This window comes from Cavia porcellus, unplaced genomic scaffold (assembly GCF_034190915.1).
Source record: "Cavia porcellus strain 051 isolate PalLab524CR breed Dunkin Hartley unplaced genomic scaffold, mCavPor4.1 scaffold_17, whole genome shotgun sequence".
In the NCBI taxonomy this organism is placed as follows: domain Eukaryota; kingdom Metazoa; phylum Chordata; class Mammalia; order Rodentia; family Caviidae; genus Cavia; species Cavia porcellus.
In genome coordinates this window covers 663,947-736,035 of record NW_026947500.1, presented here as the reverse complement: position 1 = coordinate 736,035, position 72,089 = coordinate 663,947, and the positions used below count along the sequence as shown (strand labels likewise).

The window sequence follows — 72,089 nt, the reverse complement described above, 5'->3', positions numbered from 1 at the left end:
TTGGCTTCTATATTATGAAAGCAGACGAGTGTCAAAGGTCTGCTGAATAATTCATCTGTTAGAAATCCAGAACAACCACTGATGTGAGTTCCAGTTCAAACCCCTGAGCACCAGGTGAGTCAGTGTAGTTTAGTCTGAAGACTGGCAAGCTCAAGAGCCAAGAAAAGTGAATTCGGTTCAATTCAGCAAACTGATAACCTAGTTTGAGAACAGTCAAGGTGGAGGAATTATCCAAGGAGAGGTCCAGATTTTTCATTCTCTTCGGGACTTCAACTCATTAGACAAGATCCATTTGCATTAGGGAGGGTAGTTCACTCGGCTGACCAATTTAAATGTCAGCCTCAGCCTGTAACACCTCCATTTAAACAAGCAGATGATGTTTGACTGTGGGCAGCCCATGACCCAGTCAAATTCCCACATAAATTTTACTATTGCAATACATGGCCAGTTTTAATAGTTTTGATTCATATTTCCTCACTGGCCCCTTAAAATTATATAATCAAAGGCACACTTGTAGTGCGGCTTCCCCATGCTTGCCAACTCAAGTCATCAGTTTTTGAAATTACCAATATCTAGTCAATCCTTATAATTCATAAGTTGACCTACTCATCAGGATGTATTTTAAACTTCAAAATCAATACTCAAGTCGCTTTCCCAGGCATTCACAGACAAGTTGCACTTTCCTAGCTAAGGTCAAACAAGGGGGTGCTCTGCCTTCCTGTTAGATCTCTCACACTACAAGCTGTAATTTCTGATGCTCAGTTTGGGTCCACACTGCTTTCGGGTGTGATTTTGCTGGTTTCGCTGTTTACAGGGAGGCACACCATGCAAGAGCTGCCTAGGGTTCCTACCAGTAAGGAAACTATTGTGTGTCTTCTGTCAGATAAGCTTCATTCAGGAACAGATTATAATGCCAGTGACTCAGTGTTATTCCATCAACAATGCAGAACTTCAAAAAAAAAAAGATAAAGAAAATTTACTGAGCTGTGTGAGGTGCTCCTCGGGAAAGTACTAAAATACAATCTGCAGTACATAAGAATGCTGCAGAAAAGATGAAAACGCAGTACTTTTGTGGCCTCATGAGATCATCACCAATAAACAAAGAATAGTGAACAGATCTGTCGTGAAGCTGAAAGATAAGGAAATTTGTGGTCACGTTACCCAGGGTTAAAATGTATTAAAGCCTTCTTAGCTAATGATTTATTACAAAGAGATACTGCATGTATAGTTAAATAGATTTATGTATTAATCATTTATTTAAAAAATTACCAAAAGATTGTAGGACCCTTATTCTATATTTCCTTTAGGAGGAATGGTTCAAGATCTGCTAAATCCTGTAATCCCAGCACTCAGTAGGCTGAGGCAGGAGAATTGTTGTGGGTTCAAGGCCATCCTGGGCTACAAAGTGAGTTCAAGTCCAGCTGAATTGCATAGGAGGTCCACTAATTCAATCTCCTTAGGGACTCAAGGACCATAATCACCATGAATAATGAGAATCAACTCTATGCAAAATGTGATTTTTTTCGCATTGCTTTTACTCACATATCTTTCATTATAACAGAATTGGACTTTTCATGTTTATCAATCATATATATTTCAAGACGTGCACACACACACACACACACACACACATATTTGTCAAGAGACATCTCTATTTCTCAGTTGTCATCAGTAAATCTAGGTCCTATAATCTTTTCTGCCACACATGTGTGATTACTTTTTCTTCCTAAATTTTTCTTTTCACATATAAAATTAATAGATTTTTGGTTTTATTATCTGTAAAGTGTTATAACCCATTTCACCTTGAAATCTGTTACTATAATGTACACTGACTGATGATCAATGACGTTGTAATCATTCTGTCTGGTAAAAAATAATTGGCAGGATGTTATTTCCAGGTACCTAATATCTCTGAGTTTTCCTTGGAGGGTTGGTATGCCTGAAGGATTTTGGAGCCATAGTATTCCCAGGAGTTGTTATACAGATATATGAACATATATTTGGATAGTTGTGCTATACTCATCTCTTAGGTTGACTCAAATTGTTATAGGATAGACTTGGACTTGCTTTTTTATGTTCTTTATGTCTTTACTTAGTTTGAGTTATACACTGACAATTACCCTGGTAGTAAATCAATATTTTTTCTTAATGTATTTGAATATCACAAGATCACTGCTAATAAGTTCATAAGTCTAGCTGAAGAAAAGTAAAACCAGAAGATTTATACTTAAAATGCTAGATTTACAGCTAAAATAAAAATAATCTTCAGTGCATAGTGTGTAAAAGAGATAAAATTATCATTAGGAAACCATTCTTATGTCAGAGTTCATAATTAGCTACCAAAGATGTCTAGATTCTTAGAAATATGATCTCTGCACATTTCCATATAATCAAGTGTTTTTATTGCTTCACAGCTCTTATCTCAATTTATTTGCTTATATTTCAACCAAAAAATCAATACTTGGATTCCTTAAAGATTTTAGTTAGGTATTTTTGAACACATAATAGGCATAGGCTCCTTAATGGTCAATTCGAGTTGTAATTTATTTTCCCCTTTTTAAAGAATTATCCGTGATGCTTATATTTAAACAGTCGTGGATCAAATAAGAAAAATGCCCTTGACAAATTCCTTCTCTTCTTATATTGGGCAGAATATATTCTGTTATTTTCAAATCAAAAACATACATAAAATTTTATTTGATAATATACACACCTTGGTGTTTTTTTTTTTTTTTTTTTTTTTTTTTTTTGTGCCGGGGATTGAACTCATGACCCACATTTGCCAGGCAGGCGCCTAAGCCACTGAACTAAATTCCCAGCCCTATACACGCCATCTTTAAAAATACAAATGTTATAAAATTCAGAAGTTTTCTTACTTTTATTGATTACAAGTTTCAGTACTAGTGATTTTAATTTTCAAATACCTTAATTGATTCTTATAAATTATGTCATTTTTATTCATTTATCACATCTAGATATGTTATTGACTTGTAAGTCTGCATTTCTCTTCTTTTACTCAATTCTCTTTTCCTTTAGCTCACTGACATCTTCATAAAATGTTTACTCAAATCATTGGTCAGTATTACTATGTATATATTGTTTATTTGGGTTTTTGATTTTTGTTTTTCTATGGTACTGCGCATCAAACCCAGGGGCTCATGGATACCAGGCAAATAGTCTACCACTAAGTTACTTTGCACCTTTTTTCATTTTTTATTTAAAGATGGGGTTTCATTGGATTTGCAATACTCCTGCCTCAGCCTCCTGAGTAGTTAGAATTATAAGTGTACATCACCACACTTGGTTTAGATATTGTTTGTTAAAACCAAGTAGCTTCCTATTATTATAGTTTATCCTTCAACCATTTAGTTTTGAGCGTTGGAAGCTGCTTTGCCCTTAGCTTCTTTTGCTTGACTTTCAATATACTTTTTCAAAGTCTGACAGATCACTTGACTATTCACCACTATTATCTTTTCAACTCTTCAAATAAATGTAACAATTTAAACTTTATCTCTTGTTACAGACTAAATATTTGTGTCTCTGTAAAATGCCATTGAAATTACTTGTAAGTGGGGCTTTTAGGAGGTGACTACATCATAAGAGTAGAGAGAGCTGCCCACATGGGATCTGTGCCCATATAAAAGATCTCTGGTTTCCTTATCCCTTTCAACTGTATCAGGTTGCAATCTGTGAACCTGGAAGAGTAATAGACCATTGGATTATTAACTAACCCAGTTTATTTCTTTGCAATAGAAAAAGGTCCAAAAAAATGCATTCAAACTTGGAATCATGTTCTTAAGTAAAAAACAAAACAAATTTTGTAGAAGGTGGAATCAAATTATATAGAGCTATGAGGGTCTCTATGAGGTGTGATTTGAAAAAAAAATACAGTTGCTGAATGCCTTCCAACAGAAAGGCAGGCTTGTGTAAAATTAGTATGTGTTCTCATTTACCTTATCAATCAGTTCTGTCTCCTTGTGACTACTGACTCTTCCCCAAAATCAGAATGACCAGAAAAGGTAAAAGTTTCGAGTCAGTTCAGGACAACAAGGCAGCTATGTCAATGCAACAGAAACATTCACTAAAGGAGATTTCTGCAAGTGTCTCAGAAAGTGGCACATTAGGATAAGTGCATCTTAAGCAAGGGAGAGTCTTTTGGGGAGGATTTAATGGTAATGCGTCTTCTGTAAAACATTTTTGAAAAAAAGACTTTAAACATTCATTGTATTTTTCAACAGTACTGTCTTATACCTCTTTTTTTATATTGTGTATATACACACACGAACACACACGTGTACATACATCTCTAAATTATGTTAATGTGGTTTCCAATCTGAGATGGAATTGAGGGCTAAGAAGCATCAATGACACATACACTGGTGGTTTAAAGGTGGTTCCTTTGTATTTTAAAATTTTAACACCATCAGTTTTTTAAAAACATTTTATGGAACCTTTTCAATATTTATTTAAATATGTGATGACAATGACATAATCTCTTAGTTCTAACAATTTGGGGAGAGTTAATTCCTTGATAAATATAGTGAAGACATAGGAAATCAGAAGAGAACCTTACCCACACTCAATTTACAGGGATTAATTTACTATTTTAAGCATATCTGATTTTAAAATGCTGCTATAAGGTAAAGAGACTGTTTTGTTTTGTAAAACAGACAAATCCTAAAATTCTTTCATTTGTGTTGTAATAAGTCATTTATAATAATGGTACTTAAACCAATAAACACAGCAAATTTGTACTGATTCTCGTATACTTGAAAATCACACTCTTGAATATTTATCCATGCCTAACACACTCAACTGCATTTTCTCTAACTATATTAAAATAGTTGCAGTTTTGAGTCTGTTAATGGGGCAAGTCTTGCCCACCTTCTCTCTGTCTCTCACTCTCTCTGATGATGTGCTCTGAATTAGCATTCACATGCTAGGGTTTGGTCTTGGTTTGATACATCAATAAGCTAATTTGCTACTTTGCTCAACTAACAATATATTTTGAATATGACCTACACACATATGCTATGTAAATAATTAGTACAAAATCATATATTAATAAAATAACTTGTAAGCTTATTCCTTTTGATGGTGAGCTTAGATGCTTTGTTAAGACAATGAGTGAAGTTTCCTTCCAAAATTAGCAACACACAAAGGGCAATAAATGTAAGAATTTTCTTAGAATTCAAAACATAAGAATTCTCTTAGTATTCAAAATTTAAAAGCAGTATAAAATGAATGGACTTATATTTAAATTTTGGAATGAAAGTAATTTCTTGGGGCTTCTGGTAAAGATGGTGTATAGATCAGATTACAGAGGCTCCCTGAGACTTACAACTCAGATGCCAAAATAACACAGCATGGGGAGTCCCGGACAGAGGAACATGGGTCCTCTCAACCCAGGAAGAAACTAAAGCAAAAAGAACCAGTCAAACATGCAGTCCTGGGGTTACGATTGAGGCAGCTAAGACTCTGTGCTTTTGTGCACCGGAATGCCCACCGCTTCAACTCACTGGAACCTCAGTCGCACTGAAGTCAGAGTTCCAGCAAGCCCAATGGAGAACAGAACCAGCAAGGGACTTCCATCAACCTGCAGTGAGTGCCAGGAATAAAACCCTTCCACAGGAAAGGAGCATCAATGGGACAACATTTTGGAATTGGTCAGGACTGGCAAGAACAAGGAACAGCAGTGACTTCAGTCAGTTGTTCCCTTCCCAGATCAGATTTGTGGGGTATGCTTGGCTTGGGTCATGCCCCTGGCTGAGACCCAATAAGTTGTCCCAAACCAGTTCCCTATGCGTAGCACACACTAATGCAGTGAAGGCCTCAGCAGGTTGACTGACCCGGAGGGGAGGAACCAGCATATGCTACCCATTTGCACTTCAATAACACACTGGAGTGGGAAGAATCACCTATCCAGAACACTTCAGAAGAACCATAACCAACAAGGAAAGGGACTGGGACCTCCTCTATATGCCTGTATGGAAGAAACAAAAAATATGAGAAAAGGAAGCAACAAGAAAAAGCCTCCAACTCCCAACCCTGAGAACATTGATCGAGGAGAGGTAAATACAAAAGAGATTGAGAACAGCAAACATGCAATATCAAACATGGCACTAGTGGATCTAAAGAAATATATTCAGGACCTCATAGACAAGTTCAAAAGTGAACTATTTAAGCAGGTAAAGCAAGATATAAGCAGACTAATAAAAGAAATGTTAAGCACCTCACACGAAGACACAGACAGAAGAATGGAGGAGCACAAAAAAGGAAAGAGACATTTGGTGAAGAATATAAAGAAAACATAGAATACATGAAGCAAGTTCAAAGAGATTTCCAGGAAATAAAAAAAAACTCCATTGAAAGCTGACAAAACTGCTTGAAAGAAACTAAGACAAGTTTGCAATGTGGGATCATGAAAGGAAAAATTTCTTAAAAATAACAAGGAAACAGGCAGTAACAATACAAAGGCTAGAAGATGACAAGAGGATATATACTTAAGAATAAAGAATGTGAATGAAGAAGCAGGGGTACAAACAAAGGAACTACAAAGGCTACTCACAGAAATAATTAAGGAAAACTTTCCAAGCACTGGAAAAGGAAATGATACTCAGATGTATGAGTATCCAGCACCTATAACCAAAACAAAGCTACACCCAGGCATATAATAATCAAGATTCCAGAAATTAAATATAAGAAGAGAATATTAAAAGCCATCAGGGAAAATAAACAGGTTACCTATAAAGGAAAAACCATCAAAATCACTGCAGACTTCTTGACAGACTATGAAATCAAGAAGAGCTTGGAGTGAAGTATTCCAAGCCCTGAAAGGAAATAACCTCCAACCCAGATTGATGTACCCTGAAAAACTATCTCTACAAATTAATGGAGAAACAAGATGCTTCCAAGACAAAGAGGAACTGGGGGAATTTGCGACCACCAGTCCAACCCTACAAAAAATACTGAAGGACATTCAAGCGAGAGGGAGAGAAAAGTATCAGGATTCTAGGAACAGTGGCAGAGAGACATCAATGAATAGAGTAGAAAGCAGAATGAAGAAAAAAAGCAGACAACTAATGGCAGAAAAAGAGCACAACAGAAATGAGGCAGAGAAAGTAGGCTATAATCTCTAATATAGGTGGCTTTGATACACTAAAAAAGAGAGAAACACAGGCAGAGTAGATCAGGAGGTAGGGTCTACCGAGATGCTCCTTATAGGAAATATAATTAACCTGAAAAGGGGTTTATGGACCAAAAATCAAATATGAGAAAACAATGCTCTATGTGACAGGGAACCAGAGGGTAATGGGGCAACTTGACCAGTATTTGTGGATAAGTTGGAAAGACAGACTTTAGTAGGTAAAGGAATACATCTAGAGGTCAAGTCCAGGAAGGAAAAGGTTCAGAACCACAGGTAAATAACAGATTGCCCTCTCAATCTAAAAACTGAGGGTGTTGATGAGACCCAAAAATGCACAGTGCACCCTGAGGGAGTGAAAGGGGAGGAATAATCTAAAAAAAGATGTCAGAAGATATTGCTAATAGTGTATCAGGATTTAAAACCCATATTACTCGCACCGCTCTGCTTAGATTTTATTCTGTGCCAGTTTGTCTACTTGTATTTCTGTTAAGTCCAGAGATTTGTCTACTTAACATTTCTGTTAAGTCCAGAGGTTTAAAAATAATATATATGCAATATATATATTTATTGTTTTAAACTCATTAATTTGTGACAAGTAACTATCCCAAAAATAACAGTATATATATAGTACAGTAATCAACTTTTTAAATTTAAAGATAAAAAGAAAGGACATAAAAAACATGGCAGTAAAAGGGTATAAGTAATACAGAATTTCAAGAAAAAAAATACAGTAAGAAATCACTAGTTAATTGGTTACCTATTGTCTTCCTAGAAACAGTTGTCCAAATTATAAAATTAAAGCATATAAAGTGGACATTCATACAGTGATATTGGAGACAGTTCCATTCAATGATCCAACAAAAGCTCAGTAATATGGTTTTCCATCCTACAAACTCAAACATACCTGCAGTTATATCCCTTAGTCCACCTTCCTTTCCTCTCTTGTTTACAATTACACTTTTTGGGTTTTATTACTCCACAGATCTTATTACTTTTTTTGAAGAGAATAAAACCAAACATGACTAAGCAAAACAGAGTCAGTTAGAACAGAAGGGTGGGCATAGTACATGATGCAAAAATAGAATACCAGGTGATCAAAAGTGGTTACCATTGTGCCTCTTGCTATTTTTAAATTGAGTTGCCTATATCATCAGGTATAATAGAATTGACCAAAACAGTACAGACCAAGACCAATAAAACCTACACAGGAGACTTTACAGGACTTCAAAAGAAGATAATAGTCAAACCATAATGAGCATCATAGTAAATCTTATTGCCTTCAAAGTGGTTGCCTATACCCTCAAACTTGATACTATCAAACAAAATAGAATATAGTAAAATCAGACAGAACAAGATGGGGAGAGCAATACTGGGGTTCAAATCAGGTTAATAGGCAAACAAATAAGTTACTATAATATATCCCGCTATTTTTAAATCTAGTTTTCCCTTAATTAAAAAAATAAGAAAAAAATAGATTAATTTTAAAAACAGGGGGGAGATTGAGATAAAAGAGGACATTGTAACAGAACAACACAGGTCAGAACTGAACAATTTAAGCATCATTGTGTTTCACCACTAGATAACCTAACATAATAGTAGTCATCATAGTGAGGCAGTAATATTTTTACAGGGTAAGAAATTATTATTTTAGGGGATATATAGCTCAGTGGCACAAGTGCCTACCTGGCAAGTAGAAAACCATCTATTCCAATTTCTGTAAAGTTCTTATCATGAATGAATGTTGGACCTTATCGAAGGCTTTTTCTGCATCTATAGAAATGATCATGTGATTCTTATTTTTGGCTTTATTGATATGGTGGATTACATTTATTGATTTATGTATGTTGAACCATCCTTGCATTCCTGGGATGAATCCCACTTGGTCATGGTGTATAATCTTCTTGATGATTTGCTGTATCCTATTTGCCAATATTTTATTGAGGATTTTTGCATCTGTGTTCATTAGGGAGATTGGTCTGTAGTTCTCTTTTTTAGTTTGGTCCTTCTCAGGTGTTGGTACTAGAGTAATATTTGCTTCTAGAAACAATTTAGGAAGGATTGCTTCCCTTTTAATTTCATTGAAGAGTTTGAGGAGTGTTGGCATTAGGTCTTCTTTATATTTCTTGTAGAATTCTGCAGTGAATCCGTCTGGGCCTGGGCTCTTCTTTGTAGGTAAGATTTTAATTACTTTTTGGATTTCATCAATAGAAATTGGGTTATTCAGCAGTTTTACATCTTCATGATCTAGCTTTGGGATGTTGTATGCTTCTAGGAATCTGTCTATTTCCTCTCTGTTATCAAACCATTGAGAGTAGAGGTTTTCGAAATAGGTGTTGATGATTTTCTGTGTTTCTATAGTCTGTAGTGATTTCTCCGCTTTCATTCCTTATTGCATGAATTTGAGCTTTTTCTTCCCTTTTTAAAATAAGGTTGGCTAGGGGCTTGTCAATTTTATTTATTCTTTCAAAGAACTGACTCTTAGATTCATTGATTTTTTGTATTTTTTTTTTTTTTTTAGTCTCTATTGCATTGATTTCTGCTCTGATTTTTATAATTTCCTCTCTTTGTTTGGCTTTGGGCTTGACTTGCTCTTCTTTTTCTAGATGTTTGAGGTTTAACATCAGGTTATTTATTTGTATTCATTCTGTTTTCTGATTGTGAACTCAGTGCAATAAATTTTCCTCTGAGGACAGCTTTCATTGCGGTAAGGTATTTGTGTTTTCATTTGTTTGTAGGTATTGTTTAATTTCTTCTTTGATTTCCTCTGTGACCCACTGATTACTCATGAGTGTGTTATTCAGTTTCCATGTGTTTGTGGGAATTTTGCAGTATCTCTTATCATTAATTTCTAATTTCAGAGTGCTATGGTCTGATAGCATGCAAGGGGTAATTTCAACCCTTTTGCATTTATTTAAATATGTTTTGTGAATTAGCATATGGTCTATTTTAGAGAATGACTCATGCGCTGCTGAGAAGAATGTATATTCTGTTGTTGTTGGGTGGAATACTCTATATATGTCTATGAAGTCCATTTGTTCACAGGTGTGATTCAGTTCTATTATTTCTTTGCTGATTTTCTGTCTAGTTGATCTGTCCATTGGTGTCAATGGTATGTTAAGATCTCCTGTTAGAATTGTGTTACTGTTAATTTGCTTTTTCATTTCTGTTAGTACTTGTTTTATATAACTGAGTGATCTGGTATTTGGTGCATATACATTTAAGATAGTTATCTCTTCCTCTTGGAGTTTTTGCCTAACCAGTATGTAGTGACCTTCTTTATCCCTTCTGATCATTATTGATCTGAAGTTCACATTGTCTGCAAACAGAATAGCCAACATTGCTTTTTTTTTTTTTTTTTTTTTTTGGGTTCCTGTTGCATGAAGTATTGTTTTCCATCCTTTGACTTTCAGTCTGTGTGTATCCTTTCGGGTTAGATGGGTTTCTTGTAGACAACATATACTTGGATTTTGTTTCTTGATCCATTCTGCCAGTCTGTTTCTTTTAATTGGTGCATTGAGACCATTTACGTTTTAATGGTTGTAACTGTTATATATTGGTTTATTGTTGACATGTTATCTTTCTGCTGTTGAATCTTTATCTTTCTGTTCTGTTTAATTGTCTGCTTTGTTTAGTGGTTTTTTCCTAAATGTATCTAGGCTGTCTTTCAGTATACTTTGCCGGGTTGACTTGATGATCATGAAGATCTTCAGCTGTTCTTTGTCATGGAAGTATCTTATTTCTCCATTGATTTTGAAGGACAGTTTTGCAGGGTACATCAGTCTAGATTGGAAATTGTTTTCCTTTAGGATTTGAAATACTTCACTCCATGCTCTTCTTGACTTTATTGTTTGTGCTGAGTAGTCTGGTGTGATTCTGATAGGTTTTCCTTTATAGATGATCTGTCTTTTCTCTCTGACAGCTTTTAATATTCTATTCTTTTGTTTGATTTCTGGGATGCCCATTATTATGTGTCTGGGTGTAGTTTTATTTTGATTATAGCTATTTGGATTTCTATATGCTTAACTGATCTTGATATCAGTTTCCAATCTCAAGTTTGGGAAATTTTCAGCTGTTACTTCTCTAAATATCCTCTTGAAATCCTTTATGTTGTCCCCTTCTTTTTCATTTATCCCTATCAACCTTATGTTGTTCCTCTTTGTGTCATCTTGCATGTGTTAAATTGTTGTTTCCTGATTTCTTGTTTTTTTTAAGAGGTCTTTCCTTTCCTGTTCACTGGCTACAATTTTGTCTTCTAGGTCTGAAATTCTATCTTCACATTCATTGAGGCAGTTTTTACAACTTTCAATGGAATCTTTGATTCCCTGTATATCTCTTTGCATCTGCTTTATATATTCTGTTTGTTTCTTATATTGTTCATCCAGGGATTCTATCTTTTTGTTTAGTTCCTCCAGTTTTTTATCTGTGCCTTCTTTAGATATTTTCAGCATCTCCTTCATTTCTTTTATCATTTTTTCTTTTACCTGAGAGATTATTTCTAGTTGGAATTCCTTTAAGGCTTCCCAGAGTTGCCTCTTTATTTCATTACTATTATTTCAGATATTTCAGGTATGTGTCATATATTTTCTTCTATGTACATGGCTTCTAGGCTTTCTTAGGATGGGCTGGATGTTTGAGATTGCATTTTGCTCTTTCATTTTGTCATTTTTCTATATTTTTGAGCTTCAAGTGTTGTTCCAATTGAGGGAGAGAGGTCAGCCAGGCTGGGACGGGTTCTGTGCCTTGGGCAGACTCACTGTTCCTGGCAGGAAGCCGTGGTCTGTCCCCCTGGCAAGGGAGAGAGTCCAGGATAGGACGGGATTCCCTGCACACACCCCCACCCCCGACTCACTGGTCCTGACAGGAAGCCAAGGCCTGGCCCCCAGGCAAGGAAGAGAGTTCCGCCGGGCTGGGACAGGGTTCCCTGCCTCCGCTCGACTTACTTGTCCCAACAGGCACAGTAATCAACTTTAATTTCCTATTAACTTAATCTGGAGCCCTGTGCTTTATCATGATTGATCATAATTAAGTCTGGTTTGTTTGATAACTGCTTGGTATTGACATATTTTATTCAAAACTGTTATGATTGATAGTATCAAGTCTGAGAGTATAGGCAACTACACTGAAGAAGACAAGATTCACTACGATTCCATTCTGGTTTGATTACTACATGATTTTGAAGTGTTACACTATCTACAAAGTTGTGTTTTATTAATATTCTTATGTACTGCTGTATTCAAATATATTATGTTTGATGATATAGCCAATTCTATTGAAAATAATGAGACAACACAGTAACCATGGTAGAAGTCCTTGTACAGTGGTTTTATAGGTCTTTTTCATTTCATGTGTTTATTTTGTTTTGTCTTGCTTTGTTTTATTTCTCCCTCTAAAATAGAAAGGATAGAAATACATGTTAAATCTCATGCATGAGTAGAACCTATAAACAGTTTACGAAAATTGATCTTACAATGCATGATGAAATGAACAAATGCTTTGAAGAAAAAGAGACACTGCAGTACCTAGTGCTGATCCCATAGTGTCCCTTTCACTTTCACAGTATCTATTATACTTTTTGGACCCCATTATTCTGTCAGTTTTTATTGTTTTTTTACACTAGAGAGACAATGTGATATTTGATCATGTGAGTCTTGTTTATTTCACTAATGAGGATATTTTCAAGTTGTCTCCATTTACCTATAAAGGCCTCAAGATCATCCTTTTGTAAGCTGAGTAGTATTCCTTGTATAAAAATAACACATTTTTCATCCACTCTGCAGCTGATGGGCATTTGAAAGGAACTTCCAATCCTAGATTTTTGAGGAATCGCCATACTGATTTCCACAGTGGTTGTACCAGTCTGCACTTCCACAAACAGTGGAGAAGTGTTCCTTTTCCCCCACAGCCTTGCCAACATTTGTTATCAGTTGTTTTCTTGATGGCAGCCATTCTTTCCAGGGTGAGATGAAATGTCAATGCTGTTTTAATTTTCATTTCTCGAATGACCAGAGCTAGTGAATATTTCTTCATGTATTTATTTTCCATTTGTATATCTTCATCCGAGAACTGTGTGTTCATTTCTGATGCCCATTTTTGGAGAGAGTCTTTGAATTTGGGGGGCTTGATGTTTTTCAGTTCTTTATGTATTCTGGATATAAGTTCGTTATCTGAGGAACTGTTGGCTAAAATTATTTCCCATTCTGTGGGTTTTCTTTTCACTTTGTGGGTGATTTCTTTTGAAGTGCAAAAACTTTTTAGTAATATGAGATCCCAGTTGTTTATTCTTTGAAGTATTTTCCATGCAGTTTGCATTTTATTCATAAATTCTCTCCCTACTCCTATGTCTTCAAGGTTTTTACCTGCTTTGTCTTCCAGTAGATTTAGTGTTTCTGTTTTAATATTTAGATCATTGATCTATTTTGACTTTAGTTTAGTGTATAGATATAAGCATGGGTCTATTTTCAGTCCTTGGCAAGTGGAATGCCAATTTTTCCAACACCATTTATTAAAGAGGCTATCTTTTTTCCAGTGAACATGTTAACCCCTTTGTCAAATATCAGTTGGCTGAATGTCTTTGTAGTAGTGTTTGAATTTTCTAATCTTTTCCATTGATCTTCAGGTCTATTTCTTTGCCAGTACCATGCTGATTTTATTACTGTGGCTTTGTAGTATAGTTTCAAGTCAGGAAATGAGATGCCTCCTGTCTTGCCTTCATTGCCCAGAATTGCCTTTGCAATTTTAGGTTTCTGTTTCCAAATGAATTTTAGGAATATTTTTTTCTAGATCTTAAGGTATGTTGATGGTATTTTGATTGGAATTGCATTGAATCTATATAGCAGTTTTGGGGATGTGACCATTTTCACATTGTTGGTTCTTCCTAACCAAGAGCAAGGAGTAAAGTATCATTCCATTTTCTAATATCCTCTTCAATCTCCCTTTTTAGAGTAGTATAATTTTCAGCAGATAGCTCTTTTACACTCTAGGCTAGGCTGATTCCTAAGTATCTGATTTTTTAGATGCTACTATGAAAGGTAATATTTCCATAATTTCTCTCTCAGTAAGCTTTTTGCTTGTGTACAGGAATGCTATTGAATTTAGAGTATTGATTTTGTATCCAGCTACACTGCTGAATTTTTTTATTAACTCTAATAGTCATTTAATGGAGTTTTTTGGGGTCTTCTAAGTAGAGTATCACATCATCCCCAAGTAATGATAATTTAACATCCTCTTTTCCTATTTTTATTCCTTTTATTTCTCCCTCTCGTCTTATTGCTCTGGCTAATATTTTTAGAACTATATTGAATAGGAGTGGTAATAGTGGACATCCTTGTCTTGTTCCTAATTTTACAGTGAAGGCTTTCAGTTTTTGTCCATTTAGTTTAATGTTGGCTGTTGGATTGTCATAAGTGGCCTTTATGATATTGAGGCACATACCATCTATTCTGATGGGTTTTTATCATGAACAGGTGTTGAACTTTATCAAAAGCTTTTTCTGTGTCTATTTTGCTGATCATGTGATTTTTATTTTTGGCTCTGTTGACGTGGTATATTACATTTATTTATCTGTGTATGTTAAACTATCATTGCATTTGTGGCATAAATCCCCTGGGTCATGACGTATTGTCTTCTTAATGATTTGCAGCATTCTATTTAAAAATATTTTATTGAGAATCTTTGCATCAATGTTCATTAGTGAGATTGGTCTGTAGTTCTCCTTTTTGGTTTGGTCTTTCTCTGGTTTTGGTATCAGAGTAATACTTGCCTCCAAGAATGATTTAGGGAAGACTGCTTTTCTCTCAATTTCATTGAAGAGTTTAAGGAGTGTTGTCATTAAATCTCTAAATTTCTTGTAGAATTCAGCCAGAAATCCATTAGAACCTGGGGTTTTATTTGTTTGGTAAGTTTTTAATCACTTTTTCAATTTCAGTAGCTGATATTGGGTTATTCAAGATTGTCCTATCTTCTTGGTTGAGCTTTGGTAGTTCATATGTTTCTAGAAATTTGTCCATTTCCTCTGTGTTTTCCACCCTATGTGAGTAGAGATTTTCAAAATAGGTGTTCATGATCTTTTGCATTTCCAGAGAATCTGTAGTGATTTCCCTCTTTTCTGTCATTATTGCATGGATTTTAGTTTTTTTCTTTTTCTTTATATGGTTGGCTAGAGGTTTATCAATTTCATTTATCCTCTCAAAAAAGCAGCTCTTTGATTCCCTAATTCTTTGTATTTTTTGTTTCAATTGCATTAATATCTGCTCTAATATTTACAATTTCCTGTCTTCTGTGAGCTTTGAGTTTCACTTGCTCTTCCTTTTCTAGGCGCTTGAGAAGTAACATCAGATTATTTATTTGTGCTCATTCCATTGTATTTATTGCTATATATTTTCCTCTTAGTACTGCTTTCATTGTGTCCCTAGGTTACAGTGGGTTGTGTCTGCATTTTCATTATATTGAGGCTATTTTATTTATTCTTTAATGTCATCTATAACCCACTGATTGTTCAGAAAGTTGTTATTTAAATTGTGCAGGTTTTCCAGAAGGTTTTTTTGCCATTGATTTCCAATTTTAGTGCACTATGTTCAGATATTATGCATGGGATAAGTTCACTCCCTTTTCATTTACTTAAGAATGTTTTATGAGTTATTATAAGGTCTATTTTGGAGAATGACCCATGTGCAGCTGAGAAGAATGTATATTCTGATGTGGTTGGGTGGAACACTGTAAACATCCACTAAGTCCATTTGTTCACAGGTGTGATTCAGTTCCGTTATTTCTTTGCTGACTTTTTGTCTAGTTGATCTATCTCTTTGTGACAGTAGAGTGTTAAGGTCTCCTGTTACAATTGTGTTCTTGTGTACTTGGTTTTTCATGTCCATTATTGTTTGTCTTACACAGTTGGGTGCTCCCATATTTGGTATATATATATATATATATATATATATATATATATATATAAAATTGTTAGTTCTTTCTCTTGTAGTTTTCCACTTACAAGTATCTAGTAGCCTTATTTATCTCTTTTAATCATTTTAGGTTTGCAGTTCACTTGTCTGCAAACAGAATAACTACTCCTGCTTTTTTTCTGGGTTCCTGCTGCATGGAACATTGTTTTCCATCCTTTGACTCTTAGTCTATGAGTTTCTTTTTGAGTCAGATGTATTTCTTGTATACAGCATATAGTGGAGTCCTGTTTCTTGATCCATTCTGTCAACTTGTTTCTTTTGACAGGTGGATTCAGGCTATTTACATTATGGATATCCTGATATGTACTGGTTTGACTTTGCCGTATTATGTTCCTTTTGTTTGTTTTCCATTTTCCTCCCTTGTTTAATTTCTTGTACAGCCTAGTGGTTTCTTTCTGTTGTTGTTCTGAAGAGTGTGGTCATTTTTATCTCTTTCTAATATGTCTTTCAATATCCTTTGTAGGCTTGGTTTGGTAGACATGAATTTCTTCAGTTGTTCTTTTTCATGGAAGTATCTTGTTTCTCCATTAAATTTGAAGGTTAGTTTTTCTGGGTACATCAATCTGGGTTGAAAGTTGTTTTCTTTTAGGGCTTGAAATACTTCACTCCAAGCTCATCTTAACCTGAAGATTTGTGCTGAGAAGTCTGCCATGAATTTAATAGATTTTCCTTGATTGGTGAGTTGTGTCTTTTCTCTAACAGCATTTAGTATTCTGTTTTTATGCTGTATGTCTGCGATCTTGATTATTATATGTCTGGGTGTAAATCTATGTTGGTTATGAATTTTTGGCATTCTATATGCCCCATTTATTTGTATGTCAGATTTTTTCCCCATGTTTGAAAAATTTTCTTCTATTACTTCTGTGAACAGATTAGTTATGTCCTTTGCATTGTCTCCTGCATCCTCATTGATGCCTATTAGTCTTATATTGTTTCTCTTGGCATCACCTTGAAGCTGCAGGATTGTCATTTCATGCTGCTTTGTTGTTTTTATAAGTTCTACCCCTTCATGGTCACTATCTGCTATCCTGTCCTCAAGTTCTGAATTTCTATCCTCAGTTTCATTTAAACAGTTTTGCCAGCTTTCAATAGAGTTTTTCCCCCCTTGGATGACTCTTTGAATGTTTCATGGATTCTGCTTGTTTTCTACATTGTTCATTCAGAGTTTCAATTAATTTCCCATGCTCCTGTATTTTTTAATATATTTCTTCCCTAGCTATGTTGAGCAAATCCTTTACTAAGGTTGTTATTTCTGTCTTTATGCAAGACGTTACTTCTAATTTGATTTCCTCTATAGCTTCGTGGATTTGTTTTTTTACTTCATTTGCTATCTTTTCAGAGATTTCTGGTATATGACTTTTAAAGTCCTCTATTTCAATGTTGCCTATTCTTGCACCTGAGGACTTGATGTTTGACATTGCATTTTGGTTTTTTGCTTTGTTATTTTCACCTTCTGAGCCAATATCTGGTATTTAATCCAGTAATCACAACTGTGGATAGTGTATGTCCCAGGTTCCTACTGTGTGGTTGATGTCAGCCCAATTGTTGGGTACATATTGACTGGAACCTACTGGGATCCTCTGTCTGTGTGAGGGGCCACTGAGTCTCTTGTCAAACCAGCACTGCCAGCCCACTGCAGTTCAAGGTTCTGGGAGGGAAAGGGGGAGCCAAATGTTCACAGCAGTGCTTGGTCTGATATGGAGAGGGTGGCTGAGGGCAGGGGGTTGAGCCAGGGGTGGCTGTGGTGGTCCTATGGGTCAGTACATGGGAAGAGCATGCTGGGTCACAGGCATGGCTCAGTGGCCTGAGGGAAGGAGCACAGCAGTCATCCTCTGTGTGATGGCAGTGGGAGGGCGCTGATGTAGGCAAGTCTGGCTCAGCTGCCCGAGGTGGGGCAGAACTCAGTGTTCTTTCTCCATGTGGCAGTGTCAGGGAGGCACTGAGGTGGAGGCACTCCCAGTGGCCCGAGGGAGGGTGGAGTTTGGCAACTTCCTCAGTGTGTTGCCTTCCACCATGCAGTACCAACAGTGGCGAGCACCAAGGCATGTTCAGCAGCCAACCAGGGGTGGAGCTTGGTGTTCTTCCTCCATGCTGCAGGGCAGCTGGCAGCAGTCAGGGGCACTGGCGCACTTAGGCATGCCCAGTGGCTTGAGCCAGGGTGGAGCTCAGCAGCTTCCTCAGCACAGCGCCTTCCACTGAGTGGCGGAGGCAGTGTGTATGGGCAGGGGTGGGGGGGGTACTGAGGTGCACCAGCAAGCCCAGCAGCCAAGGAGGGTTGGAGTTTGGTGTTCTTCCTCCAAGAGGTGGGGTGGCCAGCAGTGGCTGAGGGCACTGTCTACATCATTTCCCACCCATCATCACAACTTGACAGGTGGGCTTGCAATGAATGCCTTAAAGGCTGAGAATGTTATCTTTCTTTAAAAATGCCACCAATATCCAATGTATTATGAAGAATACTATTCATATCCAGACATGCCAAAATATCCTGGCTGGCATATTAATGAGTAAATTGAGCTTGTTTGGATTTACTACTGGAGGAAACGCTAATTTCTTTTTGGGATTTTGCTGTATCTGACTTCAATAACATAGTGATAATGAGATAATCTAAAATAGGCATGTACTATAGAAAACACATTTTTTATGGTTGTTATATTTTTAAAAGAACCCACTACCTCATGAAGTAGTTAGAGCTGGTATTTTCATTTTTAGGAAACTGATACTATGTTTTAGTTTTTTATCTTTTCATAGAAAGTCATTAGGAATTTTGCAGATTAATCCATAGCCTTCTAAACTCACTGTGCTACAAGACAGTGGTCTACGGCTTTGTTCTTTGGTGAAAATCTCAAGGCCAACATCAGGGTGTCAGGTTGGCTGCATTTACACAGGGAACCTCTGGGGAGGAATCCAATTTCCAGCTAATTCACGTTATTGGCAGACTCTGTTTCCTTGAGACTATGGATTGACAGTTTCCTTGCTCACTGTCACCTGGTGGTCACTCTTAACCATCGCTCATATTCTTTACCACATAGCTCCCTCCTACTTTACTGAAGATGATGCAATCTTGCCTGAGATCGCTGGCTTCTTTGTTTGTAAGCTCATCATTTCTCCATGCTTACATATGATTTATTAACAACTTTATTGCAATATAATCTATATGCCATAAACCTACCTATTAAAAGTATACAACAGAATGAATTTTAGTATAGAGTTGTAAAATCATTGTTTTAATCTAATTCTAGATTACTTATATCACCCCAAGAGAAATCTTGCACTCATTATCAGTTCCTCTCCTCTTTTCTCCACTATTCCTAACCATCTACTAGTCAATGCTCGCTACAGATTTGCCAACTCTGACAATTTATTTAAATGAAATTATACAATATATGGCCCTCAGTGACTCACTTCTTTCATTGAGTATATTTTAAAATTTGTCCATGTGGTAGCACCAATGGATATTTCATTCTTTTTATGTCAAAATCTCATTCATTGTAAAGCTATACCAGCCTTTTAATCAAGTATGAAATTAATCTTTCATACATTTGCTCTTTTTTAGACATAAAAGAATTACGTTATTGAAATGATACCAGTAGGAAATGGCAGTGACTGGGCCTTACACACATTACCTAGATGATTGTGATGAGTTTCAGACCTAGGTACCAGATATAGTGAAAGAGACCATATTCGGTATCAGTCTTGCCAATTGGGTAGCAAATGACAAATTGCCTCCTAGGACCTATTGTGAGTTCCATTATGATTGGTGAAATGAACTTTGAGTTTCTGTGAAATGTCTATAATAAAGACATGCTGTACTGAAAACTGTAAAGAATGTAGGTGATATAGTAAGATCTGAAGTCTAGTGGCCTTAGAATCTGGTTTGGAATTAGCTCACTGCAACATTTAGTAGGTGGATGATCTCAGAGAAGATACTCAATTCTCAGAACCTGTTTCTTAAACCATAAGAGGAATAATATTACTTATGGGAAAGTTATAAAGATTATATATAATACTATAAGAATTAAATTTTAAACATTATATGCAACTATATAACTTTACAGTAAGAGTTTCCCTAAATATTTTGTGTCATTTATCTCTAAAACTGAAGGAGAAACCTGTAGCTCTTAATGGGAAATGTCCTTTCTTGAACTTTACAGAATTTTCTTGACATTTCTGACAGTCATATAATCATTCCATCATTTTTTGTTAGTACTAGTGTGTATCTTTTTATGTTTATATTTTTTACTTACTTGTGTGCTTGAATGTTGTGTATTTGAGTATAGCATGTGCCTTATATGTACATATACCCAAATCCATTTTATTAAATTACTACCTTTTGACTATATGTTTAGCTTATTTACAATTAATGTAGTTGTTGATAATGTAGAATAGTAAGTATTCACTTGTCAAGCAATCAACATCTATTGTTCATCCTTCTTTACAGGGTCACTCTCATTTCTGAGTTTGTGTGTAGATCAGTAAATAACAGAAGTATAACAGAAGTTTTCAACCCTCAAATAGTATAACCTTGGTAACCTTTATTTCCTCTCAAATAATAATGATGTTTATTTGACCATGTTTATTAGCCCAGGTAATGAATGTCTACTTTCATGCACCTTTTCTCCAATAAAGGATTTCTCAATAATGTCATCTGAACTTTTTTTGACAACTTCTGTATTGAAATAAAACTATTTTAGTGGGAATTTTTATATTTCTATTTAAATAGACATCTATGTTTTGTTTAAAATAGAGTAAAACACAGCATTGTCATTAACTATTATTTTAATATTATTGCATAACTAGCTAGCTATTTATTTTGGTGCCAGGGATTGAACTCATGACTTTGCACTTGCCAGGCAGGCGCTATGCTTCTGAACTGTATCCCCAGCCCTGCATACCTGACTTTCAAGTCTGACATTTATGCTTTTAGACTATGCTAGCATTTATTAGCTTATAAGAAAAATACCCCCATAGTAAACTGCGGTTTTATTCTTGACTAGCCAAAAGATATAAAAGAGCACTTCAAAGGAGAAGACTTCAACTCCTATGATTCAATGTTACTTAATGAAACACTTGAAATTCTTTGTATATAGTCCACATTTTGCAAAATGATAGCCCATTTCTGCTACTCTAACAAAATACCTCAAGCTGGTAATTATAAATAATAAAAATGTGTCATACTTCTAGAAGCTGGGCAGTCTAAGATACCAGTACTTGGTGTCTATTGAGGGCCTTTTTTACTATGTCTTCAGATAGCAGAAAAGCAGAAGAGAAAGAACTCATTTGCACAAGTCATTTAGTATTACAGTCTCATCTATGATTTAATTGCCACAAAATAATTTTCAGGGAAATGTCTATAATATCATTTAGCTAAATATCTAGCCAAATTATATTATAATAAATCCCTAAACACTTAGTACTGCCACTTCATAATTAAATTTCAGCATGACTTTTGGGGAACATTCAGAGCATACCTCTTGCTGGTACTGATAGCAGGCTAATTATTTTACTTTTTAGAGACTCATACTTTGAACACAGAAAATATTGGGATTTATTTCACAGAGCCTAGCAGGACCATTGATGATACAGAACTGCATATAATGATGCTTCTAAGAGATTTTGATGTCCACACACTCTAGCATTCTGAAGAAGGAAAACTGTCAGCATGAAAGGACTATTGTCATAAAAACCGTATTTGTGTAACTGGACTCCTTTTTTGATAGTCAAATTGGTCACTGAACAAGTCCCTGTCTTATTTCTCTTAGCTACTTATTTACAGAATGATAGTGTGGGAAAGGTTGTGGTAGATCTTAATATCAAATTCAGCTTTTTCATATAAACAAGCTGAATCCAGGAAGGTGAAGTGTACCCTGGTCTCACCGCTACTCCATGGGAAAAGCAGGACGCAGAGCTCAGCCCAGTGTTTCCTCTCCCATGCTACATAGTAGATTTCATCCCTGGTTATATATTAGAATAATCTGAGCTAATTAGCAAAAATAGTGACACCTGAGCCTCATCATGGACCAATTAGATCAGAATCTCTTGGGAATACAAGTAGGGCATTGATAGTTTGAAATACTTCCCGTGTGATTTCCATGGGAAACTGGACCTAAGAATCCCATATTATGCCACTCTTTTGCAGAATAAAAATATATTCAAAGAAAAAAATAGTTGCAAAGATTATATGATGAATTTTGGAAATGTCTTTTTGGCTTTGTTTCCATGCATAGGACACCGAAACATCCAATAGTTTAAGGGATAGTAGAGAAAACAAAGATAAATCATTGTTGAGCTTTGACGTTTCAAAATAGATTTTAAAAATGTGTATCAAAAGAAAAAATTTAAAAGCTTGGGGCTCAGTGGTAGAAATAGGCACTTGAGAAAAAAAAAGATTTTTTTCCAAAATGTTTACCTATCAAAAATCTGAGATTTATGGACTCAGACATGGAGTATAAGTGAATCACAGATGAATTTTAAGGATAGTTAAAAGAGTCATCTTCTACCTCACAGATAAGAGAATAAAAGCAATGATGACCATTTTCCTGTACTCAGTAAAATATTAAATCAAATTATAGATACACATCTTGGGCTGATTACTAGAGAGAATTGGGGTAAAGGTGGAGGTTATGAAAAGAGACGACATGGCGGACAGGTAGCAGCAGCTACAGAGGCTCTCTGAGAGTCCCAGCTTAGAATCCAGGAATGGTGTGGAGTGAGGAATCCTAAGCAAGAGGAGATATAACCTGCTGACCCAAGAATGAACTGGACTGAGAGAAACCAACTGGGAATGCAATCCTGGTGCTATAACAGGAACAGATAAAGCCTCAGCTGGAGGCTGCGCCATTGGAAGCCATGGATGGGTTTCCTGCCATGGCTGCTGTGTCTGAATCAGCTCGGCAGGGAGAGAGACGCATGAATGCTCTGAGAACAGGAATCGGTGAACAGAGTGGAGAGCAGGACAGGCGGGGAGCCGAACATCGACCTGCAGTGAGTGAGAGAAAATGAGACTCTTCCGCAATCTAGGAGGCTCCAACAGAGGACATTCTGGTACCGGGCAGACTTGCCGGAACAGGGCGCTGTAGTGACTTCAGTCACATATCTCCCTTTCAAGTGGGATTGGTGAGCAGTGCCTAGCCTACGTGACACTGCTGGCTGAGACTCAGTAGGCTAGCACAACCAAGGTCCCAGCACCTGGAGGTGCACCCTAACAGTGTAGCCATCAGTAGGTTGACCTGGAGGGGCGGGCCCCACATAGGCTGCCTGGTCTGTAATTCCCTGTTGCACTGCAGTGGGTGGGAACACCTAGCTGGCACAATTCAAACAGACTGTGGCCAAGAGGGAAGGAAGCTGGGCCTCCTATATATGCTTTTATATAAGGAACAAAGAATATGGGAAGAGGGAGCAACAAGAAAGGCTCCTCAGCCCCCAATCCTGAGAAACACGCAATAGCAGACATGGCACCAATAGACATAAAGCGCTATCTCCAGAGCCTCATAGACAAGTTCAGGAATGAAGTTATTAATGACCTGAAGCAAGACATAAGCAGAATAGTTAGAGAAATGCTAAGCACCACCCAAGAAAAAACAGATGGTAGAATGGAAGAACAGGAAAAAAGGGGAGAATTGTTTGATGGAGAAAATAGAGAAAACATAGAATATGTGAAGCAGGTTCAAAGAGATTACCAGGAAACTAAAAACTCTATCAAAAACTGGCATAACAGTTTGAAAGAAACTAAGGACAGATTATCTGAACTGGAGGGCAGATTTGTAATATGGGAGCATGAAATGAAAAGCTTCTTAAAAATAACAAAGAAACAAATAGCAATAATACAAAGACTAGAAGATGATAAGAGGATCTATAACTTAAGAATTAAGAACATAAAAGAAGAGGTAGGGACACAAACAAATGAACTACAAAAGCTACTTGCAGAAATAATCCAGGAGAATTTTCCTAATTTAGCAAAAGGTAAAGATACTCAGATGTATGAAGCATACAAGACCCCAGCCACAACCCAAACAGAGCTACACCCAGGCATATGATAATCAAATTACCAAAATCCAATATAAGAACAGAATACTAAAAGCCGTCAGAGCCAAGAAACAGATCACTTACAAGGGAACACCCATCAGAATTACAGCAGACTTCTCAGCACAAACCATCAAATCACGAAGAGCGTGGGGGGAAATAATTCAAGCTTTGAAAGATAATAACCTCCAGCACAACTTTCCCTGCACAACTTTCCCTGGAAATTGATGGAAAAACAAGGTGTTTCCAGGATAAAGAGGAACTAGGGGAATATGCAACCACCAATTCAACTCTACAGAGAATACTGCAGGATATTCTAAAAAAGAAAAATAGGAAGATTCCAGAAATAGTGGCAGAGAGGCCACAATGAATGGAGCAGAAAACAAAATGTAGAAGACTGACAACTAATGACAGAAAAAGAGCTCAACAGAAATGAGGCAGAGAAGATTGGATAAAAGGAACAGGTATTTTGGAGAAAATGATGTCATAATAGATAATGCTGTGTTAATATCATCTTGTTTTGAAGTCCCATCAAGCTTTTGTTCTTCTGTCTCCATCAGTCTTAACATGTTGTATCTTATTGGATACATGTTGTATCTTAACATGTTGTATCTTAACTTGTAGTATTTTATTGTATGTGATAGTATAAACAAAAACTTTTATAGACAAGGAGATTGTACAGAAACCATTGTTCATTTTCTGTTAGTTGATTCTAAATACCCTGTAATACTGTCATTTTCTTGAATGGTTTTACATTGTTTTGATATGTTTGATGCTACAGTATACACAGTTATACTCAAAGATTTCAAGGAAAGAGACAATATGGTAACTACTTTTATGTTGGGATTATCTTGTGGTGAAACACTATTTTGCCTAAATGGTAATTTTTGATCTGGGCTGTTTTGTTGTTATGCCCTCTTTTATCTCAATCTCCATTGTATTATTTACTTTTTTATTTTTATCCTTTTAATTAAGGGAAAATAAAAAAATAGCAGGATATACTATAGTAACCCACTTTGATTTTCTATTAACTTGATTTGAAGCCCTGTATTGCTCTCACCATCTTGTTTTGACTGATGTTCTTCTATTCTGTTTTGCTTGATAGTACCAGGTTTGAAAGTTTAGGCAACAGCTGTGAAGATAGTGGGATTCATTATGACACCCATTCTGACTATTATCTACTTTTGAAGACCTGTAATGTCTCCAATGTTTTGGTTTTGTTGGTTTCATTCTTTACTGTTTTGTTCAATTTTATTATAACTGATGATATAGGCAATTCTATTTGAGATAGCAGGAGGCATTGTGGTAACCATTGTTGATCACCTTGTATTATGTTTTTACATTATCTATTATGTCCACCCTTTTGATTTGACTGACTCTGTTCTGTTATGTCACATTTGGTTTTACTCTCTTCCAAAAAAGTAATAAGAACTGTGGGAGTAATAAAACCCAAAATGTGTAATAGTCATTGTACAAAAGAGAGGAAAAGAAAGTGCTCTAAACGATATAACTGCATGTGTATAAGTTAGACAATGATATTACTGAGTTTTGTTGGATCATTGAACAGAACTGTTTGCAGTCTCACTGTTTGAATGTCCACTTTATATTCTTTAATTTTGTAACTTGAACAAATATTTCTAAGATGACAATATGTAATCCATTAACTAGTGATTTCCTACTGTTTATTTTTTTTCTGAAATTCTGTATAACTTGTACCCTTTTTCTGCTTTTTTTTTCCTCCTTAAATAAAAATTTTTTTTAAAAAAGGTGGGGATTATACTCATTCCTTTATGGAAGCTGGCAAGTCAAAAATCTTGGGTAAGCAGGCTGCAGATTCAAGGAAGAGTGGAAATAGTAACTCAGTGTTGAAAGTTTTTGTGCTAAATACTTACATCCTGATGGGAGGGGAAGGAGCAGTCTTACTCTGCTCAGGGCTTCGACTTCTTGGAGGAGAGCCAACCACATTGTGAAGGACTATTTTCTCCAAGTCCACTAATTTAAATGTTAATCTCACCCAAAATAATTTGCAGAGAAGCATCTATTATTTGGGCAAATATTTGGACAATATAGCCCAGTCAACTTGATATATGAAAATTAAAATTAACCATCACACCTGGTAACATATTAAGGGTGTTAATACCAAATTTACCTACCCTTCTCTCTTTTCTAATTGTTCCCAGTGAAATCTCAATGGAGAAGAATTTTTTCTCCCACATGGATGGCCAACTTATGAAATGAGTCCCTGGAGATAACTTTGTAGACAGGAGAAACAGTATGAAGGGTCTCACATCCCAAAGATTCATTTACTATGAGAATTAATTTTTAAAGAAATAGATCAGAAAGGAGTTACATATATTACTACCCAGGATCTAAAATTTCTTTAAATGGTCTTGAATATTATAGCACTGAATAAATGTTAGTTATGTTGGAAATATTACAAAGTATGTGATTTATACTGGGGAGTCACTATGAAATCTACCTCTAACTTCAGACTTACAGCTCTTAAATCAAACCTACATTAGGTGACCTCTTTAGTGTAGTTGGAAGAACTAGAACAGTTAAGAATGGGAGAGCAGAGATAGAGTTGGAAATATGCTCTCCTTAGGTAAAAATATTTGAACAATAATGTATGATAGAATTTTTTCCTTCATAAATTTATTTCTTCTTATCAGCAAGACATCATCTATGTAGTTCACTAGGAGAAAAAGACAGAGTTTACTAAAAATAATTTTCGGACAGATAATAGATAAGTATTTAATAATCAAACAGGCATGTGCACATTTTTTCAGCAAAATGAGTTTTTCTCATAAAAATAATGTGCAATATATTCTACAGATTCTTATATAAAAATCATTTGAAAGCATCTCCAAATTTTATATCTAGTGATCAGTTAGACTTTATTGTTTTTGGAGGAGTGGGGAGAGAGGGAGGTCCTCTGAATAATACAAACATATATTGGCTAGAATTTTATAGTTCTATGAGAATAAATACAAATTCATATTAATTTCCTGTTTTCGTTCTTTATTTGAACACAGTGTCTTCTACGTTATTAACATTTTATCCTATTCAATATGTATAGGAAATGTCTTTTACCTAACCATAACCACATTGTCAGGGAGAGAATAGATATGAAAACACATGTAATTGATATCTAGATAGTAGTAGTATCTAGATAGATAGTACAGTATAGATTTCAATATGGTATATTTTAATATCAATGTAGTACAATTTTACTTAAGACTGCTTCATCTCAATGTTTAATATAGAACTCTCAATATATTTATATCGTGTATGAAAGGACAGATTTATTATAGATGAAGAATAGAGTAACATCAACATTTTATCAAAATGATTATTTTGATCAAAAATCTTAGGAATATCTGAATATTTTTCCAGAAAAATACCTCCTATAAATTTCTGAACAGAGATAAATGATGATGAAAATAACCAGAGAAACAAAATAAAAACTTACTAAAATTTAAATCTGTACCTCAAAAGTTATTGACAAAGTACAGTAAATTGTCCTGAGGTTTAATAGAATTCATGCCTGACGTGGATCTATGAGTAGCTGCCATCCTACTGAGCCCAAAACTGACATGCAAAAATGACTACTTGTATTAAATAAAGAAAAACATGTATCTGCCTGCTGAGAGAAAACAGTGACAAGAAAACAGACAAAAGTTTTATTGAATTGTCTAGCACTGAATAAATCTAGACCATCTGCCACACATCTTCCAAGACCAAGGCAGAGCCTACTGCTCTGCCAGAGAGTGGAAGAGACTGGGTGAGTGTGTGCGAGAGAAAGAGACAGAGAGAGAGAGAGGCAAAGACAGAGGCAGAGAGAAACAAATGGGCAGAGACAGAGACAATGATTGAGACATTCAGAGGCAGACAGACAGAAACAGGCAGGAAGGTGGTGCCCTTAAAATTTTGCAAAAGTGGAAGGAAAAGAATTTAAAAAAGGACAATCTAAGCCTTTAGAAAGTTGCACCCATAGAAAATTCAGCTGCAGTCGTTCGTGGACTGTGGGTGAAGAGAGAAAAGCTGCATCAGCAAACAAGCCCCATCTGGGAACCAGTGTCATGTGCTGGCCACCGCCCGACTGGGAACCGACTGACGCCAGCTCCTTCCGGGGCACGCGAGACAGCAAACAAGAAGTACCAACCCCCACCTCCACTCTGTAAGCCAGCGGCTGATTCAGGGAAACGCAGGCTGTGACGATAGCTATGGAGATGAAATGCAATTGGATGCCTGTGGTGCTTTGGTGCTTCACTAACACTGCAGGTCTAGGGCCAGTGTTCCTATCATAGGTTCGGAGGACAGCGGTACACAGTGTGACATCTGGGGCGGGAGATCTTCTTCTGAGGGCTGCAACCATCATTGATGCCCTATGGTCTTGTTTTGGAAGTCCTATAGCATTTCCATTGTTTTGTTGGGTTGGGTTTTATTCTCTTTTGTTTTGTGGGATTATGTCAAATATGATGGAGGAGCAGCTATTTCAAAGATAGCAAGATATATTATGGTAGCAATTTTGATTTTACTATTGGCTTGTTTTAAAGTCCTTTATTGCATTCATTGTTTTGTGTTTATTGTTTCTGTTCTATTCTGTTTGATTTTCCTAAGTTATCTGCAGCAAGAGGCATTATGGTAGCTATTGTTGATTTTCTAATGTTTTGAAGTCCTATATCTTTTACACTGGTTTGTTTTGATTGGATTTCTTATTATCCTCTTTACAATTAAAAAAAAATGAAAACTCAGTTGCGTCATTACTCAGTGACGAAGTACTTCAGCCTTCTCTCCTTGAGCAGAGAGGAGGGAGGAAAGGACAAAACCATTTGGCTGTTGATCTGATTTAATCATGGGAAAGAAACAGAAGTGCAGAGTAACTCAAGGTTAACATCTGTCCTGGAGAGAAGTCATTATTCAGTGATATTTTTGGTTTCCAAAAACTATTTTTCAGCCTTGATGCAAGTCGTATCTGTATGTCCTCTGTAAATAGCAGTTAACCTCCCTCCTCAGCCACTCCTGTTATTGCCCAATGGGCACATGGACAGAGGAGCTATTGTGGCAGGGATGGAGGGTATGCATGGGCTCAGCAACATAGGCCTCTACTTGCTAAGGCTGATCTTTCCACAGCCATTGCTGAATGCCCAATTTTCCAGCAGCAGAAGCCAAAATCAAGTCCTCAATATGGCACCATTCCCTGGGGTCATTAGCTTGTGATTTGGTGGTTGATTATATTCAATTACTTCCGCTATGGAAAGGACAGTGCTTTGTCCTTACTGGCCCAGACACTTGTTCTGACTATGGATTTGTCTTCTCTGTACACAGTGTGTCTGCTAAAACTACCATACATGGACTTACATCAGGCCTTAGCCACCATCATGGAATTCAGCCCAGCATTGCCTCTGACAAAGGAACACATTTCATGGCCAAAGATGTGATGCATTAGACTCATACTAAGGGAATTTTCTGGTTTTACCATGTTCCTCAGCACCCAGAAGTGGCTGGATTGATAAAAAGGTGAAATGATCTTTTAAAGACATAGTTATAGGGCGGATCCGGAGTCCCTGCAGAAGCCCGTTCCTTTGTCTGAAGGACTGAATACTTCTACAAGCAGGGAGGCATCGCAGCTTCCTGAGGCACCTCAGCCTGTGGTGAGTGCCCAGCACAGTCTGCCCAAATCTCAGACTGTTCCGGACCCCCCAGGCTTCTGGGTGCAGTGAAGTGGAGCAGTGGGTTAGAGGCCACTACAACTGCCTCCCCATCCCCCCCCCCGGCTACACTTGGAAGTCTGCTGAGCTCCTGACGGATGGGCGGGCCTACACTAACCCCCGAGCCCAGCCGCACCTAGCCATCTCCTGCAGAGGAGGAGCTGGGCGGATCCGGAGTCCCTGCAGAAGTCCGTTCCTTTGTCTGAAGGACTGAATACTTCTGCAAGCAGAGAGGCATCGCAGCTTCCTGAGGCACCTCAGCCTGTGGTGAGTGCCCAGCACAGTCTGCCCAAATCTCAGACTGTTCCGGACCCCCCAGGCTTCTGGGTGCAGTGAAGTGGAGCAGTGGGTTAGAGGCCACTACAGCTGCCCCTCCCCCCCCCCCCCCCCCCCCCCGCTACACTTGGAAGTCTGCTGAGCTCCTGACGGATGGGCGGGCCTACACTAACCCCCGAGCCCAGCCGCGCCTAGCCATCTGCCTGCAGAGGAGGAGCTGGGCGGATCTGGAGTGCCTGCAGAAGTCCCTTCCTTTGCCTAGAGGACTGTGGATATCTCTGCAAGCAGGGAGGGATCACAGGTTCCTGAGGCACTGTGGCCTGTGGAGAGCACCCTAACCCGGCTGCAATTGAAGAGCTGTGGATCTTCCAAGGGGCAGGTGGGCGCACAGTGTCCCTGAGGCCCAGCTTGTCTGGAACTGCGGAGTTCTGAGCAGGCAGAGGAGGGACACTGGTTCTGCAGGCCCAATGGCTTGGGGTAGTGCGGTGTCAGAGGCTCAGTAGCTCCAAGCACAGAAGGGGATTTTCAACAGATCCTGAGGAAGCTTTCAAATAACACTTGAAACACAGAAATATACAAAATGACAAAACGAAAGACCAAATTACAACCTCAAACCTCCAGCCCATCTCAGGAAACCCTAGGAGCAATGTATATAGAAGAAAATATATCCCATCCACCTCATATATCGGACATAATAGCTACTGAAGTTGACAAACAACTCCAGGAAGCTTTAAAGAAATTCAAACTCGAAATAATCTCCCAGATAAAAGAAGAAATGATAAAAGAAATGAAAGAGATTCTAAATATATCTAAAGAAAACACAGATAAAAAATTGGAGGAACTAAACAAAAAGATAGAATCCCTAGACGAGCAATATAAGAAACAAACAGAATACATAATGCAGATGCACAGAGATATACAGGAAATAAAAAACTCCACTGAAAGTTGTAAAAACCGCCTTAATGAAAGTGAAGATAGAATTTCAGACCTTGAAGACATGATTGCAGCTAGTGAACAGGAAAGGAAAGATCTTTTGAAAATAACAAGGAATCAGGAAACAACAATTCAACAACTGCAAGACGATGCAAAGAAGAATAACATAAGAATGATAGGGATTAATGAAAGAGAGGGAGACAACATAAAGGATGTCAAGCGGATATTTAGAGAAGTAATAGCTGAAAATTTCCCAAGCATGAGATCAGAAACTGACATCAAGATCAGTGAAGCATATAGAACTCCAAACACTCATAACCAAAATAAAACTACACCCAGACATATAATAATCACCATCCCAGAAATCCAACACAAGAATAGATTAATAAAAGCTGTCAGAGAGAAAAGACAGATCACTTATAAAGGAAAACCTATCAGAATCACAGCAGACTTCTCAGCACAAACGATAAAGTCAAGAAGAGCATGGAGTGAAATATTCCAGATCCTAAAGCAAAATGATTTCCAACCAAGACTGATATATCCTGCAAAACTATCATTCAAAATAGATGGTGCAATACGATACTTCCATGACAAAGAACAGCTGAAGAACTTCATGAACACCAAACCGACCCTGCAAAAAATATTGAAAGACAGTTTAGATACACAAAGGAAAAAACCACTAAGCAAAGCAAATAATTAAACAGAACAGAAAGATAAAGATGCAACAGCAGAGAGATAACTTTCCTACAATTAACCAGCATTTAACAGTAATAACCATTAATGTAAATGGTCTCAATGCACCAATCAAAAGAAACAGACTAGCAGAATGGATCAAGAAACAAAATCCAACCATATGCTGTTTACAGGAAACCCATCTAACCCAGAAGGATACTCACAGACTGAAAGTCAAAGGATGGAAAACAATTCTTCATGCAGTAGGAATCCAGAAAAAGGCAGGAGTAGCCATTCTGTTTGCAGACAACGTGAACTTTAAACCAACAATGACCATAAAGGACAAAAAAGGTCACTACATACTTGTAAGGGGAAAACTCCAAGAGGAAGAGATAACTATCTTAAATATATACGCACCAAACTCCAGAGCACCAAGTTATATAAAACAATTATTAACAGAAATGAAAACTCAAATTATCAGTAACACAATTGTAACAGGAGACCTTAATACGCCATTGACACCAAGGGACAGATCAACCAGACAGAAAATGAGCAAAGAAATAACAGAACTGAATCATACCTGTGAACAAATGGGTTTGATAGACATATACAGGATGTTCCACCCAACAACATCAGAATACACATTCTTCTCAGCAGTACATGGATCATTTTCTAAAATAGACCATATATTAGCTCACAGAACATATTTAAACAAGTGCAAAAGAGCTGAAATCATCCCTTGCATGTTATCGGATCATAGCGCTCTGAAATTAGAAAGTAATGATAAAAGATACTGCAAAAATCCCACAAACACATGGAAACTGAATAACACACTCTTGAGTAATCAGTGGGTCACAGAGGAAATTAAAGAAGAAATCAAACAATACCTAAAAGAAAATGAAAATACAGATACAACTTACCAGAACCTGTGGGATGCAATGAAAGCCGTCCTGAGAGGAAAATTTATTGCATTGAGTTCCCACATCAGGAAAACAGAACGAATACAAATAAATAACTTGATGCTACACCTAAAACAGCTAGAAAAAGAAGAGCAAGTCAAGCCCAAAGCCAAAAGAAGAGAGGAAATTATAAAAATCAGAGCAGAAATCAATGCAATAGAGACTAAGAAAACAATCCAAAGAATCAACAAATCAAAGAGTTGGTTCTTTGAAAGAATAAATAAAATCGATAAGCCCCTAGCCAACCTTATTTAAAAAAGGGAAGAAAAAGCTCAAATTCATGCAATAAGAAATGAAAAAGGAGAAATCACTACAGACCCAATAGAAATACAGAAGATCATCAACACCTACTTCGAAAACCTCTACTCTCAAAAGTTTGATAACACAGAAGAAATAGACAGATTCTTAGAAGCATATGAAGTGCCAAAGCTAGATCAAGAGGATGTAAAACTGTTGAATAACCCAATCTCTGTTACTGAAATTGAAAATGTAATTAAGTCCTTACCCACCAAGAAGAGCCCAGGCCCAGATGGATTCACTGCAGAATTCTACAAGAAATACAAAGAAGACCTAATGCCGACACTCCTCAAACTGTTCAATGAAATTGAAAGGGAAGCAATCCTTCCTAAGTCGTTCCTGGAAGCAAATATTACTCTAGTACCAAAACCTGAGAAAGACCCAACTAAAAAAGAGAACTATAGACCGATCTCCCTAATGAACACAGATGCAAAAATCCTCAATAAAATATTGGCAAATAGGATCCAGCAAATCATCAAGAAGATTATACACCATGACCAAGTGGGATTCATCCCAGGAATGCAAGGATGGTTCAACATACGCAAATCAATAAATGTAATCCACCATATCAATAAAGCCAAAAATAAGAATCGCATGATCATTTCTATAGATGCAGAAAAAGCCTTCGATAAGGTCCAACATTTATTCATGATAAAAACTCTACAGAAAATTGGAATAGATGGTCTTTACCTCAATATAATAAAGGCCATTTATGACAAACCAACAGCCAGCATCATTCTAAATGGCCAAAAATTGAAAGCCTTTACTTTAAAATCAGGCACAAGACAAGGATGTCCTTTATCACCACTCCTATTTAATATAGTACTGGAAGTACTAGCCAGAGCAATTAGGCAAGAAAGAGAAATAAAAGGGGTAAAGATAGGAAAAGAAGAAGTTAAGTTATCATTGTTTGCAGATGACATGATACTCTACATAGAAGACCCCCTAAACTCCATTGAAATACTCTTAGATACAATAAATAAATTCAGTAATGTGGCTGGATACAAAATCAATACTCAGAAATCAATAGCATTCCTATACACGAACAACAAAATTACAGAGAGGGAAATAAGAGAAACTGGACTATTCACATTAGCAAGCAAAAAAAATGAAATATTTAGGAATTACTCTTACGAAAGAAGTGAAAGACTTATACAGTGAAAACTATAATACACTGAAAAAGGAAATTGAAGATGATCTCAGAAAATGGAAAGACATCCCTTGCTCATGGATAGGAAGAACAAACATTGTGAAGATGGCCATTCTCCCAAAACTCTTATACAGATTCAATGCAATCCCAATAGAAATACCATCAACATACCTTATAGATCTAGAGAAATCACTCCTAAATTTCATCTGGAACCAGAAGAGACCTAGAATCGCAAAGGCAATTCTAAGCAGCAAAGGCAAAGCAGGAGGCATCACAATCCCTGACTTGAAATTATACTACAAAGCAATAGTAGTAAAATCAACATGGTATTGGAATCAAAACAGAGGCGAAGATCAATGGAATAGATTAGAAGATACAACCACAACTACAAACACACTCAACCACCTTATCTTTGATAAAGGAGCCAAGCAGGTTCACTGGAAGAACGACAGTCTCTTTAATAAATGGTGCTGGAAAAACTGGCTCTCCATTTGCCGAAAACTAAAGCTAGACCCATGTCTATCACCATGTACTAAATTAAAATCTAAATGGGTCAAAGATCTGAATATTAAAACAGAAACACTAAATCTATTGGAAGACAAAGTGGGTAGAAACCTTGGAGACATAGGAGTAGGTAGAGAATTCATGAACAGGACTCAAACCGCACGGGAAACACTTCCCAGAATCAATAACTGGGACCACATCTTATTAAAAAGTTTCTGCATGTCAAAAGAAATCTCCAGCATAGTGAAAAGAAAACCCACAAACTGGGAAAAGATTTTAGTGAACTCTCTCTCAGACAAGGGACTCTTGTCTAAAACATATAAAGAATTAAAAAAACTCAGACCTCCAAAATTCAAAGATCCAATCCAAAAATGGGCATCTGAGATGAATACGCAATTCTCAGATGAAGAAATGCAAATGGCAAATAAATATATGAAAACATGCTCATCATCATTGGTCATCAGAGAAATGCAAATTAAAACCACACTGAGATTCCATCTCACTCCTGAAAGAATGGCCAGGATCAAGAAAACCAACAACAACAAATGCTGGAGAGGCTGTGGGGAAAAAGGAACTCTCCTGCACTGTTGGTGGGAGTGTAGACTGGTACAGCCTTTGTGGAGGTCTGTCTGGAGGTTTCTCAAAAAGTTGGGATTGGAAATCCCATTTATTCCAGCTATTCCACTTCTAGGCATATTCCCAGAAGAACTGAAAGCATCATACCACAGTGATTTATGTGCACCTATGTTTATAGCAGCACAATTTGTAATCGCCAGATCTTGGAAACAACCCAAGTGTCCATCAACTGAGGAATGGATAAAAAAGTTGTGGTATTTCTATACAATGGAATATTATTCAGCTATAAAGAAGGATCACATTGAGATATTTATCAATAAATGGGCGCAGCTTGAGACCATACTCATAAGTGAAATAAATCAATCTCGCATGTATGAATACCGAATAGTTTCCCTAATGTAAGTAATGATTCAAATATATGAAAATATGTGGCAATCATGATTCCCCATTATGTGGCCTTGAAGCCTTATAAAATTTTCACTTATTAATTAGAAAGCCTTTATTCTGGGCTTCTTGATATGGAAATATTTGAAGCTATAGTATATGAAGTTTTATCCAAATATCTCAAGGAAAAAGACAGACACTATGGTAACTATTATTCTTTAAAAAAATTATTTAGTTATTTCTTATGTTTATTTTAATTAAGGGAAAAATTTTAAAAATTAGGATATATAATAGTAACTCTTTTCGATTTCCTATTAACTTGTTTTGAAGTCCTGTAATGCTTCCACGATCTTGTTTTGACTGACTAGACTCTGTTCCATTCTGTGGGATAGTATCAGGTCCGAGGGTATAGGCAACTACTTTGAAGGCAGTAAGATTCACTAAGATGCCCATTCTGGTTTGACTATTGTCTCCTTTGGAAGTCCTGTAATGTTTACAATGTCTAAGTTTTATTGGTCTTGTTTTCTACTGTTTTGTCCAACTTTATAATATCTAATGAGATAGACAAATCTTTTTAAGGAAACAAGAGACAACGTTGATAACTATTGTTAATAACCGTATACTCTGTTCTACATCATGTGCTAAGTCTATCCTTGGTTTTCACTGACAGCTTTGTTCTGCCATATTTGACTTTATTCTCCCCCCCCCCAAAAAGTAATAAGAACTAAGGAGTAATAAAATCTAAAATGTGTAAATTTTGTTGTAAAAAGAGAGGAAGGGGCAAAAAGAGCTCTAACGGATATAACAGCAAGTGTGTATAGGGATGTTGAATAGCTGACTATATTAATGTTTTTGGATCATTGAACACAGCTGTTTGTAGTCTCTCTGTTTGAATGTCTACTTTGTATTCTTTGATACTGTAATTTGAGCAACTATTTCCAAGATGATAATATGTAATCTATTAACAGGTGATTTCTTACTGTTATGCTTTTTTTTGTAGTTCTGTATTATATGTAACCTTACACTGCTTTGTTTTGTTTTGTGTTTTTCTCTTTTTCCTCTTAAATAAAAAAAAAAAAAAAGACATAGTTATAGTACTAGCTAAGTGGCATTAGTTTGCAGGGCTGGGGTAAGGTTCTTTAAAAGACTGTGTGTGCTTTAAAACAGCATTCATTCTATGGTATCATGTCTTCCTTAGCCAGGATTCCCTGGTCCAGGAATCAAGGGTAGAAGTAGTAGGAATGTACTACTTACCATTACCCCTAGTGATTCATTAGCCAAACTTTTTGCTTCCTGTTCCCGCCACCTTATGTGCATCTGGCTTAGAGGGCTTAGTTTGCATAAGAGGAACACTTGTAACTGGAAGTACAATGATATCATTGAACTGGGTGGTAAGACTTTCCCGTGCTCATTTTGGTCCTCTCATGCTTCTGAATGTACTAGCTAAAAAGGGTGTGCATTAGTCTTTTGGGGATCAAGGATGTATGGCTTGTGTCTAGATGTTTCCCCAAAGCCTCATGCAGTCACACGTAGGGAGATTCAAAGGTGGATGGGTTGGGTTGTGTGAATTTTGATGAAGTGATACTGGGTTTAAGGATGTGTGGTACTAAATTGGTCGGCTCATTGGAATTAGCATAGTTCTGAGTGGTAACACCTGAAAGGCAGGCAGCTAAATGGGAAAAAGGGAAAGGCAGGTTGGCTGCTTGCTGCCTCACACAGTGCCATGCGCTGTCTCACCACCGTGATGCCCTTCTGCCAGAGAACCCTGCCTTGGAGCAAACTGTGAACTGAAACTTTTACAAACTGAGCTGTATCATTCTTTCCTTCTTTAACTTTAGGCATCAGATAGTTTTGACTCAGCAAGAAAGGTAAGCCCTATCACTTTTATTGCTTTAGACTTAAAATACAGTATTTTAAACAATTTTCTAGTACAAGATATCTAATCTCAAGGAAGAAATACTCAAATTTAATTTAACCACTCATTGAGAAACAGCCCTCAGTTCTTGAGGTATATGCAGAGAAATTAAAATGAATCTGTCCTTGAAGTAATTTGCATTTTAGTTGACACTGTCAAAAATAACAAAAATATTAAAGATGAGAAATATAAAATATGCATAGTTCAAAGACACTGAGATTTGGGGAAAAATTTTTAGCACAGACTTCACTATGATTTTTATATAAAGTACTGTAAAGGTTTGGTGTGATCTTTTAGACATTTTAAACAAAACTCACTTAATACTTCCATTTACGACAGAGAAAAATCAGATAGCAAATATATACCTGCATGGTACAAATATTGATGCATCTGCTCCAAAGCACTAAAACTAATTAGAAATTTTGCTTCATGACTGCAATTAACCTTCAAAAATATGGCCATTCATTAACACAGTTTGATAGTATAATGACAAGCAATTAGTTATAATTGTTCTATTCTGGAAAGAAATAATTGAAAGTGGATGACTTCTCAAAGAATTGAAAAATAAATTTGCTAATTCAATTTTTAAAATTTGGTGCAGCAGATTCATTTTAGGCGTCTTCTACTTTGGTTGAATAAAGGATATGCAAAACTAAAATTCTTTTTTTGCTTTGGTTTTATTTTAGTTTTCTCTGCTTTTCTTTTATCTTCCTCACTTCACAGAGTCATAGTTTAACTGTTCACATTTCCAATGTAATAAAACACAAAATATCATGGTACTTTCAAGAACCTTGAAACTGAGGAAAATTCTCTACATTAAGGGATTAATTAAATAATTTGATAAATCTGAAAAATTGCAAGGAAATTGCAGAAGGCAAATGATCAACACAATGCAAAGAAAATTTCCTAAAGGTTAGGATTCTAACAATTCAATATATTCAAATATGAACTGGAAAATTGTTACTGAATATTGTAAAGTAGATACAAGTATTCATTTTAGAGCTGGTGAGGTGCTAGACTATGTGTAAGTTTTTTTTAAGTAAACATTTGTCACTGGAATTGTTTTAAGATGGCAGAGTTATTTTCATTATGATTGTCTATTTCCCCTATTATCCCCAATATTCTGTAAATCAATTGTTGTGAGAAAGAAAATGCCTAGAGATCTGAGTCATTCTTTACTGTAGCCTTAGCATAACTGTAGTAATACTGTATTGAGAAATATGCATGATTTTTGTCAGCAATGAAGCTATATTTATGGAAATTTTAAGCCTATATAACAAAAACGGCAAAGATCAAGTGAGCAGATATACTTAGTAATGCCATTATTGAATATGTCTCCACTATTTACTGCTGGAGCTCCCACCACTACACAAAGTAGGCAAAACTAAATTTTTGGTCTGATGTTACTCAGTTCATAGACCTTCCTCTATTCAGTTGCTCTTCAGCAACTTAAATCAACCCCTTTGGCCACACTGCCCAAGAAACTGTACCCATTCCAAATAGAATATGAGATTTTAACCTCTGCACAGGCAGGATCTTAGGAATATATATGCATACATCAAGATCCTTGCTAGTGACCAGAGCCATTCTTTCCCAGAGTTAAGTGCACAGCCCAGCACCTCTGATCCTCTATTACGAAACCCATGATTTTTCTTGTCAGAATGTCTTGCCTGCAAGTACCAGAAAACCCAATTTAAATTAACTTAAACAAGACACTTATAGATTGGAATATCTTCCCAATTTTTCATGCCCACATAATGTCTACTTCCAATACTGTTACCCTAACTAGTTTTTTAAAAACTTGACATGAACTCTAGTATTTGTTTTCTGCCTCGTAATTCTGCTAACCATGTACAATTTCCTATAATAGTCATTTTTCCATCCATTCACCATATTGAAATTTTACTGTACTGTTTGGGAGAGGGACACATCATTAAATAAGGCTTGGTACAGTCTCTAAACTTACAGTGCCAATTGGGAGAGGCAAGGCTATGATGTAACAACATGAAATCCCAAAGAGTGATGCCACGGACCTCATTTCTCTCATACGTCTTCTATAGAATAGCTGGCCTTCCACCTCTCCGCAGTCACTGCAGAGCCTAAATACTAGTGGAGCATCTTTATTCTGGAAGTTTTCCAACTGCTGTGACACAAGGAAAATGTGACAAAATACAAACAGGTTCTCAGAGTGTCTGACTACAAGGGACCTAAATCAAATTCACGATATATCACTGGTCAAAGCAAGTCTTTTTTGCATGTCGAGCTCAAGGAGTAGGAAGTGCTGCACGTCCAGCTCCTCCAGAGAAGACCTGTGGATATTGGTGAAGAGTAATACAATCAGACACATTACCTTAAAAGTAAAAGCAGATATTAGCAACCTGCACTCTGCCATATGTTTTACAAATAAAATTTTATTGGGACATAGCCACACCTACACACATATCTTCTATGAAGTGTTTCGTGCTACAGTGGCTGAGGCCAATCTTGATGACAGAGACCATATGGCCAATGAAACCCACAGTGTTTACTTGCAGTCTAGTACTTTACAGAAAATACTTTCTTACCTTGACTAAAGTGAAATATTTAATCATGCATTTCCTTTACTTATTATATTTTAGCAGTAGTGATGACTGCTTCCTTTTTATAGACATTGCATTAGGCTATAGTACATATTTTTGAAAAAATATTGGGTTTTGGTGATGAACAGTCTTCTGGTAGCTTCAAGATTCCATCCAGCATCTTTAAGTTTGGCAAGCAGGAGAACACTCTAGAGGAAAAATATAAAAAGTAAAGTAACTACATAGAAAAAACTTATTTAACTTATTCTTTATAAGTGAATGGTCTTTGCCTATTATTATAAGAAAGATAAATGTCTCTCACTTTATTCCTTGCAGTGGGGTTAAAATAAAAAGTATCATGTGTGTTCACTGAGCTGATGACCCTGCCATGGTTTATCCTCTCAGGTGTCATTAGACGCCTTTCAACAGATGGTGTGTATTGATCAGAAAAGTAAGAGCTGCATACAATCTGCTTCTGTGAGAAAATTACATTCAGGTTTTATAAGTTTTGTAAAGAAAAAAATCAATGCATGGATTTAGTCAACTAACCCTAAAAGAAGGATCCTGATAAATGTACACATTATAAAGTTAAAAGTTGTATAAGAGAAAAAGAGGAAAGTGAAGAAAGTCAATGTTGTTTAATGATGGCTTGGAGATATAAAAGAAGGTTAAGAAATAATATCACGTTGAGTTATTCTGTCTTGACAGAGAGCACTTTTGAAGCTCATATTTCAAATTTAGCTATTTCCAGAGTCAAGAAGAGATCTGTCAGGTGGCTCCATCTAAACAATGCTTCATATACAGCAGTGATATAAAGCAGTCTTGACTTTCAAGTTTTCCTAGATCTGGGAATTCTGATGATCAGGCCAGAGGAATCTAGCATTCAAATTTTTTGAGTGGAAAAGACTGAAACTTTTCAGAAAACATGTTGAGTCAGCTAATGATGGTCGGTCCTGATACCTTAAAAATCTCGATTGCCTGGATGATTTTATAAAAGCTAAATGTTTGCTGCACATTATCTCAATCCTCAAGACGACCCTATGAGATTGATTTTACCCCATTTTAAGTAACTTACCCAAAATCATAAAGCCTGGAGGTGAAAAGCAATGATTAAAATCTAAATTCTCCTACTTCAGTGTCCAGATTTATACATAGCTATCAGGAACTCTTACTCTTATTTTTGTTTTTAAAACATCAAGCTATAGTGATTTAATATCACACTAACTTTTAGAAAATGGCCAGAAAACTTTGCCTGTGGGTGTCCCAGGAAATGGGGCCACCCATTACCCCACCGGCACACTGTCAGTCCTATCGGTAAGTCTTTTCTCTTTTGAACTGTGCTATTTTCTTAATGGAGGATCTGAAACAAAGGAGGAAAAGAAAAACAGTCACAATGCTAGATGGCAGCAATCAAGAAAAACTGTACTTTACATGATTTTGAACGTGACATAAAGGATCATTCCAGATCTGGTCCAAATGCTCAACACTGGTGCCCAGTAACAAAAGGAGTAATATCACAGTGTTCAAAGTATGGATTTTTCTCCTACCCAAATTTGTGCCTTGAATGTGGTCTAGAGACTCAGCCTGAGTGGATACTTAACTCCTTCCCTCACTCTTTAAAATGACTACATTATTCTGCTAGAGCAATTCTATACTACCTAAGTCAACATAACCTGCTTCTTCACAGTTTAAAAAAGTCAGTATGCATCCACCTTGGATACGATTCAGTGGAGTTAGGACTGGGAAAAGAAGAGAAGCTTATTAATATGATATACCTCATTTGCACATAACTTTATACCACATCCTGAATTCTGAAGACAGAATTATTGCGAGACCACAGGGCATATCAGATTTCAGACCATCTTAACATCATTGTTGTAAGGTATTCTCTGAAAGGAGGGACTGAGTTGGAACCAAAATCATTTATAAAACCTCACATATAAATGAATAAAACTGAAATACAATATTTTTAAAATTTTCCTTGTGTCTAGGAATGTGCTTTCTTATAAATGATGTTGAAATGTCCACCTAAGACTCCTCTGACTGCAGGAAATACATTTTTAAACTTCAAAATATTATTTTGGTTAAGTATTCATTCAATATTAAAGCTACTGTGCCACCAATTTTCACTATTATATAAAATACTTTGAGGATTTATAATCACAGACATGAAATTCAGCTTTCAGACTAGTCACAGGGGAGACAATAGCAGTAGTGAGATTTATGTAGTAACAACAGAGATTCGAGTTTTTATTTTAGCAATTTTGCATTGTGCATCAAGAATTGAATATGTTAATATTATGTAAGCCTCCTGAACATAGCTGCTATCATTGTAAAATGTCAATGTAAGAAAGGAAGATGCTAAAATCTGTATCTTTTGATTGAAATTGGATGTAGATAAAGAACTATAATTAAAGAGTGGAAATAGGAAATAGTCTGACCCTAGCACTAATCTAACTCTTCATAAGACACAGTCATCTGAGATTAAAAGATCTGAAGCCATTGGGGAGGAAATAGAAGTTTAGAAATAACTGCTTATTTTGGTCCTTTTAATTACTTTAAATACACTAACAATGGTGCCAAGAATTAGCTGGAGATACATCGATGTATGTGATTATTATTCCTGATGCCAACTGGATTGAATTAAAATATGTAGTGGATTAGAAAAGCGTATTTCTGTGTGAGTCTGGATGGGTCCTGCAGGCATGACCTTGGATGTGAGGCATAGGACCTGGCTTTTTCTCACTGGCACTTTGCCCTGTCCTGATTCCCAGACAACATGAACTAAACAGCTCAGCTCCACCGTGCTCTTTGGCCATCCTATTTCTGCTTTGAAGCCTGTGACCAAGGACTCAGTCCTCCTGTCATGAGCCCAAAATAACTATTGCTGGGACAAAATACCCAGAAATGTTTCAGCTGTCTAGTACAGAAAATTGGTGCAGTACCTGAGAACAGAGGTCATTTCTGAGACAAACTCACCATTTGTTTCAGAAGTTTTTAGAACTGGTTTGCAGGAAGAATTTGGAAAACTTGGGAAATGTGGGCTGGAGAGGCCTTAGAATGCTGTAAGTAGAGCTTGATGAGAAATCTGGTTGGAGCTCAAAATCATAAAATTATGATAAAAATACAGACAGTAAAATCCAGGTTCAAGAGACTTCATTTGGGAATGAAGATTCTATTGGGAATTGGACTAGAGCCTCTGGAATGTTACCTCCTGGTAAAAATTTTGTCTATATTTTGCCGTGCCCTAACAGTTTAAAGACACTGAGCTGAGGAGCAGCAGAGTAATTAATCTGATGGAAGAAATTTCAAGGTAACCAAATGTTCACCCCAAAGTTCAGATGTGATATGGGTACTGGTTGGCAGCTTTTGTCCAGATTTATAGTGAGAACTGGGGACAACAATCAGAGCAGGAAAGCCTGAAAATCTTAAATTTTGGCTCAAATGGAATGTGTAAAATTAGGGCCAGAGTTGTTATGGTTACTGGAGAGATTAGTATCATTGAAAAGAAGCTAAGTACTTACTATAGGGACAAGAAAATATATGCTTTGAGGGCATCTCAAAAATCACAGTAGCCTCATGAATGCAAAAATGTAAAACCTCTCATTTGGAATGAAAATCCCGTGGATGCCTGCTTGAGAAGGCCTCCGAGGGGACTATTTCCTTGTGATTCATTCCACTGTCTTCAGCCATTCAAGTGTGCAGAAACCACTACAGTTACAGTCCAGTGGGGTCTGACCACTGCTCCACCTGGCAGCTGACAGTGGCATTGCCCACATGATGCTGGTTTTACTGGCACGAATAATGTAAGAGTTGTGGGGTTAGGGAAATCCACCTAGATTTCAAAGGAAGACCTGATGGCCAAAGAGTGCATGAGCAGGTGCTGGAGTGAATGCAGAGGTGCAGTGGAGAAGCTAACAGGTGAAAATACCAGGAACACGGAGTGTCTATAGAGGAAAGTACAGGGCACAAGTGGAGCCAGCCCAAAGAGGCAAGTCACGTGGGCTGAAGCCATCTCACCGTCACGTGCTCCAGATATTTGCTCCATGATGTTTTAGTCTTGCTGCGGTCCACTTTTCTATGTCCCTATTCCTCCTGGTAGGAAGGGAAATGTTTACCCTGTGCCCTTGTATCTTGGGATTATGTAACTTCATTTAAGTTTTTACAGAGTTCAGAGCTAAAAGTTTGCCTCAAATGACAATTTGACTTGGACTTTTGAACAATGTTAAAACTTTGGGGGAAGGGATTATTGTATTTTTGGCTATATGCAAGATAATTAGGTGAAATTTTTATTTATTGTGTTTATTTGGAGATTAAGTAGGATTTAAGGAGATATGTTGGGGTATCAATTTGACAAATGGTGGACTGTGAAGTTAACCGTAATATGTCAACTTGATTGTATTAAAATGTCTAGTAGATTTTAAAACACACTTCCAGGTGTGTCTGGGTGGGTTATGGAGTCATGACCTTGGGTGACATACAGTCCCTGGCCCCTTCCTTTATGGCACTGTCTCCTTGCTCTGCTTCCTGGCTGCCATGAATTAAGCACTTTTGCTCTGGCGCACTCTGGCTATGAAATTTCTGCTTTGAAGCCTGCTGACCAGGAGCTGAATTTAGTGAAAATGTTAGCCAAGTTAAACCTCTCTTTAGTGAAGTTGTGGATGTTAAGTATTATATCCCCACAATAGGAATGCTGACTAATTCAGCACGCATTTGACTTGATGCATAATCTAAGCTTGTTTAGATTCCATTATTATCATTAGGGATGTCCACTACAGTGACAAAGTAATATAAATAGCATCTTCTTGGCAGGTATTTGAGCTCTTTCAACCACATAGGAGACGGATTCAATTACTGTCTTGTATTTATCTAATGGTACTTTTGTGGACTGAAGGAATGAAAAAAAAAAAAACAAAGAGTAAAACATATATAAGACTATCATGTATAACTTTATAGGAATCTATACTTAGAAAAAATTTAAAAGACATAAATAATATCCAGTGCATGTGAAAAATACATAGAATTTCAAAGCATAAAATGAAATACCTGTCATTGTATATGTAAAATCACACCACAATACAAACCTGAAGTCTTTATAGTAATTCAAAGACAACCAAGGGACAAAATTGCATTAAAGATAAAAATATTAAGATGAAGAAAAGTTACTTTAAAGTTCTTTAGGTGACATCAGAAGCACAAAGTGGTAAGGTTTGGTGGTGCATGCCTATAATATCAGCATTTGGGAGGCGGAGGCAAGAGGATCACTGTGAGTTCAAGACAACCTGGCGTACAAAGTGAGTTTAAGGCCAACTTATTTTTTTTTTATTTTAAAGAGATTAAGACAAAAGAGAACATAACAAAGCAGATCAGAACAGAGCAATATAAGCAACACAGTAACCACAGTAACTACATAACAGTAGCTACCATAATGTCTCTTTCTTTGAAATAGTTGAGCATAACTTCATGTACAATAGTATCAAACATAACAAAATATTATAAAACAACTCAAGAGAATGAAAGTATTACAGGCATTCAGAACCAAACAACAGAGATTGAATAGTTCAAGGCCAACTTCAACTGCAGAGCAAAACTCTGTCTCAAAAAAAAAAAAGTATCAAGTATTCAACATAACATGTATATTTTAAGTAAATTTAAACAAGAAGCGGGCAATGCAAAAATGGTTAAAAATATTCATTGAAGAATTCTTCAAGTGTTTGGGACCTTACCTTTTTCTATAATTTTGGTGAAATTCACAAGGATTCCTGGTGAGTATAAGAGATTCTAATGGAGTGTACTGCAAATTGGAGAGTCCAGCCAGGGTCTCAATGTGGTTTTCAGCCAGGGATAAATGCTGTATCTGAGGTATCTTTGGCAATTGTTTGAAAGATGTGAGATAGTTTTTGTTCATATTTAAAATTCTGCAGCTGAATACAAAATACAAAGTACTTGTTACATGTTTGTATTTAAATTACAGAGGATGGTTTTCCCACTACATCTTCCTTAGGACTAGCGTGCGTTGCTTAGAACACAGGCTCTCAATACAGGGACACGGATGTTTCTCACAAATGTACTATAGTATTAAATATTAAGAGAAAATTAGCACATGAATGAGACAGTGTTACACAGGAATCAGTTTTCTTTTCCAGTGTACATACTATCTAGCACAGTACAGGGCCCAAGTGAGATTCCTGATACACCCTGAATGAAAGTGTGAGAGCTGCATACACTTGCGGCAATATAAAAGTGTACTCAAAAGATAAAAATAACTTGGGATGGACACTGCACCTAAGTAATGAAGTTGTCACTTTTCTTTCTGCTTTTCTACATTTAAAATGTTTTTATTGAGTTCTATATCTGATTTAAAATGCAATATTTTAAATCAGAAAAAAAGGCTTTTTTATATAAAGGAAAACTAAGAAGTACCGGCAGGGGAAGAAAGTATGTTAGGCATTTTAAATTCAATACATTTTCCTGAGAGATGATACTTGTCCATATTTTTGCCTTAAAACTGTAATTGTACAAGACTATATTAATAGAGAAAATAATTCAAAATCTATCACTGGCACCATATTGTAAGAAAAAATTTCTTTATATATAACTTGTAATTTAACATCACCAGAGAAACATAGGGCACTTCTTTATGGGACTTGGATTCCACAGTGATGTGGTAAATAATAATTGCTAATGTAAATGAGGTGAACTCCCAAGATAACTGTAGCACAGAGGCATCAGAAAAAAGCAGGATTGGTCCAAAGCCAGATTTCATCCACAGCTTTTCACATGCATTGCTTTCATTTTTCTTGTTTCCTTCCAGTCTCTCTCCAGATATACATTTGATAGTGTCCTTGCCATATCCTTGATCACCTTTGACTTCTGTTCTTTTCCAGGTTACACATAATATTTAGGAAAAATTTTATGATAAGATTTTTTAATAAGAAACATAGCTCACGTAAATTCTCCTGGTCTGTCTTCTCTCTACTCTTTTCTGAAATCTGTTCTTTTCTTATTTATCAGTCATACATTCACTTTTAAAACTATGTCCTGTTATTCTTTCAGTCTCTCAGAAACACCCCATCATCGACAAGCCAGGGGTGGGGTGTGCTGAGTTAGTCACTGGCATACCTAATGGGCTATGCACACATTTTCTGGGTGAAAGAAGGGACTATGAAAATATAGCAACTGCTTTTCTTCCTTGAGAAATTGAGTTGGAAGCAGTAACATTTGAATTGCAGCTGTATAACTTTATATTGTGTGTCCTATTTCTACAGAAAACAAAAGCCAAGATTATTCATCTAAAGAACACTGCAACTGAGTCTTATAATGGCCTTGTTTTTTGTTACATAAAATGATAAAGATCTCAAAAGTCTATTAATCTGAATCAAGTCAAGTTCAGATACTCCAAGTAAACAATCTTCTAGTTCAATATTTCTAAATTATGCTATGGACAAGTGCTATCACTAAAATATTTCTGTTGTACATTCATTTCAATATGTATTAGAAAAATCTAGTCAATGCATAACTGTTACATACCCGGTATGTATCTAAAACCATCTCCCCAACGTCCTCCTGCCTTAGCTTCTCAAGTGCTAGGATTTATACACCTGGCCTCAAAGTTTAAATGTTTTGTTTAGATATTTTAAAATTAATTATTTCAAAAGAACAGAATTAAATTCACATGCTATATAAGTAATGTAAAATTTCAAAAGGACTTTGAAAATGGAAGGCAATAGGCATGGATACCCAACCATGGGTTGCGTATTTTGGCACATTATCTGTCTGTCTAACTGAATTCCTCTTCTATTTCTGTAGCCTAGTCACAGCCCCGGATCTGAGATACCGTCTTCTTGCTCTAGAATTTGCCTTCCCATTTTGTCTAGGATGCACTCTGTCATCTCCTAATTCACGCCTTCCAAAGCTCACATCAGCTAACAGTTATATCTCCATGGAAGCAGACAGAAGCTCCCTACAAAGAGTGTTCTTCCGTAGCGCTGAGAAGAAAAGCCAACTGTCTTTAATGGTAGCATTTTGAGATTTTTGGCTAAATGCAAGTACTATATTTTTTAACTTTTAGTTTTATTACTAATTTGATCAAAAAATTTGATCACTATGTTAAAATGGAATCCTGAAACTAATAGTCTTGTTAACTACCTTGTTGAGTGTTTGCTCATAGGTTTTCTCCAAATATAGCTAACTAAAATTACTGTCTTTCAACTCTAATAATATACCTGTTCTGGAGTTGCATTTTCAAGTGTATAACCCAAGTAAAATAGCAAAATTTTCTGCTCATAATTTTATTATGACAATTAGTCTTCTAACAATCAGTAATCAAATTATTAATTTGCAAGATAATGGTTTTTTATCCTTCTAAGATGTGACATTTTAAATAAAACTTTTTCATATTGTCTTGCCATGTAGCCACTTTGGCAAACATATCACTCGCAATACCTGACCACATAAGGTGATATACAATATGTATAGACAATGTTGCATATAGTCAAATAGCAAAGTTTTTACTTTAACATAGTAACTAGGTACCTTGGCAACCTTATGGCACTTAAATCCACCAGTGAATTGTCCACTAACCAGAGAATTTCAACTCGAATTAATCTTCTAAGAATCCTTTTAAAATTTTCAACTTGATAAGTGTCCCCCAAATCTTGAAATGAAAGGTTCAAATTCTAAAGGCAAAACAAATAAAAATTTAAAAGTTAGTTTTTATCAATTATTGAAAGTAATTATGAATTTAAAATAAGTCATATATATTATTTCAGCCTGTAGTTTTCATCTCTTTCTTTTTTTGAAGTTCATTATATACATTCACCCCAGAGCTCGCAGTTATGTTGCAGGATTCTCAGTGTAAGAGGGGGTAAAGGTCTGGATTAAGATTACTTTCTGATACTCACAGGGATTCTCAGCCTAAAGGAGGGTAAAGGTATGGATCAGGATTACTTCCTGATACAAAAGGTTTTCAGGGGCAATGAAGGGGAAGAGGACAGGATCCTCAGCTTTATTCTGACAGTCTCTAGCAATTGCAAGTGGAAGACATACATTTCTATCTAAGAATTGCTACTTTAGTGATCACTTATCATTAACTTTTCTCAGAAATACTTAGAATTCATATCTATAAAAATTTCAGAGTAAGTAGAATCATTTGAAAGATGAAAACTATTTAAAAGTTTTTTAAAAATGAAAACTATTGGGGCTGGGGATTTAGCTCAGCAGCACAAGCACCTGCCTTGCAAGCAGGCGGTCATGAGTTCGATCCCCGGTACCGAAAAAAAAGAAAAGAAAGGAAAACTATTTTGTTTTAGCAATATGTACCTAAAAACAGGTTTGCAAATTTCAAATGCAGTACATGGTTTACTTTTAATGTCAGTGAATTTGATTTAAAGAAAATTAAAACCACTGTAAGCAGTAAGATTGCTTTTGAAAATACTACTCCTAAATGTCAATTTTTATCCATATCCACCACCAATTGCAACGAGTAGAAACTATGAATAGAATGACAATCTTCTTTTAAAGACTTTAGGGCAAAATAATTTTCTATTTAAGGAAAGAAATATAACTATTTTTAGAAAGACTCAGATCTTGATATTTTTCAACAATGTAAAAATTTGATACTTCAAATTCTATTTCCAAAACTATGAAAAGTCATTTTAAATGAAAATTTAAGAAATCACAAGTGTATATCATATGTAACTAAATGTCACCTAAGTTTTCTTATTTATCATTATTTTATAGTTAAATTTTCTATGATAGTTTAGAGTTTGTTTAGCATAACTAATGAAAAGTCAGTTAACTTTTCTATCTTGGCAAGGTTCCACTGGTATTTTCTGGCTTTTCCACGCTTTAAAATGCAGCTATAAAGAATGTATGCTAATAAATACCAAATGACTCCCAGGGGGAGGAGCCATGAGACTGAAGTCCAGCACCTAAGTGTATTGTTCACATTTTTAGAATATATCATTAGGTGTCTGATATAAATTTTATTTTATTTATTTTTTATTTTAAAGAGAGTAAAACAGAACAAAGCAGATCAGAAGAAAACAACGTGATAGATTTCAAAGCAAGACAACAGGAGATCAACAATCGCCAGCATAATGTCTCTTGTTTTCTTCTAAATAGCTGTCTACATCTTCACACACAATGAATAAATACAAAACAAAAAGTGCTAACCTGATCAATTTTGATATAAATTTTAAAAGAATAATATGTATCCATTTATTGTATATGATTACATTTTTTTTTAAGAAAGCACTGGAAAACCAGGTGTGCTGGTACATGCCTGTAGTCCCAGCACTGGGAAGGTTAAGTCAGGAGGATCATTGTAAGTTTGAGACCAGCCTGGGGTACAAAGTGAGCTCTGCATAGTGAGACCCTGTCTTGAGTAAGAAAAGGAAAGAAAAAAGAAAGAAAGCACTGGACTAGGACAAGATATTCTACTTTTATATTTCTTCTAATCACTTGTGTAACCTTGAGCAAATTATTTCTTTATGGAATTCCTTTTCTCTTTAAAAGGAAAGGATCTATACTAGACCTTCCTGAGGCTCCTCCCCACTCCCTAGTTTTATAATGTTATGATATACAAGATCAGTCTGTGGGGCACAGAGATCCTAAAAGGAGCTTTCAAACGCACTTTGTTTCAGGGAGACTTCCTAAAATCTTCAATTATGATTCGATCACTCCACTTTTTTTGTGAAGAAGTTGCATTATTCTTTTATTGCTACCAAAGTTCATCTTTCTCAATTATATCATCAATGTTTGGGATCCAAACAGGACTTAACCAAGAGGGAACGAGAAGCCTAGTGGCAATAACCCAGACTCACTCAAACATGTTATTGCTCAAAATTTGACTTTTTTTAAAATTGAAAGGAACAATTTCATTCTTAACTATTTTAAACTTTTCCCCAAGAAATTCAGCAATACCTGCATAAAATGGTACAAGACATTGTGATGAAGAGAAAGGTAAGAGACAGAGAAGGAGACAGAGACAGAGAGGCAGAGAGACACAGAGAGAGAGAGAAGCAGCCCAAACAGTGAGCTTTAGGGAAAGCTGAGAAGATAGGGCAAGCTTTGTTACTCACACTGATAACTGTCTCACAGAAAAACTAGTGTCATAGCTAACTCAGTGGGAAGCATAAGGTTTGTTTTAAAGTTCTCACCGTGCATTCTTCCCAGTTTTCTTGTAACCATGTCTCCCATTTAGTTTTTTCAAGGGTTCTTCTCTTTGGAGGGAAGGTATACCTCACCTGTTTGCAAAGCAAGTCTTCTTCACAGGACCCTAGAGAAAAATTACATGGTAAAACCTTGGAAGTAAGATTAGGGTACAGAACGGGCATCTTCACTCGTAATTTGGCCGCCTCTCTGGAAGCTTCACTTGGGGAATACATGATTCCACCCTATAGTGCGAGCCGTAACGGAGTGTTCTAATCTGGCTGTAGAGACGTGGGCCAGGACAGGCTCCACCTTCACCACATTCTCCAACTTCTAAGGCTGAAAACTGTCCTTTGAAAAATCTAATTTATTCAAAGTAATTATTCAATCTAATAAAGATAAATTCCTACTCATCTCTTCTAAACAAAATACACTCAGCCCTCTGCATCTGCAAGTTCTATCACCGTTGGCTGAATTTGTAGAAGCAGAGCCTATGGCTAGGGAAGGCGGGGCATGGGCCTCTGACTTGGACACACTAAGATTCATACGACAGTAATAAGTGTTCAAACTACCTAGTTTCCTTGCTTCTCCCGGTGCTATGGAAACTTTGGGTGATGGGCTGACTCCCTTGGCTCTCTCATCACAAGATGATTTACACGAGACAGAGGAAATACCAATCAGATCCGCATGTTCATTTCTTTTTCATTAGTTTTGTTTTTTTTCAAGAAGTTTAGAACAACGTGAATAAAGTTATTAAAAAATATAAGGGTATTTAAATTACTCATATTTATGCTGTGAATCGTCTAAGTTCCTACAGATGACTGAGGTTTAGTTTTGGGTTAAATTTTTATCAAGATGGTCTGGTGGGAGTGTAGTTCAGTGGTAGAACATGTGTCTAGCATGCAAAAGGCTCTTCATCAATTTCAACCAGCCTAAAACCAACCAAGCAAACAGATTCACCTAGTGACTCCTCAGTCTGCCACATTACAGGGAACATATGCTAGTTAAAATGTGTGTTACTTGTCATTTTAATTAGATTAACTTAAATACTGGATTTGTATTTTGAGGTTCACACATAATTTGACAAGTTTTCTTGAACTTGTAAAAGGAGACAAAGGTTATTTCTGTTAATAGCAGGGGAAATAATCAGCATGTAGAATTAATTTTTAACCCAACGTGAGTTATCTAGCCCAGGCAAATGAGCAAAATCATAAGTATAGCAATTATAATCTTCATGTAATCCCTTGTTGTGAAGTTATGAAGTCGATCCTGGCTTTGTCTTTCTATTGACCCCTAATCCTTTCAGTCTTGGCTTTGAGAATCTGTGCCTTCCTTTCCAGTGTTTAGAGCCTCACACCTTCTGCATGCACTGCAGCTGCCCTCCTTGGGGTCTCCCTCCCTGCTTGCTTCTTTCCTCGAGTATAAACGACACAAGGTGCCATCCAGCCTTTCTAAAAGAGCTTCTGCCAGAGGACTCAACTGCTTATAACAGTGCAGAAACAAGTAAGACTTTCCACCTTATCCCAATATCCATTTCCAAACTCATTTCCCACTATTACCCCAACCTGTCCTCCAGGTAAGGTTTATTCAGAATTGCCATGGTTTGAGAAGACTGCAGTTTCTAGGTCTAGAACTGGGTATTAGGCAGCTGTGCGATCCCAGAGGAAAATAATTCTGATTTTCTCAGTTTCAGTTTTCCATGTGTGAAAATACAGAGAAGGCGTGAAGGGAGGACCCAGCATGGGCTGAACTGGGGGATTCACAAAGACGGTGATTTCTGCTGGTTCTAAGCCAGCACACAGCTCACTGCCTCAGGCCGGTCTTTACTGTGCTACCCAAGGAAAACTTCACTTCCTTCTATCTCAGCCAGGCCCATATAAACAAGCATGCAGTAAGTTATTCTGATCGCCTCCCAACAGCATATCTTATACGTGTCGTGCCAAACACATTTGCATTCATTTTCCCCACCGTGTTTCTCTAGTCCCCGTGCTCTTCTCATTGCACAGGTGAAAACCCACACACAGCAGCAACAGTGCTCGAGAATGAACATTGCTTTGCCTTTGTGCCTGTGTGCCTGGACTGTGATAGGAAATAATGTGTTTACTTATGAAGGGTTTACAGAAAGTAATGAGAAAGCAGTTCAATACTTCCTTATTGTGTTACAAACATTAGTGTTTCTCACCAGGAGGTGGTAGTTGTTACCTGCTGTTGAAAAATGTTTCTCATAATAAACTGCACTGTCCCGGCCCAGAAATCCTTTGACCTTCAGTGTGATAGGGTTAACCAATTCACAAATAAAAGATCCCCAAATAGAAAAAAATTCTTTATTGATAAAGATGGCTGGAGTCAAAAATCATAAAGTTGAAAACTAGAATAATCATCCAGTTGGCCAGGGGAACTTACGTATTGTCTTTAACTCATCTCCACTCCCAATTCAGTAGCTTTTCTCTGTGTACTACAGATACCAGAGTTATTAAACTCTGCCCTGTGTTGTTTGTTATTGATTCTCTGCTGTTTTAATTATTTGTCTTTCAAAGATTTATTTGATGTTAGAAGCCAAAAGTCACTTCCAGTGTGAGACATTATATTGAATTGGATTCATATTTTTGCCCAGGCTTAGTTGGTAATTGAAAATATATCTTAGCAGCTAAGGTTACAAACTTGAACACCTGACAGTCCAGGATTGTTGGGTTTGGCCCTGAGCTTGTTCATTATGCCCTCTCTGGATTTGTAAGTCATAACAGCAGTCACTGAATTAACTTGCTGGAAGTTTTTCAAACAAACAATATATCCTTTAATAAAGGAATTCTGCCAACAATTTTCTCTTTTGCTTCTTTTAATTGAGAGAAGCTAAATTGCTTTTAATCTGGCAGTCAAACCTTGGGGAAATTGCTGTTTATCACACAGAAGATGACCTTTCTTTTCTTACAAACTCCATCTTTGTGTACAATTTGGGCAACTGAGCTCAACTGAAATAGTTTTGATGAGTGCTTCAGAATCTAATCTAGAAGGAAGATGATTCTTATCAGAATGCTTTTCAAAGCACTTGTTCTCTGTATCACAACACAGACCTAAAACCAAATTAAGTACAATGAAAATGGGACATCTATTTTCACTATAGTTTGAGATAATAGGCTTTTCCAGTGTCCTCCATCTTGTAGATCACACTCAGCTCCTTTTATTATTAGTCACTTAGTGCAATTGGGTACTGCTAATCATCTATACAAGGAAATGTGCCTTTCTCTCCACAGAGCAGTGATGCCCTCTGCATGACTGGTCACCATGATCACTACGTGTGAGTGGTTTTGCTGACAGATAAATCAGGGACAGGGGAAATTAGTGGACCCTCTTTACACGTGCCAATTTCAGTTAATTTTCACATTTATTCTCATCATGTCCAGTTTTTGTAGTTTCTCTAGCCTGATGATGGCAAAATTTTTTGAGACAAGTGCCCAAACTGCAGCCCCAAATCTAATTGCTTATCACAAAGTACCAACACTGTAATTAAACTGAATATTAAGGTTTTAGTTTAGAAGAAACAACTTGTACATTAACATCTTGGATTTTAAAAGAAAAACAAATAACGCTTGTGCCATAGACTGGTCTAGCCTCAACCCTACGTGTATACTCAGAATACAATTTCTTTTTGTTTAGTATGTACTCCCATATACTAGCATACTTATTTGATCACTCTTGTTGCATTCAATTCAAATTTCCTATCCTTTCCTCGACTCTCTTAAATTAGTATTTTCCTTGGACAGCCTGCAGATAACTTGCAAAAGAATTTTCTGCTATACTTTCTCAAGATATGTGTTCTGGAGCCCCAGCATTTTATACCAAATACCTCAGATGCTTTACTTGCATGAACTTGAAATCTGATTTCTGGGTGTCCTGGCATTCAGACTCAAGACATAAGTAGTCTCCTGGTTGTCTAGCCTCTGGCCTCATCCTGAAAATTACACCAGCAGCTCCCCTATCTTGGGACTTCAGACTCAAATTGAATTATACCACCAACTTTGAAGACATAGTGTGATAGCACATGTGGGACTTAACCTCTTCCATGATTGTGTGAGCTAGTTGTCACTGTTATAGAGGCAGTCTGTTGGTTTTGTTTCTATAGAGAATATTGATGAATATATTAAGATTTTCACTTAGGGATTTTTAAAATAGAAAATCAGCCCAAAATCACCAATTGAAGTGACAGTTATCCATAACCATGAAAAATAGTAAGTAAATTAAATTTCTTTTTCTTACTGAATATCAGTACAATGGATATTGAATATCCGTTACTGAGTAACGGATTTCATTTTACTATATTCAAATGTATATTATATATTTTGAGCATTTACCAGAAATTCTCAACCTCTCCTTCCCCTTCCAGGATGCTCTCTCTCTTTTCCCTAACAGTATCCCTTGTATTTTGTATCATCTTCTTTCCTCTAGATTCCACATATAATAGAAATATATGGTACTTACCTTTCCGAGTTTTTTTTCATTTTACATAATGATTCCCAGCTACATTCATTTCCTGGAAATGACATGATTTCATTTTTCTTTATGGGTGAATAGCACTCTATTGTGCATGTATACCACATCTTTGTATTCATTCATCCACTGATGTTGTAGGGGGTAGTTCGGCTATATGTACTTGTTTTGGTGTTAGTACCATGTTCTCTTTGTTACTACTGCTCTGTAGTATTTATTGAACTCAGGTATTGTGATATTTCAGATTTACTCTTTATGCTGAAGATTTCTTGTCTGTTCTGGGCCTTTGTTGCCTCCATATGAATTTAAGGTTCTTTTTCTCAGTTCAATGAAGAGCAGCGTTTTTGTGAGGGCTGCACTGTAACTACAGATCACTTTCAGTGACATGAGCATTTTAACAATATTAAATCCCCAGATGGATGAACATGGAAGATCTTTTCATATTCTGGGGTCTTCTTCAAATTATTCTTCAGAGTTCTGTAACTTTCAATCTAGTGGTCCTTCATCTCCTTGGTAGTTATTTTTAAAAGCTAATGTGAATAGAATTGTTTTGGTGCTTTATCAAGGGGTTCATTTAGAAATTATTGATTTTCATGTAGATTTTATAATTTGCTACCTCACTGAATTAGTCTGACAGCACTAAAACTTTTTTAGAGGAGACCAGTCTTCTAAGTATAGGATCATATTTGTAACACAGGCTATTGAACTTCATCCAAATTGTTGTTCCTTTTATTTATTTTGCTTCCTATTCTAGCCTAAATTTCATGGACTAAATTAAAGAAGAGTGATGAATGGGTATCCTTGTCATTCCTAATTTGAAAGGAGAGTTACTCAAGTTTCTCCATCCAGTAGGATGTTGGTTGCGGTTATGCCATAAGTAGCCTTTATTGTGTCAGATCTTTTTGTTTATTTTTAAAATTAAATTCATCGGTAAATTTAGGTGTACTTAATGGTCACATTCATCACAGGGAATTTGTACCTGTACATAATATATCTTGAGCCTTTTATTTCCTTTTCCCTCCTCTCTCTTCAGCCTTTCTTCCCCCTTATTTACCAAAGTGTATTTCCAGTTTTTCCTTCTTTTCTTCTTTTATTTCTTTCCTCTCCTTCCCTTCCTCCACCTTACTCCCTAGTTCCCTTTCTCATTTTAGTCCTATTTCACATTGTCTATTATACATTTTTGTCCTTATTATCACTTTTGATTTCTACACCAGAGAAACAATGCACTATTAAACATATGTGTCCAATTAATTTCACTAAAGAGTATGGTGTAGGCTGGGGGTTTAGCTCAGCAGCATAAGTGCCTGCTTGGCAAATGCGAGATCATGAGTTTGATCCCTGGCACCAAAAAGAAAAAAAAAAGAGTATGGTGCAAATGTACATCCATTTACCTAGAAATATGCGAAGTTTGTCATTCTTTCTGATTGACTAGTACTCCATTGTATAAAAAGCCAAATCTTTTTTATCCATTCACTGATTGATGGGCATTTGGACTGTTTCCAAGATTTAGCTACTACAAAGTGTTCTTTAAACATGAGTGTGCATATACTACTGTAGTAAGCTGCTTTCAATTTTTCTGGCAAGATACAAAGAAGCGAAATAGCTAGGTCCACGGAATCTATAGTGGACCTAGGAATCTCCACATTGATTTCCACAGTGCCTGGACCAGTCTACACTCCGAACAACAGTGGAGAAGGATTCTTTTCCCTGCAGCCCTGCCAGAATTTGTTATTGAATGATTTCTTGATAACGACCTTTCTTCTGGAATGAGACGGGATTTCAGCATTATTTTAATTTGCATCTCTTGAATGCATCTCTTGATGTCGAACATTTCTTCATATTTTGTGCTATTTCTATTTTTCACCTGAGAAGTGGGTGTTCACTCTAGATGCTCATTTTGGATTGAGTCTTTAAAGTTTGATTTTTTCATATATTCTAGATAATAGTGCTATATCTGAGGACCAGCTGGCAAAAATTTTTTCCGCACACCCGTGAGTAGTCTCTTCACTCTACTGGTGGTTTCTCTTGCTGTGCAAAACCTTTCTAATGAGATGAGATCCTAGTTGTAGATTCTTTGTGATATTTCCTGTGATCTGGATTTTATTCATAAAGTCTTTGTCTATACCAATGCCTTCAAGAGTTGTACCTATTCTACCTTCCAGTAGAGTTCTCTTTTAACGCTTAAATCTTTGACCCATTTCAATTTTAGTTTAGTGACTGATGAAAGACAGGGGTCTAGTTTTACTCACTGGCATGCGGAAAGCCAGTCTTCCCAGAACTATTGATTAAACAGGCGAGCTTTCTTCCAATGGAGCTGCCTCATCTGTTTGTTAAAGATGACTAAGGATATGTGGAGTTACTTCTGCATCTTCTAAGTTGTCCCACTGACCCTCAGGTCTGTTTTTCTGCCAGTACTATGCTGTTTTTATTTTATTTTATCACAGTAGCTTTGTAGTACAGTTTCAAGTCAGAGTTTTCAAGTCTGCTTTGCCTTTGTTGTCAAGAATTGCCTTTATTATTCTAGGTCTCTTCTGTTTCCAAATGAATTTTAGATTATTTTCTCTATTCTGTGAGTTATGCTGTTGACATTTTGATCTGGATTATATTAAATCTATATAACAATTTTGGAAGTATGGTCCTTTTTACTATATTGGCTTTTCTTACCCAACCAAGAACAAAGGGTATCTTCCCATTTTCTAATACTCTCTTCTATTTCCTTTTTCCAAGTACTGTAGTTTTCAATGTAGAGATCTTTTGCTTCTTTCATTTAGATTTATTACTAAGTATTCCATTTTTTGAATGCTATATTAAAAAGGTCTTTACATAATTTCTCTCTCAGTGAGTTTGTTATCTGTTTATAGGCAGCTACTGATTTTTGAGTGTTAACTTTGTATCCAGCTATGCTGCTGAACTTGTCACTAAATCTAGAAGTCCTTTGGTCAAGTTTTTGGAGTCTTCTATGTAACGTATCATATTTTCAAATAATGATAATTTAACTTCCTCCTGTCTTATCCTTATTCTTTCTATTTCTTCTCTAGTTGCTCTGGTTAGTATTTCCAGAACTGTATTGAGTAGGAGTGATGACAGTGGACACCCTTGTGTTGTGAAGCTTTCGCTTTCCTTCCTCCTGAGCCCGAAGGACCCCGGTTGGTGCCCGAGCAGCGGGCTATGCGCTCCTTTGCCGCCGCTCTCCGAGGCCAGCAGGACCTCCACCAGTGCACGGGGAGGGGCCTACATCGCGTCCTTGCCATTGCTCCCGGTGGCCGAAAGACTGGCAGCGGGGCCTCTGTCTTCCGCACTGGTCCTCTCATCTGGCAGGTCCTCTGTCCCTGTTTTCTTATTTCTTATTTTTGCTGAATTGGATTACCTGTCTCCGCGGGCTGCAAGACTCAGTTCAGAGCCTTCCTGTGTTCATGGGATCCACTTCTCTCCTTCTCTTCTGAACCACAAAATTTGGAGAGGCTCTTTCTCTGCTGCTTCCTACCCTGTAGATTTCGAGGAAGCCCACAGGATTCCTTTTCATACTGATGCAGTGTTGACTTACTGGGCATAAAGTCCTGCTCGCTCACTAAAAGTGTTTATTTCTCCCTCATTCTGAGGAAAGCTTTTTGGATATAGAAATCTAGGATGGAGTTATTTGTTTTAAGGTCCCGAGATACATCAGTCCATATCCTTCTGGTATTTAGAGTGTGTGCGAGGTAATTTGCTGTTATTCTGATGAGTTTACCTTCACAGATGACTTGGTGTTTCTATTTCAGCTTGCAATATAATTTTTTTTCTATTTTGTACTCTTAGGCTATTCTTTCATTCCTAACCTGTATTGTATTCCTTAATTCATTCACATATTTTCTCTCTAAGTTTCACAAGCGTAGGCTCCTTCTAACAGGTCAGACATCATGTTATAGACACTGAAGTACATGGGTCGTGGGGTGTGTGCGTTTTATGATAAGGGAACCAAAATTCACATTCGTTATTTTAACTAGCTGGTTTACAGATTTCTGTTTATTTTTCTATTTTTTCAATATTTACTACAAAATATTAATTGTTTATATAATGTTTTAAGAATACCTTCGAAGGTTATTTTATTATATCAGTCCTATGGAACTGAAAAAAGATTTTCTACTTTTAAGTAATGTCCTTTAGAGGCCAGGAATATGGCTCAGGGGCACAAGCACCTACCTGGCAAGTGCAAGGTTGTGAGTTTGATCCCCAGCACCAAAACAAAAAACAAACAAAAAAAATAGTGTGTTTTAATGCATAAAATAAAATTTCTCAGAGCACACATAGCGATTATACACATTTGTTATTTACCTTCTCGTATTCTTGGGCAACGCAGTTGACTTCCTTGAATGCCGTGTTGTTCTACCTTGTGCCAAGTGATGTACTTGCAAGAATCTGATGGAAGCTTTAAATAAGAAAAAAGAAAAATATCATATGGCAATATACAACTTATTTACTTTTTGGGTAAAAGCAATGTAAATCCATGCCAAGTATTCAGTCAACTTGGATTTTAAATATCCAGTGATATGCTTATGGAAGTCATCTCTGCCTACCCTAAATTATATTCTATTAGTGTTGCATTCCTAGTGCTTACAACTGATTTATGTTTGATGCTAAGTGACATACATAAATATATGCCCACATTATTATTCTACTGATACAAGCTCTAATAAATAATCCCTTAATACTTATTGAATATTTCACAAAGCATCTCATTTCATTTTAAAGCAGTTCTAATTAAGATATGTTCATTATGTGAATCCTCTTCATTATCATAATTCTTCAGTCTTGCTCCAGTAATGTAAAGTCTGCCCTCGTAAGTTTACATCAAGGAATTCCTCTATATGTGATTACATGTTTTCAGTACAGTAAATAATGTTTATGCTCCTTATATAGAGTTGGGACATGCTTAAAAATATCTTAATTTTTTTCAGCTTTCTTTCTCCGTCCCTCTTCATCTCTTGATCCCTTTCCCAGTTCAGAGAGCTCTGTCTCCCTACTTCCTATTATCTATCTTTTATTTTGCTCTTTATTTATAATTTGGGTTTCTTATGTAAGAGAAGTCATGAAATATTTAAGGTTGTGTGTCAAATTTATTGCAACTGACATTATGATCTCAAATTACATCCATTTCCCTATAAAAAGCCTCAGGTTTATATTTCTTTATGGCAGAGCTATATGATATTGTGTGTAAAAATCACATTTTCTTTATCCATTTTCTGGTGACAGACACATAGACTTATTCCAAAATTCAGTTATCATGAATTGTGCTGCTATAAACATGGGTTTGGTAACAATTGACATCTCACTGAGTCATTCAGTTGTTACTCATTGATCTTGGTTTTTAAATTATTAAATATCCTAGTGGTTCTTCTTGGGAAAAACTCCAAATTACTTTATTTATTTATATATTTATTTATTCATTCATTCATTTATTTACTTTTGGTACCAGGAATCAAACTCATGATCTTGCATTTTCAAGGCAGGTGTTTATACCCCTGAAAACTCCATAAAAGCTTCAATTATAAGCATGCTTTAAAATGTGTAACTAGTACTGAATTAAATATTTCAGGTCTAGTCATCTTTTTATCTCCTTGAACATGTGCTGAGATCACATTTTGGACAATTTCATACTGTTTTCTAATACTAAGGGTTTAGTTGCTCAAAGTTCCCACTATTTAATATAGCTTACAATGGTTAAGATTAAACACACACATAAGTCATTTTACTTGACAAGAATATTATGTTAAATACTAAAATATATCACAGATTCATTCTCCTGTTAATCAGTGTTATACATGTGTATAAACAAACCAACCTGGAATATTTAAAGAAATGTCATTAAAGTATTTGAAACAGTTTTCTTCATCTTACTGACTAGCATTCCACATAGATTAGGCTTTCCTTCACCTTTCAATTTGTCTAAATCATAAAAAACGTGAAAAACATTTCCATTATTAGATAAGGCTTGTGAGGCTCTGGATTGAATGACTTCTTTCAGAAATAAAGGACATCTAGAACCTTAGTACACTAGTGTGCATTGTTAGTCTATGCTATTAAGTATTCTGCCAGATATTTAACTCATAAAAACTTTTATTCATAGTGCGATCCATGCAACTAGTACATGACTTGGAGCAGAAGTGAGAAGAGGCTGCCAACACAGTAAATAGGAGAGCGCCTGATTTCTACATCTTAACTGGACATTGCTCTTTTAGCTGTAGATTCATTAAATGATGCTGATCGCTAAATAAATATCTCATTATCATGATTTTAAAAGTAGAACTAAAAACATAAGCTCTTTGGCTTATTAGAAATAATTTTAAGACTTATTAAATGTATTTCTGAGACTGAGAATTTGCTAACAAACTTTCAAGTAATTAGATTATCTTGTTAAACTGTTGTTTTACAACAACCAATAAATGCAAATATATTTTTATTACTACAGAATATAGCAATCAAATATATTGATGGTTACCTAGTTTATGTCTTTATGAAAGCTTCTTTCCTAACATGCTGTCTTTTTAGAGTTTTTCTTATCTTTCTTCTATTACAGAATAAACATCTTTGCAAGTTAAATCCCTGAGGCTGCTGCATGTCTTCACCTCTTTGTACTATTTTATGAGCTTATACTGGAAAAAGGGAAGAATTTAAATTAAAATTGCATTTAAGAGCAAAGCTTGGATTTTTTTGCCTGACATCTAATTTAGGAAAACAAGCTATTGCACATCTTTGTTTAACTTCTATGTAAAATTTTCAATGCTGTATGACAGTTGTTTCTTTCTAAAGAATAATCAATATTTGTGTTTTTTCCTATTCTTTTTGCCCTTCTAATTTTAATAAGCCAGGGAATTGGGCCTACCAGCACCCCCAGTTCTGGAAACTGGGTGGCCTGAGGTGAGTGTCCCTGCACCATCCCGAACCTGGGAGTTTGGGATCATGGCTCCCACCAACCGAGGAACTTCACAGTTCCCGGCCACATTCAACCTACTTCGCAGGGCTTGGACCTGCCTTCACCACCTGCAGTGACCCTCTCTCAATCCGGTGAACTGGGCAGCCAGAGTCCCAGGAGCTGAGGGCATAGAAGAGGATTTCAAATAGGCCCTTGTCGATGTCCGCTCCCGGCCGGCAGGAAGGACACACGACAAAGTCTGGTAGTGGACAACCTTTTCTTTTTATTTTCCTTCTCCGTACAGCCTGCCCTGGGTTCTCCCAGCTGAAGCCTCCTCTGGTCCGCTCCCCGCGGCTCCTTTTGTGCTTCAGTCTGCCCCAAAGCCTCTACCGGTCCGCTCTCCGCGGCTCCTTTTGGGCTTTTACTTCTGGGCTTCTACCTGGCTTCTACTTCCGCCCAGGGGTGGCGCCGGTATATATATGGGTACAGTGTCCAATCATGTTAAAGTAAGCAAGGCAAGCTGATTGGCTAACATCATCAGTTGCCAGGCAGACTGTATTGTTGAGCGGGTTGTTTACGCGGTAAGCAGGAAACTAACATATTCGATGGGAGGGGCAATCTACCTCAGGCTTTGCTCTTTCCTACAGGCCGCACGTCCGCCGCGCAAGGCGAGCTATCACAGACGCGGCTCCCAACATCTCCCCCTATTTTATTTTTTATGAATGTGCGCATCGTAGCCCTTCCTGGACTGGGTGCAGAGGCTTATGCCCTATGTGTAGGCCCACCGTAGGTCCTTGGCTTAGACCCTGGTTGGCCATGCCATGGTCTGCCAAGGCCCTGAGGCCCTCGTCCTTTTTCTAGGGCCAGGCACAAACTGGACGGAACCTGGATGCACACAAGCTTGCACTCATTTCCTCTCCGTAAAGAAATCCCCTCGGAGAGAAATTTAGACCTGGGCAGCATCTAACAGTCCAGCGGCTTACGTGCAGGATGGGGTAGGGCCTGGCTTAGGTCGAGTCGTGCTGGGGAGGCACGCTCTTACCCGTCATTGACTCACCTACCCTGCTGTGTATTGTCACCTTATGGAGGAGAATGAGGGATGCCCGCCATATCTAGACTCGGTCGTGGGCCAATTGAGCAAGCCATGCATATGCCTGAGGATCTTCTTGTCCATTTCGGGCTACTGCTATTTCTATTCATCTTGTTGGTTGGTCTGTGATGGATCTCCAGTAGGGCAGGTCTGATCTTCAGTCGAGGGCTTTGTTGCCCGTGTCAGTCTCTCCGGTATCCACAGTGGTTCTCGTCCCGGTTCCTGTGGGAAAACACAAACCGCGCCTCGGTTCCAGCTGACCACTGGATCCGGGCCCATCCATTGTCCTGTCATAGATAACCGCGCCTTTGGAGGCAGGCCTTGGCTTACTCCCCCTTTTTGTTTTTTATTTTTTATTTTTTATTTTTATCTTTTTTTTTTTTTTTTTTTTTTGTTTTTTTTGTTTTTATCGGTACCAGGGATTGAACTCACGACTGCCTGCTTGCAAGGCAAGCGCTTATGCCGCTGAGCTAAATCCCCAGCCCCCATTTCCTCGACCGGCGTTTTTCTCAGCCTGCTCGGCAGAGAACTCTGCGTACCAGGCTCGCCAATCCAGGTAACTGCCCGAGGGCAGACACGCCTTTGCCAGCTGAATCCAGTCCGCGGGGGTGAGGGGCCCAGAAGACAGATTCTCCAGCATGGCAATGGTGTAAGGCGCAGTCGGCCCAAAGGTTGTAACTGCATTTTTAAGTTCTCTAATCTGCTTTATCTCAAAAGGCTCCCATACATTGCGTCCCTGGCCCATAGCTACTTGTACAGGGAATATCTCGTAGGGGCCACTATCTATCCCAGGTGGATGTACCTCATGAGACAAGCGTCCCCCCTGCCAAAGCCGCCTGTAAAAATACCGACCCGCCGGCGGCGGAGCATAAGACGGCGGCCGTGATTGGGCGGAAAATGGGGGCCCGTGCATCACTTCCTGTTCTGGCGAAAGGGGAGAGAGCTCCCAGGCGGCCGCCTCGTGGCGAGGAATCGCCTCAGGAAACGGCCCCTAAGGTGGGGCGGAAGGCTTCGCCTCCCTCTTGCGCCGGGGAGCGCTCAGGAGCTCTCTACTCCTCCGCAGACCAGGTTGAGCAGAGCGCAATTCGCGGGGCAACGCTGGAAAAGAACCCTGCGACTCCTTATTGAGCGACTTAGGCTCCTGACAGCTGGTCTCTTTGGCCCCCTTGCCATTCAACTTTCCCTCGTCCTCGGAGTCAGACGACTCCGAGGCTAGAGCCCCGTCCTCCTCCTTAGCATCCTTGTTCCCCTTGACGGACCCCTCTCGGGAGCTCCCTGACTGGGCCTGCTCAGATACCCTGCGTACTTTTGTAAGCTCTTGAGAGCTTTCTCCACAACCACCCTCGCTCTTAGTGTTGCTACCTAACATGTTTCCCATCTTTTAATATGTTACTCACCGCGTGAGGCCCAAGGAATCCGCCACTTACGCGTGAGCCTGAGGGGAGTCTAAAAGCCCTGTAGGTGCGCGCCACCCAGAGCCCAGGCTTATCCCCAACTCACCTGTCTCGCAGCTCTGTACTGGAGCGTTGTCCACTTCCACGTCTCGGGGGTGATCAGTCCCCGGGCGGGCCTCCAAATGTCGATGTCCGCTCCCGGCTGGCAGGAAGGACACACGACAAAGTCTGGTAGTGGACAACCTTTTCTTTTTATTTTCCTTCTCCGTACAGCCTGCCCTGGGTTCTCCCAGCTGAAGCCTCCTCTGGTCCGCTCCCCGCGGCTCCTTTTGTGCTTCAGTCTGCCCCAAAGCCTCTACCGGTCCGCTCTCCGCGGCTCCTTTTGGGCTTTTACTTCTGGGCTTCTACCTGGCTTCTACTTCCGCCCAGGGGTGGCGCCGGTATATATACGGGTACAGTGTCCAATCATGTTAAAGTAAGCAAGGCAAGCTGATTGGCTAACATCATCAGTTGCCAGGCAGACTATATTGTTGAGCGGGTTGTTTACGCGGTAAGCAGGAAACTAACATATTCGATGGGAGGGGCAATCTACCTCAGGCTTTGCTCTTTCCTACAGGCCGCACGTCCGCCGCGCAAGGCGAGCTATCACAGACGCGGCTCCCAACAGGCCCTGGGGAAGCCTTGGAATAACACTTGAAACATGGAAATATATAAAAATGACAAAACAAAAGACCAAAATATAATCTCAAACCTCTAGCCCATTCCAAGAAACCTTAGAAGCTATGCACATAGAAGAAAATATGTGCCATACACCTGAAATACCTGAATTAATAGAAACTGAAATAAAGAAGCAACTCCAGGAAGCTTTAAAGGAATTCAAACTAGAAATAATCTCCCAGGTAAAAGAAAAAATGATAAAAGAAGTGAAAGGGATGCTGAACATATCTAAAGAAGACGGAGTTTAAAAATTGGAGGATCTAAACAAAAAGGTAGAATCCCTGGATGAACAATATAAGAAACAAACAATACATAAAGCAGATGCAAAGGCATATACAGGAAATCAAAAATTTCATTGAAAGTTGTAAAAAACACCTCAATGAAAGTGTAGAATTTCAGACCTGGAAGACAAGATTGCAGCTAGTGAACAGGAAAGGAAAGATCTTTTAAAAATAACAAGGAAACAGGAAATCATTCAACAGCTGCAAGAAGATTCAAAGAAAAACAACATATCATTGATAGGGATAAATGAAAAAGAAGGGGACAACATAAAAGATGTCAAGAGGATATTTAGAGAAATAATACCTGAAAATTTCTCAAACAAGAGATCGGAAACTGACATCAGGATCAGTGAAGCATATACAACTCCAAATAGCCATACCCAAAACTATACCCAGACATATAATAATCACCATCCCATAAATACAACATAAGAATAAAATATTAAAAGATGTTAGAGAGAAAAGACAGATCACCTATAAATGAAAACCTATCAGAATCACAGCAGACTTCTCAGCACAAACAATAAAGTCAAGAAGAGCATGGAGTGAAGTATTTCAAATTCTAAAGGAAAATGATTTCCAACCTAGGCTGATGTACCCTGAAAAACTGTCCTTCAAAGTTGATGGAGAAATAAGATACTTCCATGACAAAGGATAGCTGAAGAACTTTATGATCTCCACACCAACCCTGCAAAGAATACTGAAAGACAGTTTAGATACACTTAGGAAAAAACCACTAAGCAAAGCAGAAAATTAAACAGAACAGAAAGATAAAGATTCAACAGCAGAAAGATAACACGTCAACAATAAACCAACACGTAACACTTATAACCATTAATGCAAATGGTCTCAGTGCACCAATTAAAAGGGGATTTAGCTCAGCGGCATAAGCACCTGCCTTGCAAGCAGGCAGTTGTGAGTTCGATTCCCAGTACCGATAAAAAGGAAAAAGACAAAAAAAAAAAAAAAAAAAAAAGAAAGAAAGAAAGAAATAGATTGGCAGAATGGATCAAGAAACAAAATCCAAGGATGTGCTGTCTACAAGAAATCTCTAACCCAAAAGGATACTCACAGACTGAGAGTCAAAGGACGGAAAACAATACTTCATGCAACAGGAACCCCCTAAAAAAGCAGAGATAGCTATTCTGTTTGCAGACAATGTGAAACTCAAACTAACAATGATCAAAAGAAGGTCATTACATGCTGCTTAGGGGAAAACTTCAAGAGGAAGAGATAACAATCTTAAATATGTATGCACCAAATTCCAGAGCACCCAGTTATATAAAGCAAGCATTAATAGAAATCAAAACCCAAATTAGCAATAACACAATTATAACAGGAAGCATCCACACACCATTGACACCAAGGGACAGATCAACCAGACACAAAATCAGCAAAGAAATAAGAGAATTGAATCACATCTGTGAACAAATGGACTTGATAGACATATACAGAGTATTCCATCCAACACCAGAATACACATTCATCTCAGCAGTACATGGGTCATTCTCTAAGATAGAACATATGCTAGCCCACAGAACATATTTAAATAAATGCAAAAGAGTTGAAATTATCCCATGCATGTTATCGTATCATAGAACCATGAAATTAGAAAATAATGATAAAAGATACTGCAGAAATCCCACAAACACATGGAAGTTGAAAAACATACTCTTGAGTAATCAGTGGGTCTCAAGGGAAATTAAAAAAGAAATTAAACAATACCTACAAGAAAATGAAAATACAAATGCAACTTATCAGAATCTGTGCAATGCAATAAAAGCTGTCCTCAAAGGAAAATTTATTGTACAGAGTTCCCACATCAGGAAAACAGAACGAATACAAAAAAATAACCTGATGTTACACCTCAAACATCTAGAAAAAGAAGAGCAAGTCAAGACCAAAATCAAAAGAAGGGAGGAGATTATAAAAACCAGAGCAGAAATAAATGCAATCAAGACTAAGAGAACAATCCAAAGAATCAATGACTCAAAGACTTGGTTCTTTGACAGAATAAATAAAATTGATAAGCCCCTAGCCAACCTTATTTTAAAAAGGGACAAAAAGTTCAAATTCATGCAATAAAGAATGAAAAAGGTGAAATCACTACAGACTCTGTAGAAATACAGAAGATTATCAGCATCTATGTAGAAAACCTCTACTCTCAAAGATTTGATAACACAGAAGAAATAGACAGATTCCTTGAAACATATGAAGTACCAAAGCTGGGTCAAGGAGATGTAAAACTGCTGAATAACCCACTTTCTATTAATGAAATTGAGACTATAATTAAGTCCTTACCTACAAAGAAGAGCCCACGACCAGACGGATTCACTGCAGGATTCTACAAGAAATACAAAGAAGACTTAATGCCGACACTCCTCAAACTCTTCAATGAAATTGAAAGGGAAGTAATCCTTCCTAAGTCATTCCTGGAAACAAATATTACTCCAGCACTAAAACCTGAGAAAGACCCAACTAAAAAAGAGAACTACAGGACAATCTCCCTAATGAACACAGATGCAAAAATCTCAATAAAATATTGGCAAATAGGATGCAGCAAATCATCATGAAGATTATACACCATGACCAAGTGGGATACATCCCAGGCAAGCAAAGATGGTTCAACATATGTAAATCAATAAAAGTAATCCACCATATCAATAAAATCAAAAGTAACAATCACATGGTCATTTCTATAGATGCAGAAAAAGCTTTTGATAAAGTCCAACATTCATTCATGATAAGAACCTTATAGAAAATTGGAATAGATGATCTTTACCTCAATGTAATAAAGACCACCTATGACAAACCAACAGCCAGTATCATACTAAATAGCCAAAAACTGAACGCCTTTACCTTAAAATTAGGCACAAGACCAGGATGTCCCTTAGCACCACTCCTGTTTAATATAGTACTGGAAATATTAGCCAGAGAATTAGACAAAAGAGAGAAATAAAAGGGGTAAAGATAAGAAAAGAAGACGTTAAATTATCATTATTTGTTGGTGACATGATTCTCTACATAGAACACTCCCAAAATGCCATTGAAAAACTCCTAGATATAATAAAGTCAGCAATGTAGCTGGATACAAAATTAATACTCAAAAATCAATAGCATTCCAATACACTAACAACAGAATCACAGAGACAGATATGAGAAGCCACACCCTTCACATTAGCAACCCAAAAAATGAAATATTTAGGAATTACTCTCACACAAGAAGTGAAAGATCTATATAGGGAAAATTATAATACACTGAAAAAAGCAATTGAAGATGATCTCAGAAAATGGAAAGGCATCCCTTGTTCATGGATAGGAAGAATAAATATTGTGAAAATGGCCATTGTCCCCAAACTGTTACAAAGATTCAATGCAATCCCAATAAAATTATCATCAACATACCTTATAGATCTAGAGAAATCCCTCCCAAAAATTCATCTGGAGGGAGAAGAGACCTAGAATAGCAAAGATAGTTCTAAGCAGCAAAGGCAAGGCAGGAGGTATCACAATCCCTGACTTGAAGTTATATTACAAAGCAACCATAGTAAAATCAACATGGTACTGGAATCAAAACAGAGCCAAAGATCAATGGAATAGATTAGAAGATACAACCACAACTACAAACACACTCAACCACCTTATCTTCGATAAAGGAGCCAAGCAGGTTCACTGGAAGAACGACAGTCTTTTTAATAAATGGTGTTGGAGAAGCTGGCTCTCCATATGCTAAAAACTAAAACTAGACCCATGCTTATCACCATGTACTAAATTAAAATCTAAATGGATGAAAGATCTGAATATTAAAACAGAAACACTAAATTTATGGGAAGATAAATTGGGTAGAAACCTTGAAGACATAGGGGTAGGTAGAGAATTCATGAACAAGACTCAAACCGCACGGGAAATACTTCCCAGAATCAATAACTGGGACCACCTCTTATTAAAAAGTTTCTGCATGTCAAAAGAAATCTCCAGCATAGTGAAAAGAAAACCCACAAACTGGGAAAAAATCTTAGTGAACTCTCCCTCAGACAAAGGACTTCTGTCTAAAACATATAAAGAATTTTTAAAAATCAGACCCCCAAAATTCAAGAATGCAGTCCAAAAATGGGCATCTGAGATGGATACACAATTCTCAAATGGAGAAATACAAATGGCAAATAAATACATGAAAAATGTTCATCATGATTACTCATTAGAGAAATGCAAATTAAAACCACACTGAGATACCATCTCACTCCTGAAAGAATGGCCAGGATCAAGAAAACCACCAATAACAAATGCTGGAGAGGATGTGAGGAAAAAGGAACTCTCCTGCACTGTTGGTGGGAGTGTAGACTGGTGCAACCATTGTGGAGGTCAGTCTGGAGATTTCTCAAAAAGCTGGGATTGGGAGTCCCATTTGTTTCACTTCTAGGCATATTCCCAGAAGAACTGAAAGCATGATACCACAGTGATATATGTGCACCCATGTTTATAGCAGCACAATTTGTAATTGCCGGATCTTGGAAACAACCTAAGTGTCCATCAACTGAGGAATGGATAAAAAAGTTGTATTTTTATACAATGGAGTACTACTCAGCTATAAAGAAGGATCACATTGAGATGTTTATAAATAAATAGGCACAGCTTGAGACCATACTCATAAAGCAAAATAAATCAAACTCACATGTATAAATACCAAATAGTTTCCCTTGTGTAAGAAATGGTAAGAATGCATAAAAATATGTTGTAATCATGATTCCCCATTATATTGCTTTGAAGCCTTATAATGTTTTCATTCATTAGTTGGAATGGTTTTATTTTGGGTTGTTTGATTTTTTCTGTCTGTGATGGTATAAACAGCTATTTTGAAGAAAACAAGACACTATAATAGCTAGTGATGATTTAATATCATCTCGTTTTGAAGTCCCATCAAGCTTTTGTTCTTCTATCTCCATCGGTTTTATCATGTTGTATCCCTTTGGATTTTATAATATGTGATAGTATAAGTAAAATTTATTATAGCCAAGGAGATACTATAGTAACCATTGTTTCTTTTCTGTTAGTTGGTTCTGAATACTTGTAATGCTTTCATTCTCTTGAATGGTTTTACACTCTCTTGTTATGTTTGATGCTATAGTATATGAAGTTATACTCAAATATTTCAAGGAAAGAGACACTGTGGTAACTACTGTTACGTTGGGTTGTCTTGTGGTGAAACACTATGTTGCTTAAATTGTTCTGCTCTGACCTGTGTGTTATGTCCTCTTTTATCTTAATCTTTTTTAAAAAAATAAAAAAATTTTAATAAACCAGTTAACTAATCCAGGATCTCATTTGCTCTAGAATTCATTATAACATATATGGTTTATTCATTTGTACAGGGGTAACAATAATTTCATTACATTCATTCATTCAAAAATATACATTGTACCTTAGTTAGGAGAGCAGGCACTCCTTTAGACATTGTGGATACCGAGTTAAACAAAATGTAGTACTTTTGCTCCACATATTAACATTCTATAATTTACAAGGCAGATATGTAAATAAATGATCTTAAGCCAATGGGATGAGTAATTATAAATGAAGGGAATGAGGAAGAGGTACATATGGTTTACTTTAAAATGTTAAATATAAGACAGCATATGTCATGCATAAAGGGATAATGAAAACTATTTACCAAGGATGATATTCCAGAATCTGAACGTGAATATAATGTTCTTCTGTTCCTTGACAGAGCTGAAAGAGTATGAGTCTCACCTGAATCAGAGTAGTATGGTGAATTAGATGGACAAATCTCTTGACTACTTGTGTTCTGATCTGAGGAGCTGAATGGAATAAAATTTTTATAGTGTTTATATATAACACTAATTTATTGTTTATATAACAAACTTTTCTGTTTGAAGAAGAGACAAATTATACCGCTTTATCTAGGTTTAAATAAACCACTTTAACTAGGTTTAAAAAGACTTTTACATTTCATCATAATCCTCAGCATTTTTGGTTAATACAAATACACTTAATACAAATTCT

General features: G+C 37.0%; 2 protein-coding genes across 2 annotated transcripts; both read right to left on the bottom strand.

Moving 5' to 3' along the window:
* Positions 1 to 38,220: 38,220 nt before the first annotated feature.
* On the bottom strand, positions 38,221 to 60,831 carry LOC134471087 (uncharacterized). Its single transcript, XM_063228999.1, has 8 exons — positions 60,826 to 60,831; positions 60,012 to 60,105; positions 51,224 to 51,342; positions 48,597 to 48,739; positions 45,788 to 45,985; positions 41,287 to 41,421; positions 40,068 to 40,270; positions 38,221 to 39,812 (listed from the first exon to the last, which is right to left on the bottom strand). Exons 1-6 carry the CDS (start codon positions 60,829 to 60,831, stop codon positions 41,370 to 41,372), a joined length of 612 nt encoding a protein of 203 aa, XP_063085069.1. The 3' UTR covers positions 38,221 to 39,812; positions 40,068 to 40,270; positions 41,287 to 41,369.
* A 2,388-nt stretch (positions 60,832 to 63,219) lies between these two features.
* Positions 63,220 to 71,886, bottom strand: LOC134470828 (igE-binding protein-like). Its single transcript, XM_063227118.1, has 2 exons — positions 71,737 to 71,886; positions 63,220 to 65,275 (listed from the first exon to the last, which is right to left on the bottom strand). The coding sequence occupies exon 2, from the start codon at positions 64,590 to 64,592 to the stop codon at positions 64,137 to 64,139; it is 456 nt and encodes a 151-aa protein (XP_063083188.1). The 5' UTR covers positions 64,593 to 65,275; positions 71,737 to 71,886; the 3' UTR covers positions 63,220 to 64,136.
* Between the last annotated feature and the right edge of the window lie 203 nt (positions 71,887 to 72,089).

Excerpts from the sequence above, each read along its gene's own strand:
- LOC134471087 (XM_063228999.1), bottom strand. Across the intron at positions 51,343-60,011 it reads TTGCCCAAGAATACGAGAAG|GGTCCTGTGAAGAAGACTTG; the intron begins GTAAATAACAAA and ends ATTTTTCTCTAG. Across the intron at positions 41,422-45,787 it reads CACCAAAATTATAGAAAAAG|ATCCTCCATTAAGAAAATAG; the intron begins GTAAGGTCCCAA and ends CCTTTGTTTCAG.
- LOC134470828 (XM_063227118.1), bottom strand. The coding sequence starts at position 64,592 with ATGCACGGGCCCCCATTTTCCGCCCAATCACGGCCGCCGTCTTATGCT.